This window comes from Nuphar pumila, chromosome 4 (assembly GCF_984573655.1).
Source record: "Nuphar pumila chromosome 4, dmNupPumi1.hap1.1, whole genome shotgun sequence".
Taxonomy (NCBI): Eukaryota; Viridiplantae; Streptophyta; class Magnoliopsida; order Nymphaeales; family Nymphaeaceae; genus Nuphar; species Nuphar pumila.
In genome coordinates this window covers 141,361,578-141,433,666 of record NC_143252.1, presented here as the reverse complement: position 1 = coordinate 141,433,666, position 72,089 = coordinate 141,361,578, and the positions used below count along the sequence as shown (strand labels likewise).

Genomic DNA, 72,089 nt, shown 5'->3' with positions numbered 1-72,089 from the left:
TTGATTCGGTAATTAATTTCTCTATAACTTTCATGTTAACCAAACTTTCTAAATCAATCGTTTGTATGGTCAAAAGCATCTTGGAATGAACAAAACAGTCCCATGGGTGACTGTTCAGGACTGTATCAATTTGTGATCTTGCTCGGGTTGTATCAAAGTCATATGAAGTTTGATTTAAGTAATTTAGTTTTAATTTTTCCAAAACTAAATTTCTTACAACTTTTATGTTTAGGTCATTGACTAAATCCATATAAAACAGTCTTGTTCTGACATGTCCATACTTGACAGTTACAACAAACCCACTTGTGAACAACGATCAATTCTTCTAGTGTTTGGTCTACATCTTGACCATTAGTGGTCGAACTTCCGTGTTTTTGGATTCATTGGAAAGGAGAATTTGTTATCTACAAAATTTGCTTTAAGGTTGTCCTTCAATTTGGAGAGCAACAGAGTCCAAATGCAGCTGCATTGAAAACTATCAGTTTTCAAATTACCCAGTTTAGCTTCCATATATCAGGATTCATTTAGATCTTGGATCGACCTCCTGGCCAGATCTACATCATTTTGGTATTAAAGCATATATATATATATATATATATATATATATATATATATATATATATATATATATATATGTGTGTGTGTGTGTGTGTGTGTGTGTGTGTGTGTGTGTGTGTGTGTATGTGTGTCGGGTCATTGGTTGGTTTCGTATAGTTACTTCTTTCATTTTATTTTTGAAAGAACAAAAAAATATTAAATGTTTATATGTTATATCGGGTTTAGGTTTTGTTGCTTCCACATAGTACACATGGTGTGTACTCATATTCGGGCGAGGTTGACTCAGTTGAATCGTACCTACATCATTTTTGTCATTAAAACCTTGTTTAGGATTTATCCAGATCCTAGAATATCTCTGGGTTCATTTTTGTCATGTCTAGGCAAATGAGTTATTATTGTCGAGATGAGCCTAACCTCGAAAATGAGAACCAAAATCTTAGTCATGAGAATCATGACTTGCAGAATTAAGTCATGGAGTTGAACCTAAAAATTTGTGAAGCCTTAATAGAAAGAGAGCATCGATCTGAGCATGGTGTGCATGGGTTCCGAGGATCATATAGTTGGTATGACTCCAATCGTGAGTCAGATCCACATCTACATTCGTATCTGAGTCAAGTTTTGGATCTACTTAGGAGATCTAAATAGGAGTCTTGTTGTTCATATTCAAATTCAAATTATATGAATCCTTCGCATAAGGGACCGAGACAGGGTACTTGTGTGACCTTCTCATCTTTCAGTCCTCAACCCAAACCCACTTCAATTAGGCCTGCCAATTCTAGGGTTAGGTTTCAGGATACCTCGTATGCGAGTTATGAGGTTGAAGAAAACCCCATTTTTTATGACTTAGAACTTTAGAAAATCAAAGAAGTCATAGAGGAGAACGAGAATTCAGAAATTGGTTCAAATCTTAAGGAGGAGTTCCAGTGTGAAGATGTTGATCCTGTATTCGATATTCTCATGAAGGAACCCCTAGATGAGCTTTATTAAGAAATCATTGAAGATCCAATATTTGACGAGGCCGATAAAAAAGATAAAGAGGAACTCTCACATGAATTTGAGGATGTTTCTATGCATGAGATTGTTGGCGAACCTATCTTCGATGAAAATGAGGTGTGCAAAGAGTTGTCCTAATTTTTTTCATTTTTTGAAATAGAACAACGAGAAGAACTTTCTCGTGTCATTTGTAACAACCTAATATTCATTGAGGATCACAGAGAGTGTTTATCCTTATGCGAGAACAAACTCATCTATGACAATTCACTCTTCGAAGAATCCAATGAGGACATCGAAGAAGAAGTCTCATATGGATGTAGGGATGTCAACAATAACATCCTACATGTCTTTATTGAACCCATCTTAAAGGAAGATGTGAAAATTAGAAAGCCTAATCTTATTACTGAAAATTCAATCGAGATATGTGTGATTGCGCAATTAGGAGTTGAAAATTCTCATATCAAGTAATTAGAAATTCATCATAGTTCTAAATGTGAGTTGAACACATTAGGCATTTTGATTGCGAAAGCCTAAAAAGATTTTTGGGCTCATCAAGGTTTTATTAAGGTTAAAAATGATTTGCATACTGCATTCGCATCTAGAGAAAACTCATGTAATAAGTTCACATTATTGATTTATGCGATGTATTTCATTTTTAACACTGAGAAAGAAAACACATTCTGCAACGAATTTAGAAAGACATTTTATTTTTTGTGTGAAATGCTAAAAAGAAAAATTTTGTATTTTGATGATCCAAATTTTTCTGAAATTATTAGAGCATCAACTCTAAGGATAACTATCAAGTATCATGTATAGATGAAATTTCGCTTCCACAACCTTTATGCATTCAATTTTGAAAAGAATTTTAATGCGTATATAAAATTTAGGCCCGATGAGACAAGCCAACCCATCCCGTCATGGGCCTAATTTGGGCCATGATTTTAGGCCTAGACTCATTAGGTACCAGGCCAAAACTCGGCCCATTATATACATAGATTGGGCTTGAGCGGGCTCAATGAGCTTGAGTTATTTATTAATTTTTTTAATAATATGAAATTTTTAAAAATTAACTATCACGTAACTTGGATAACTATTACTATTTACCTAATTAGTTGCACAAGAACTTGCTATTTGTTAATTATTACTATTTACTTAATTAGTTACAAGAGAACTTGTTATTTGTTAATTATTACTATTTACTTAATTAGTTACAAGAGAACTTGTTATTTGTTAATTATTACTACTTACCTTTCTTACATGGTAAAGCATTGTATCATTATTCCGGACATCATAATAACATGGTGGATGTAGATTTTTCATCCATAGCATAAAACACATGGTTGAATCCATTTATATCTCTTATTTTGGAAATATCATAGCATGATGAAAAAAGGCTTTTAAATGTTTTGTGTTATTTTGAATTTTATATTTTTTTATTTTTTCTGTATTCTAAAAATTAATATATTAATTTTATTAAAAATGACCTTTAAATGGGTTTGAACAGAGACGGAACGAACCTGGCCCGCTTCACATTGTCCCCGGCCATGGGCTACTCTTCAAATCCGAGCCCGTTAAAAACCGGACCAAAACCTGAGCCGTTAGTAAACTGGACCTGACGGGACCGGTCCGAGCGAGTACGAGTTCGAAACGGACGGTTTAAGGCGTCAAATAGTAAACGGGGGTATGGTATTTATGACGGTCTTGATTATTGATCAAATACTAAACGGAAAATTTCATTTAAGGGGCCTAATTTTTATCCTTAAATCCAAATATACGCTACACGTTTATTAAATTTTAAATATGAACCACATTTTTTTTAGAAACTGAGGTCAACACCCATCCCGTTGGAAAACGTGAGTCTGTTTTGGTTTCTTATGTTATTCTTAAAAACTGAAAATTACCTCTTTATTTTTATGAAAAAAGTAAATAATGTGAAATTTTAATGATGAAGTTCACTGTTGTAATTTGAATTATAATTTAGCTTGAGTTAAAAGATAAAATAAATGCAAGGCTTTGCTTGACAGTTTTCAAAAAAAGTTTTACATTTAGAATTTCAGAAGCGTGTGGCGTATATTTGAAATTAGAGGCAAAAGTTTGGACCGTAAATGAAAATTTTCCATCCCCGCAAACACACCGTCACACTGGCCGTCGCCTGGGTGACTGACAGGCTGTCCGGCATGTGCGAAGCCACGACGGCCCTTTTACCGCGTTCGTGTGTGCGTGATTTCATGATTCTCTCACGTGGCGATATGTCGACGTGGCGTTTCGCTTTTTCCAGCCGTAGGATGGTGGTGGGCCCGAGATCGGGCCCCCACTCACCACTCGTGTATGTCATGACCAGCCACGTGCCAGTTGCCACCTCTTTCATTTTCTCTTTCTCTCTTTTCAATTTTGACTGGGACGTGGGTCACAAAGAGAGGGGTTACAGTTTGACTCTAATGGGGAAAGAAAGGGTTTGACTTGCCTCGGAGTTGGTAAATAACTCTTTACTTTCTTTTACCTTTTCCTTCATTTTTGTGTTATTTTTGTTTTAATTAGTAAGAGAGATAGATCTGGGCTGCCATCATTAGTACGTACACAATCTAAAGCAATTATTTAATGATGAAAATAAGATTAAGAGAAACAGAGTGGGTGATATTTTTGGTGCATAAGATATTATGTTATTCTTGTGGGGTAGGTTGAGGTTCGTTAGATGGCGATAGGTTTGTTTAGCTTAACGAGACCCTTGTTCACCCATGGTAAGTAGAAGCTATCCTCTGAGCTACACTGGGCCCATAACAACTATGAAATGGGTTTAGCCTTTAAGAAAAACTTGCTTATGCATCGTAATGGGATGATTAAGTGTTGTTTCTTGTAAAAAACAATCATATAGATCATATCTGATTGAAGAGAAAAGAACAAAAACATGTTAGCATAAAAAATAGGATCACATTGTAATTCAGATTTTCATATAACATGATATAGAAATAAAACATTTGATTCATGTACTAACAAGGTTCAAACATGTCATATAGGGTTTTAAACTAAAATCCAGACAAGATCAAAAGATCAAACATATGCATTGAACAAAATAAGAGCAATAAATAAAACAGTTATTATTCTGCGAAAGGCTAAGGCGTATAAGAACACTCTCCTTAGGGAAGATTCACCTTCACATACGGTGCAAAAAAGGTCTGGCGTCCTTCTCCCAGGATACAATAGCCTCGATGATCTGAACTGGTGCACTCCGATGGTAGATCGTCCTTCAAAGACAACCTCAACGAACGAATGTTGTAGAACTTTCCTTTCAGAAGAACACCCACAGGAAAAATCGAGAGAGAGATATAGCAGGGAGAGAGAAAACCTAAAAATGCATGAGTCACAGGCATCTTCGTATATTAAACCCCAACCCTCTAACCACGTTTTATAACCCTCGAATGGTTACAAAATGTGGAAGAGACCCATTATAAAATACGAAGTGACGTGACCCGATAACGAAACAATCCGTTATCCATTTCTCTTAATCCATTGTTTAATCCAAATAAAAACAGTAATGCGGGACAAAAGAAACATTGGACTTAGAATGGATATGGTCCTAAAGGGCCAATTACCCGAACCCGAACCAGTCTGGCCCAGCTCGACATGACACGGCGGGTGGGCGCGTGCGCACGCGTGTGTGTGGTAGCCATGTCATTCTTTTGTTTTATGGACTAAGTGTTAGAATCTCCATGTAGGTTATAAAACCCACAACCTTTTTGAGATTCTTCAATATGGGACTATTTCACATCATCAAAGTCCAAAAAATACTCCATAAAAGAGTGACCCTCATTTGTTTTCTTTATTTGAATTACCTCCTCATCTCTTACTACATCGAACATTCTCTTACAAATTCAAAGAATGAAAATAGGAGGAAACAAAGATGCAAGATGGAGTAATCACAACAGGACATATCATGCTTTCAGTAATGGTACCTTCTGGTTTGAACCACTACCTTAGTTGACAAACTTTACCCTCACAAGAACGAAGTGAACTAAAGTCTTGAACTTGAACCTTTGATGTAAGAGTGTCCATTAGCAACAATGCGATAAAAGTTCTAGTTGTAATCTTTAGAGGCGGTGCGTTAATGGCCATGTGCCTGAATCCTGTTTCATGAGTGACTTCAGGAATAACCCAATTCCTTAAACTGAGACCACACAGTCACACTTACATAGATGGGCTTCTCCGGAGATGCACTGCTAACATCTCGCCTAAAAAGTTTTGAACCCATTCAGAGTTTTAACTCTTTCTTAACTTGCAGCTACAACACCTTTTCAGAGTAATCAGGGAAAAAGACACATATACATAATATCACATTAAGAAGATGCTATCCAGTTCACCCTACAACTTGTTATTACCACATTAAACCTACTTTGTGGGATCTCCATTCAGATAGGTTGGGTTGCCACTGTAGATGAACTACTGATGGGTTTCAGTCTCATCCCCTCTATAGATTTCAGGACTAATGATTTATCTAGTCCTTTTGTTAATGGATCAATTGTGTTCTCTTTGGATCCAACATAGTCCACAACAACCACTAACTGAGACACCAGTTCCCTTACAGATTTTATTCTGACTTGGATGTGTCTCCTCTGCTTTTGATTATATTTTATGCTTTTGATCTTTGCAGTTGTGGCTATATTGTCACAATGCACAGATATTGCAGGAATTGGTTTGCTCATTAAAGGAAGTTTCTCTAAAAGTCCCTTTAACCATTTAACTTTCATTCCTATAAGATCTAAAGCATAAAGCTCACCCCAAAAGTAGACCGTGACAAGATGGATTGCTTTACTGATCTCTAGGCGACTGCGCTGCCACCCAAAGTAAATATATAGCCTGTTACGCTATAACTCCCAGAGTTCATGGCAATCCAGCTCGCATTACTATATCCCTCAAGAACGACAGAGAATCTCTTGTAATGCAAACTCAAGGAAATAGTTCCTTTCAGGTATCTAAGTACCTTGTCCAATGCCTTCCAATGAGTACGATTTGGACAACTTGTGTATCTACTTAATTTTGTCACCGAGAATGAAATATCTGATCTCGTGCAATTTGCAAGATACATCAAACTTCCAATAATCTGGGAATACCTTAATTAAGACACAGGAACACCAATCGTATTCTTATAAAGAGGAGTAGAAGGGTCATATGGAGTTGCTACAAATATTCTTTAGTTATAGCCAAATTTTTAAGTACTTTCTCAACAAAGTGAGATTGAGAAATAGCTATCCTCTCAGTTGAACGAGTCAGCTTTAAGCCTAAGATCACATTTGCAATACCCATATCCTTCATATCAAATTTACTACTAAGAAACGATTTCGTCTCATTCACAATTTCTATATTAGAACCAAACAATAAAATATCATCTACATACATACATAAAATGATACATGCATCACTTTTAACTTTGCAATATATACATTTATCAAATTCATTAACAACAAAGTCAAATGATAAAATAACTTTATCAAACTTCTCATGCCATTGTTTGGGAGTTTGTTTTAGTCCATATAATGACTTAACAAGTCTACAAACTTTATTTTCATTACCAGAAGCCACAAAACCCTCAGGTCGATCCATATAAATCTCTTCTTCAAGATCGCCATGCAAAAAGACAGTCTTCAAGTCCATTTGATGGACCGAGAGATCGTAAATGGAGGTCAGTGCAATAAGCACCCTAATTTTGGTCATCCGAGTAACCGGAGAATAGGTGTCAAAATAATCTATTCCTTCATTTTGTTTGAACCCCTTGGTAACCAGTCTCGCTTTGTACTTATTAATGGATCTATCTGGTTTTAACTTCTTCTCAAAGATTCATTTGTACCCAATAGTGGAGCTACCACGAGAGAGGTCAACCAGTTCCCAAGTGCCATTAGAGACAATGGAGTCCATTTCACTCTTTATGACTTCTTTCCAATGCCTTGCTTCAGGTGAAGCCATTGCATCTCAGAAAGTGGGAGGATCATCCTCAATAAGGTATGTGATATAGTGACTTCCCAAATCCTTGGTAATCTGTGGTCTCTTGCTTCTTCTTGGTTCAACCACTTTCTCAGACTCAATTGATCTAAAGTGTGAATAAGATGACTCAACCCCCACATCTGTCATCCTTTGTACATATTCGGGAATGAAATCAGAAATTGAAGGTCTATCTAAAGAAGAAAGATTCAGGGGTATACAAATTTTCATGGGAAATACATCCTCAAAGAATGTAGCTTCTCGAAGCTCAACAATAGAGTTTACATCTATGCCAGATATCTCAGACTTAATTACTAAAAACTTTTAGGCATAGTTGTTTTCTACATAACCCAAAAAGACAACATCTATAGTTTTAGGACCCAACTTATTCCTGTTGTGCTTTGGGAGAAGTACCTTTGCAAGGTACCCCCACACTTTGAGACATTTTAAGCTAGATTTCTTATTTCTCCATAGTTCAAATGGGCTACTATCCTTATGATTCTTGGGAACTCTATTTAGAATATGACAAGCCATATTTAGAATATCCCCCTACATATAGGTAGGTAATCTAGAACTCTCAAGTAGAGCATTTATCATGTCAGTTAGGGTTCTATTCTTTCTTTCTACAATCACATTAGATTAAGAAGAATATAAAGCGATAAACTCATAAACTATGCCAACAGATTTGCAATATTCATCAAGTTTGTTAGAGGTATATTCTCCCCCTCTATCAGACCTCAATCTTTTAAGTTTTCTACTAGTTTGTGTTTTTGCTTCATTTTTAAAAATAAGAAACTTATCAAAAGCTTCATCTTTTGATTTTAGCAGATACACATAACATTATTTAGAGTCATCATCTATAAAAGTAATAAAATATTTTTTATGATTTCTAATTAACACTTCATTAAACTCACAGACATCTATATGCACTAGATCCAATATTTTAGAATCTCTAACAATCGTATGAAATGGTTTTCTACTTTGTTTTGCTTGCACACAAATATCATATTTTTTAGTTTTATCTATGGAATGTTCAGGAATTATCTTCAAGTTCATCATGTGTTTTACAAAATTAAAATTTACATGACCTAATCTATTATGTCACAAATCAGATGATTCTATATTATACGCAACATTAGACAATGAATCAAAAGAAACATCATTCTCTAATTTATCACTGCAAACATGTTCAACACGAAGTTTAAACAAACCATTATCTAAATACCCTTTGCCAATAAAGGTTTCAAAATGTAAAATAACACCTTTATTATATTTAAAATTAAATTCACAACCCTCTCTAACTAGACATGAACCACTTAAAATATACCTTTTAACTACAGGCACATGGTGCACTCTGTGTAAAGATAGAACTCGTCCTGAACAAAACTTCAGATCCACGCATCCAATCTCCAACACCTTTGCAGTCGTGGAGTTACCCATAGTCACGGATCTGCCTGCAACAACCTGGTATGAGACAAAGACAGACTTATCAGCACAAACATGCACATTAGCCCCAGTGTCAACCCGCCACTCAGTTGACTCATAAACATGATAGATTTGCGGGTTAACAGAAACATACTCAGTACTGGTCCCAATGACCTCAGTCACCATATTGACTTGAAGCGTACCATCTGTGGTCCCATGAGCATTCCTTAGCTCAGTGCCCAACATGTCTATAGTTCCAACACGATTTTGTTCTTTGCCTTTTTCTGAATTTGGCCTTAGGTTTAAATTGGTTTTTCATTGCAGGTTTCACTTTTTGTCCCTTGCCTTTAAAAGATCCAGTCATCATATTCACTTTAGTCTATTCAATTGGTATCACCACCTGTTTCTGACTTCTATGCTCTTCCTTAATGGCTATGGCTATCATAAGATCATCCAGGGAGATCTTTCCTCTACAGTGCTTGAGATACATACCAAAGTCTACCCAAGACTTAGGAAAAATTTCCATGATGGTCATTACTTGAAACTTCTTAGGAAGTTTTATATCAGCCTCAGCCAAACTATGAAGCAAAAGCAGAAACTTGTGTGCCTGTTCAGTGATCGACTTGCCCTCAACCATCTGATATTTCAGAAACTTGGCAACCGAGTACTTCTCAAGACTTTGGTCTTCGGTATTGTACTTTTTGTCAAGTTGATCCCATAAGGCTTTAGCAGTGGTAGATGAGAAACAATATATATCGAACAAGGTATTGGACATAGCCAACAGAATGCAACCACGACATATACCATCATTCTCTTTCCACTCTACAACTGCATTAACAACAGCAGGATCAGTCTCAGAAATTGAAGGGCATTCGAGTTCTAGAACAAATAACAAGCCTATAGTCGTGAACCGGATTTTCATGCGTTGTTGCCAGCGCTTGAAATTTTGACCGGCAAATTTTTCAGGCATGCCGAACATGTCTACTTTCGGTATAAAAGTTGATGCAATCGACATGCTTAGAATCTTCTCTAAGACTGTTAGAATAAAAAATAGGATCATGTTGTAATTCGGATTTTCATATAACATGATATAGAAATAAAACATTTGATTCATGTAATAACATGGTTCAAGCATGTCATATACGGTTTTAAACCAAAATCCAGACAAGATCAAAAGATCAAACATATGCATTGAACAAAATAAGAACAAATAAAATATGTTATTATTCTGCGGAAGGCTAAGGCATATAAGAATACTTTCCTTAGAGAAGATTCGCCCCTACATATGGTGCAAAAAGGGTCTGGCATCCTTCCCTCAAGATATAATAGCCTCGACGATCTGAACCAGTGCACTCCGATGGTAGATCGTCCTTCGAAGACAATCTCAACGAACGAATGTCGCAGAACTTCCCTTTCAGAGAAACACCCATAGGGAAAATCGAGAGAGAGAGAGAGAGTAGGGAGAGAGAAAACCTATGGATATGGCCCTAAAGGGCCAATTACCCAAACCCAAACCCAAACCCGACCCGACTCAACTCGGCGCGGTGGGCGCGCGCACACGCACGTGTGGTAGCCATTACATTCTCTTGTTCTATGAAACAAGTGTTAGAATCTTCAGGTAGGTTATAAAGCCCGTACAACCTTTTTGAGATTCTTCAATATGGGACTATTCCACATCATCAAAGTCCAAAAAATACTCCATAAAAGAGTGGTCCCCATTTATTTTCTTTATTTGAATTACCTCCTCATCTCTTCCTATATCTAACAAAAAACTCATGAAAATCTTAGTTGACACAGTTCTCATATTTTAGTGGCTCGGTTTTTTTCTTTTTTTATTTTACAAAGAAAAAAGACCACCAGTTTGGCTTGGACATTCTATCATCGACTAAGAATGTTTTTTTTCTAAAAAGTGTGATTTTTATAAGAAAAAATCGGTCACCTTGGGGGTAAAAGAAATTTTCTATCAAAAATTCTTTTTGATTAGGGCAACTAGTAACCCACAACTAGGGGTATCAACATGTTGCATTTACCCAGACCCGATCAGTACCAAACCCTATAGCGTTTGGGCATGGTGACAAATAAGAAGATCCAATTAAGACTCGGGTACGATTAATACATGGATCTGGGTATAGTTTGTGAAAGTTTATACCAGACCCGGGCCCAACGCAAATTCTGACTCAGACATGAAATTTTTCAATGCAATAATGATAAAAAATAGTATTTTATAGGGTATGGCTCGAGTCTAGTTCATGTGGTTTTTATCGGGCTCGAGTATGGTTTCTCTTATAATGGGTCCGATTAGACCTTCGAACCTGATACCATACTCGAAAATCAGGGTCAGGTTTGGTTTCACTTGGGTCCGAACCATTCCCAACCCGTTGACACCCCTACCTACAACACATATCATCTCATGAGATGCCATAAAAAGAGCTTCTCCATCTTTATCATCCTTCCATCGATCGCCATTTTCAGGTCTCTCTCTCTCTCTCTCTCTCTCTCTCTCTCTCTCTCTCTCTATATATATATATATATATATATATATATATATATATATGACAGCGGGCTGATCGGCATTCCTCTCTCTCTCTCTCTGACAGATGGGGCTGATCGACACCTCTCTCTCTCATCTTCTCACATTTTTATTGTGTTTTTCTCGTGCTACACAATCAAACAGGTGAAAAAAATTATTTAAAAAAGTTATCATATCGATCAAAAACTTTTCGAAAATTTTTCTAGCTTACCCACCTAGTCCTGTGTGCAAACAAAGGCCTTCTATGTCTGTTCAATGTATTTCGTAGACACCGATTTTTTCTACATGTCAATTTTATTATGGTAAGAGTTATCTTTCGTTTCCTCAAAAAATGGGATAATACGGGATACTGAACACTCCACATGTTTGGTAATGATGATATTGAGTAAACCACCCAGCCAATTTGTCAGGGATTACTAGACGAAACAACCAACTTATGTGAATTTCCTAATTAAGACGAAATTTGAGAACATAAAAAGATTTAGTACAAGCTTACCATGGCTAGATGTAAGCCTGTTCATTAAGCACAGACATAAACCTAGTTGGCCCGATCCAAAAAAACAATTGTGCAACACACATACATCAATCCAACGTAAGTTATCGGATCAACTGATCAAGAAACTTGGATCTTGGCGAATCATTTCGATCTTAGCAGACTACGGTTTATATTGGATTCCACGTTACCTCTGAATTTGGCATTCGGTTCTACTTATTTAGAGGGAAAAGTACTTGCTGTCTTATCGGGAAATTCATCTCTCTCTCTCTCTCTCTCCTGTTTTTTTGTTGGGGGTAAACTTTGGCTTTTCAGCCATTCCGACAGCACCTATCACAAAATTGTCTTTTTCCTTTTCTCCCTTTCTTTTTTTCCCTCCGTCATAAAGAAAAATCTAAACCCACCTCACGAGAGAGAGAGAGAGAGAGAGAGAGAGAGAGAGTCTGTAATGTGTATTTAGGGTTTAGTGGGTGTGCTTGGAATACAAACAAATATAAACCAGACAGGAAGGGCAGCTGACAGAGTTGCTGGCCCATTACCATCTATCAATTATTGACACAGTGGCAAAAAAATCACATTACCAAAACCCAACAATAACAGTTTTCTTTCTATCATGCTATCATTGTGGCGTGGTGGTGCGTGTGTACCCAACATCCCATTCTCATGAAACCTCTCTATACAACTCCCAGTTCCATTAATAAAAATGGGAATGGAATTGAAGTGGGTAATATTTCAATCCCATTGTTCAGAGTTGGTTGATGAGACTCCTATGATCGAAGGCACTTGGGGAGGATGATTGTTGGTTGTTGGGCTGGAAAAACAAAAGCACAATAAGCCTGTGTGTTTTCAATTATAAAATTGCTCTCTTGGGATGCATGTGTTTAAAGGGTCCAATCTCCATCATCCCCTATACTTGGCAGCAAATAAACAAACAAATGAGTGCCCTCCTTTCCAGATAAACTCACCCTCCAGTGTGTTTCTTTAAGTAGATGTGAAGGATTAAGAAGGGTGGAACCATAATGGTGGCCATCAATTGGGCTCCACTGCTTTTGAGATTGCCAACACTAGCAAACCATATTTTATCTAAGTTTTATGTTAAACAAACCCCAGCTTGTTTTTAAGCTTTACAAAGCTTCACAGTTCAGAACGGTCGTTGGGTTTTACACAACAGAATAAAATCCCTAACTATAAATTGACCATTATCTTATTTAATAATTTTAAAAAGTTAAGGGGGAGAGGGGGAGTCTCTAACTATAAATTGACTCTTTTATCTTATTTATTAATTTGCAAAAGTAGGGAGGAAGAGGGTGGGGGTCAAACTTTATAAACCGGAAAAAGACTAAAGAACTTCTAATTACCATAAACCTTGTATTAAGAAAGAAAACTTTTATCCGCTTTTAAAAAAATCAAGGGGCAGTCCTTTCTTTCCTCTAAAGTAATCCTTCAATGTTAAAATTTTTCTCTTTACAAGATACACTCCTCGGGTCATTTATATGGAATCTGAGACTTTTTATCACTTTGTGTGTGCAAAGCCCAAAAACCGTAGTTTCCAGAGAAAATCATTTCTGATACTAATTTTAGCCTCTAGAGAAAACACTTTATAAAACACCAGGGCCAGAGAGAGAGAGAGAGCTCACGTGTATTGGGGTCGCTATAGATTTGTGCATGCAAATTACTCTATGATCAATTATTAGTGTTTGTTTCTTTGTGAGGATGTTTTTTTTCCTGGTGTCCAGAGAGAGAGAGAGAGGCTCAATTTTCGAGCAATTTGATCGGGCCTGGAAAGGGTTTTAAGAGAGAGAGAGAGAGAGAGAGAGAGAGAGAGAGAGAGAGAGAGAGAGCCTCTGCATAGTTTGTGGAAGGAGGTGAAAGCTGAAAGTCTGTTTTATGTTAGACTGAAACATTTTCTCTTTTTTCTGCCTGCACACACCATCACACGCCCCCAACCCTCCCTCCAAAACAAACATCTTCTCTCTTTTTGTGCTGATGACCCTAAACACAACTAGCCTAGATTCGTTTTAATTATTGTTCTTCTTATCCTAAAGAGGTCAGATTGTGTGTTGAGAAGAAAGCAAAGATGCTATTCAAGACCTCTTGAACCGAGAGGTACATGGTCTTGTCCACATCCTTTCTTCAAACTGTCAATGGTGTTCTCCTGATTGTTGCAGCTCGTGATTTGATAGGGATCAAGAGAAAATTCCCCACAAAGATCCATGTTTGGTACTCAATCAGCAGGCTCCACGCCGCCTCTAGGCAACTCCTATCATTCCGTATCCGTCTTTCCTTGTGTAGATAATGGAAGCAGCAAGAGGAAAAGGAGGCCCGCTGGCACCCCAGGTTCTCTCTCTCTCTCTCTAGCTTCAACATGGGGAATAACAAAGATGGTATCTCTATTTTCAATTGTTGTGGGTCATTCTTGCTAAGTAAAAGAAAAAAATAAGACTTTGGTCTTCTTCGTTTCTTCATATCAAGCCTCAACAAGGTCAAAATTCTAAATCTAAATGGTTGTTTCTTCTTTTCTTGATGTGGGCACCCTTGGTTTTAAAATGATGATAAAAGAATTGCTTTCTTACACTGTTTTTTCCAATGTTGATGTTTTTTTGTTTTTTTAATCTCATGGTGTGGATAAAGATCCTGATGCTGAGGTCGTCTCCCTCTCGCCCAAAACGTTGCTGGAATCGGACCGCTATGTGTGTGAGATCTGCAACCAAGGGTTTCAGAGGGACCAAAACCTTCAGATGCACCGCCGGCGGCACAAGGTGCCGTGGAAGCTGCTGAAGAGAGAGACGCCGGAGATCAGAAAGCGGGTGTTCGTCTGCCCGGAGCCGACGTGCCTCCACCACGATCCTTGCCACGCTCTCGGAGATCTCGTCGGAATAAAGAAGCATTTCCGAAGAAAGCATAGCAACCAGAAGCAGTGGACGTGCGAGAAGTGCTCAAAAGGCTATGCAGTTCAATCGGACTACAAGGCCCATCTCAAGACCTGCGGCACCAGAGGCCACTCTTGTGACTGTGGCCGTGTCTTCTCCAGGTCTCAACCATGCTTAAAAATCTCCTTTTTCGACTCCTTCAAATCACATCATACCAATCTAGAATAAGCAAAGAACTCTTGATGTTAATCTTGTTCTTTGAAAATCAATTACCTGTTTACTTCTTGTTGCACAGTTCAGGTTCTTAAAAAAAAGAGAGAGAGAGAGAGAAAAGTCTATTTGATTTGCTGTCACTTGATCTTCTATCTATATATGTCTTTCCTAACTCAAACTTTTAGGTTTTCTGATTGGTTGGTATTATCTTCATCTATTTCAAAAAACAGTCTTCATGACAAAAAATAGGAAGTTTAAAGCTTCTTGTTGGTTATTGTATTTGGGGCCCTTTTCTTTCATTTTAACAGACAAGACTTCCCCCATAATAAACCTTGATTCTGGATGATCACTCCTGAATTTCTTGACCAGATACTAGAAAGAGAAAAAATATATGATAAGAGTATGATAACGATTATCCTTTTTTTTATTAATTTTACCAATTCAAGATTGTCAGGTCATTGATTGGATTCTGATCCCTTTTTATTTTTTGTGTTTGTTTTTAGGGTGGAGAGCTTCATAGAGCACCAAGATGCCTGCAATGCTGGAAGAGAGCGGCAGGAAATGCAAGGTCCGCAGTCTGCCTGCTTGTCCCGAACAACTTCGAGTCCTAGACCGTCTAGTGACACCAATTTTAGTGCAGCTGCAGGTTGGCCCATCATGAAATTTCCGAGCCACCCAGCTCGGGTTGGCTCGACCACAGACCACCCTCCCCACAATCTAGAGCTCCAGCTCTTGCCTGCAACACATCCTCACTCACCCACCAAAACCACTTCCCAACAGAAAGCAGATGAAAACCATTCAACCAGATTGCAGCTCTCAATAGGCCTTGGCAGTCAAGAAGACACACCAAACCAACCCAACAAAAAGCCTGAATTTTCATGGCTGAACAGCATCAACAAGCCCTTGGACAGCCTCAACAGCAACCAGAGCTCCGCTGATCCGGCTTCGATCAACCCGTTCCGTATCGACGCAGTCTCGGCTTCGAAGCTGAAGGACCAAGCTAGGGAGCAGCTCAATTTGGCCACCGCAGAGAAGGCTTACGCAGAAGAGGCCAGGCAGCAAGCCAAACTTCAGATTGAATTAGCAGAGAAGGAATTCGCCAATGCCAAGAGGATCAGGAAGCAAGCTCAAGCTGAACTGGACAAGGCCCAGATTATGAGGGAACAAGCAATCAAGCAAGTGAACAACACCATCCTGCAGATCACATGCCAATCCTGCAAGCAGCATTTTCAAGCTGCAGCTCAACCTTCGGATGAGAATTCACTGGCTGTGAGCTATATGTCATCAGTTGTCACAGAAGGCCAAGGTGAAAACTATAACAAACACCCCACAAAAATCATAGCCCTCTAGCACATGTAAGCACTAGTGCCTTTATTCAGTTTCATTATTTAGTTTTCTTTTTTATCTCCTTTTCTGTTTGAATTCATATGGTGGTGATTATGGTGTAGATTTTGAATTAAAAGCAGCTGAAATTCCGCACTGGATTCATGTAATACCCCTCCTTTTGTAGAGAAAAAGAATTGCATCATTTTATTTATATATATATATATATATATATATATATATATATCTTTGAAAACCATAAGCGCTTAGGTTTTGTGACAATATATTTGCACCGTTTTGTTTGTATTGGGTTTTTTTTATTTATATTCTTTTTGCTTTTTTTTTTTTTAGATTTCTGGGTGGGGGGTTTGTGCAACGACTCTAGTGGTTGAGTTTATGATGTTGATTTCAAGTTAAAGGTGACCTAAATTTCAGCATTCCCTTTATGTAATACTACTTTTTGTTTTATTATGAAAAGAACTGCATCGAAAGTGTGATCTCAAGAATGCTAATTAAGATACCACAAACATGTTTAGCCTCCAGATTATTTTATTATTAAGTACTGACAGCCAGTTTGCTTTGCTTTTTCAGTGCAGATGTGGTTTACGTTAGAGGGTAAGGAATACGGATCCCGTCATTTGAAATAGGATGGATTGCATAATACATTCAATCCTAGAGATCCAATCAATGGCTAAATGGTTCTGCTGGATGGCTAGGATTGAATGTATGATGCAACCCATCCTATTTCAAATGGGATCAGTTTCGATATATTTGTGACTACAGTGCAATTCTAAATCATGAGTTCCTTAGCTTTACGATGAAAATGCGCAGTCGTCGTGTGTGTGTTCGTGTGAGTGCGCATGCATGTGCTTGAATATTTATATTATCAGGTAAGCTCATCAGTGTAAAAACCCTAGGTCCACTTTGCCCACCAAGGAGTACACTCAGCTTTGGCCTGGGTCCGGGGACTTGCATTCTTCGGTTTCGAACTTGTGACATCCTTTCGGATTGGTGTCGTTCATGAGTTGCCCTTACCAGATGAGCCGAGCCCTTATGAGTCTCAGGTCCGCTATAACATATTGTTATTTTTTTTTGTTGTGCTTGGAATGAATTTTTGGCTATTATGATAATTGATTAGAATTAAAGAGAGATGAAATTCGATATTCCTTATTACTTGGACTAATAAATTGTTGAATATTAGAGAAATCCCACAAAAATCTACAACCCCAACCTGTCATTTAGAAACACTAGTTCATCTGATTTGTTTTCTCCTTTCATCTTTGTTTATTTTTCTTTTTTCGTTTACCTGATTTGTGTGGTGGTCATCATGATATCATGATTCAGAATTAGATACCTCTATTTCTTAATGAAACCAAATTGCACTCTCTCTCTCTCTCTCTCTCTCTCTCTCTCTCTCTCTCTATATATATATATATATATATATATATACGCAAAAGGAGTAAAATGAAAAAAATAATAAAAGAGAAAAAAAGGGGTCATCTTCAGAAACATATACCAAGTAGGGTCAATGGGTCTGGTTTACGGGATGCTACCCGGACCAAACCCTATAAGGACCGGGTATGGTGATAAATAACAAGACATGATTAATACCTAGGTCCAAACTCGAAGGTCCGATTAATACATGAATCCGTGTATAGTTTGTGAAAGTTTATACCAGACCTGGGCCCGACCCGATTAAGACCCTTAATTTTTCAATGTAAAAATGATAAAAAAATATTATTTTATCGAGTATGGTCCGAGTCTGGTTCATGTAGTTCTTATGGGATCCGGGTATGGTTTCTCTTATAGTGGACCCGATTATATCTGAGTTTGGATCCAATACCATACCCAAAAATCGGTCCCAAGTCTGGTTCTAGATGGGTTCGAACCAAACCCGACCATTTGACACCCCTAATACCAAGTATCCCTTCTGGGTATGTGATATGATTGGTTTAAGGGAACGAGTTGGAAGCAGTGAATAGAAATGTCATTGAGGATTCTGACGAAATTAAGTCTTGTTTCATCAGAAAAAAAAAATAAATAAATAAATACTAGAGAAAAAGAAACCACTTCCCAACACCCCCCCAAAAAAACAAGAGTACAAGCACAAACTACAAAGGTGGAGTGGAGGGAGAGTAGGAAGGTCAGAGTTTTCTGATATAAGTTGTCCCTTTCTCAAACTGTTGTGTGCTTTCATTATTATTTTTTCTGAGAAGAAAAAATGAAAGATAAGGGATGAGCATTTCTACCTTGTATTTATAGCAGCATGCTTTTTCCCAGAAGGCCATGTTTTTCAGTGCCAGGGTTTTTGTGTGAAGTAAAGCCAACAATGGCTTCTTCAGTCCCTGAAACTGACCGTGCTCAGTGTCAAACCATGAGGCATCTTTTCCATTTATTGCAAACAATCCAGGGTGCAGTGTTGCTGTGTCTGTGTGTGTGGGTGTTTTCCTTTTAACCAGGGGTAAACAAGGGTAAAAAACAAACAAACTGGTCTGGGGAGGGGGGAAAACAAGTTGACATGCAACCATTTGAAGGATTCTTTCAGCTTTTTAACCCTTTTAAAATTTAAATGCAATAACCACATTTTCTTTCTCCCCTGTATTTCTTTCTATCAACTTGTCTTCTGGATTACCAAATGGGGCTCTGCTTGTCTAGTGCACGTCACCTTGTCTTGGGACGTTGCAGGTTCAAAACCCAATGGTATAGTTGTATAACTGATAAGGGTCTGTCTAACCCAGCTTACCTTTAAAAAAAAATGCCTTTTGGGTTGCAGTTGTATGGGTGATTTCGGTCTTGGGAGCCATAATGCAGGTCAAATTGTGGGCATGCAGTCGTATGTGTGAGTCCGTCTGTGTCATTCTGTCTGCGAGTTAGAGAGAGAGAGAGAGAGAGAGAGAGAGAGAGAGAGAGCTCTATATTTTCTTTTTAAAAAAAGTATTTCTATGTTTCATTTCTGTAGGGCATGGCCTATGTGAATCCAATAGAGGCTCTTATCTCAAAAAAAAAGGGGTTCCAGTAGGGGCCATAATAGACTACAGAGCAAAAAAAGGGTGCACATGACATGCCTTTATGGAAAATTTTTCAAAAAGGCAAAATGCCTGCTCGTGGTCGAATCCGAGGCTCATGGGTTAGGACCCCAACATATTGGCTTTCTACCAATGTTGTCAGTATGGGTATCGGCCCTGAATCGTTGGGCCACCGATTCAGCTGTATCGGCCGGATACCTATACTCAATCGAATCATTTTGTATCGGCCCAAATATAATAAAAAATTATTATGTGTCAATCATAATGTGACACTTGTTAAAACCATTAAAATATTATTTAAAATTTATTTTTGGTATTTTTTTATATTTATTAAAAAATAATCGATTCAGGCCTGCAGCGTACGATGTGTATTGGCCGATACGCACCCATACTGATAACATTGCTTTCTACTAGTAAATACCAATTTCCATTTCCTCCTCATGAAGCAGATGGCTGGAACCTTTACTTACAATATAGCAACAATAATCCCATGGAAAACCAAGAAATCCAGGCCTAGGGATGCATGTAAGGCATCTTTAATTACTCTCTCTTATTTTGATAGTACCTTATATTTGATGATAAGGTCATTTACATCATTGAACCATAGTCACAAATCTCACTATCGAGGTTTTTTCGGCAAAGGAAAACATCTCAATAAATAAAAGAAACTGTTTTTCTTGGGAAAATCTTGGAAGAACATCAGTACATTAAAATTTGAGAATATATAAATAAATTATGAAAAATATTAAACACATAAAACATACAAAATATAAATATCATGTTAATAACACAATAATATTATAATAAAGACACAATATGCTTAAAATAGTCGATATTTTGAAAAATATCTTGTCTTTTTAGGATTGTATTGGCTTTTTAAAGTTTCACAAGAAGCGCGAGATATTCAAAGAGTGGCTGATATTTGTGACTATGCGTGAAGCCATGTGCACTATTTCTTGGCTTAGCGAGTCATCAGTTTCTTTTAAAAGAAAAAATGAGAGTGGAAATTCATCACTTATTAGCTCTATTTCCAAAACATCGTTATGGATCAAGATTCCCAATCAGCTGTCCAATAGCTTGTCATGCCTTGCACTTTAAGTTTGTTTGATTCTAAATGCTGGTGGGAAAAACCCTAGGAACACCCAAAGGAATATCGAGGAGATCAATCATACCCGTACTGCCGTTACCCAAGCACCACACGTTGATGTCAAATATGCCTTCCGAGTAGGGGTGTCAACGGGTCAGGTTTAACTGGACCCAACCCGTACCAAACACTATAGGGTCTGGGTATGGTGATAAATAAGAAGACCCAATTAATACATGGATCCAGGTATAGTTTGTGAACTTTTATACCAGAGCTGAGCCCGACCCAAGTTTTGATCAAGACCTGCAATTTTTCAATGTAAAAATGATAAAAAATATTATTTTACCGGGTTTGGCCCGAGTCTGGTTCATGTAGTTCTTATCAGGCCCGGGTATGGTTTATCTTATGGTGGGTCTGATTAGACTTGAGTCCGGACCCGATACCATACCCGGGACCAGGTCTGGTTCCACCTGGGTCTGAACCAAACCTGACCCGTTGACACCCCCCCTACTTAGGAGGATGAACATAGAATTCAAAATTTTGTTTAGTGTCATTATCTGCATATAGAAAACATGTTAGATTTGGGCATCATACATGAATTTTATGTGTCCCTAGGAGAGAGATTTTTTGGATGTACCCACCTCACCCAAAAAGTTGAACGAGCTAATATGAGTCGTAGATCAATCTCCATGCAAATTTCTTAGTAGCCTAATCATCTAAATGAAAAAGACAAATAAAAAATTGTTTTAGCATATGAAATGAAACTAAAATTTCATAAAACTTAAGTGATTTGACATCTTCACCGTCCATTGATTCATCTCACAAGAACCTCATGGTCTTTGTGCATATTGTAGGCGATGAGGATGCCAAATCACTTTCCTAAAAGTGATTTGGCAGATCACCTGATCTGCTCTCTGTTTGGATGCACCCCACTGATGCAAAGAAATGAGATTAATTAGGAGATTTGCTCTGTGGAACACAACACAATAATCTTTCTTATCCTACCTTATAGTTCGACGTTAAACTTTAAGGGTGCGTTTGATTACCTTGGATTTAAGATCTAAAGATTTTTAATTATCTTAACTAGAGATCTGAGGATCTCTAGTCCGATGGGTGTTGGCCTAAAATGAGGAGTTTTGAGATCCTCAGGTTGGATCAAGGTGTGGCCCCCATGCCTCGATCCATGAAACTTCAGTTCAGCTCAAAGATCCGAGGTAATCAAATGCACCCTAAAAGAGTTGGTAGAAATAGTCCCTTATAAGGTTAAAGCGATACATGATTCTCTTCTCTTCTGAACATCTTACAATTGATTCTCCATGTCTGCAACCGTATTAAAGGACTAAATTAGCGCCAGTAAAGGCTAAAATCATAATGAAACAAATTTTCACTGACGAATGTAATTTGTGACAGTAAAACCTTTACCGGCAAGCTTTTATTGGCGCATCTATTGGTGCAGTGATTGTGCTAGTAAAGACTTACTGGTGCAAAAGCTGTGCCAGCAAAACTCAAATTCTCAAATTTCTTGTAGTAATCATAGGGTTTTACTATCCAAGCACGTAGGTTTCGAACCCACATGAAACAGTCTCACACCTTAAAACAGAAAAAGAGTAGAGTGATGATATTTCAAGGGTTTTGTAGAACATGCTTGAATTGAAACTTCATTGAGCAAATATATGCAGAAGGGACATCATCAGCATGCTTGTTCATGTGGGCCCACTAGCTTCATCATGACTATTATTGAAGAATAGGAGAATTCATTTTTGTCAGTTGTCACTAGATTCCACCTATATTGACCATCTCTTTTGCTAGCTACTATTAGTGGAAACTTCGAGCATTCATCTTGGTCATTTGTCATCAACCATATAGCTCTGTCAAGGGAACGAGTTGTAAATATGTTTTTCCTGAGCATGGTTCCCAATAAGCAAATTAGATACGAAAAGTGATGTGTGAAGTGGAAGAGGGGAAGCGATTGTTAAAAAGTAGTATGAAGTGTGAAGCAAATTATTCATTTTGGAAGTGATTCTAGAAGCGTATGACAAGTGCAAAAAGGAAACGTGAAGGAAACAAGGAGGAAACTAGTGTAAAACAAAGGGGAAGCGAGGAGAAAGTAGAAAGGAAACAAAAAAATTAATATAAATGTTAACATGAAAAACACAAAAAACAAGAAGAAAGCAAGGTGAGAAAGCAACAGGAATTGAGTGAGAAACCAAAGGGATGCGAGAGTAAAGCGAGTGGGAAGTGCGCTTCTCACAAATGAAAAGTGAGTTTCCCTACGCTTCCCCTTGTGGGGGAAGCATGATGCTTCCTGCTTGGAAAGTGCAGTTTCGGTAACTATAGCCTTGAGTTCATTGCAGTAGTACTTTTCAGTATCCTAAGAATATTAAGGCCCTGTTTGGAATCTGGTAGTTGGGATGGAATCATGTGTGTTTATGCATTTGAAGAAGTGGCAGCTGCCAAATCCATACTTTAGTGTAAATACAAAGGAAAAAGGGCCTCACTTCCCATCCAAAATGCATAAACGCCCATCCCAGCTACCAGATTCCAAACGGGACAACCAAGGTAGTTTAACCAAGATTTTACCTCGATGCATAAACTCCCATCCCAGCTACCAGATTCCAAACAGGCCCTAAAAAGAACCCACATGCTTAGTTTGTTCTTTTACTTTTTTGATCCAAATAGTTATGTGCTTGTAACGGTTAAAGCATCATCTCAATGACCCTTTGAGTATTTTTGTTTAGTTGATCTCCAAAAAGAGAAAAAAAAGAAAAGGAAGCAAGCATTTAACAAATGACTTAGCTTCTGGGGTTTAGTTTATTGGACTCCTTAAACATTGATCAATTAGTTTCCCATGTATTGGACATACGCACTGAACCAGTAGATTGTAAAAAAGGCAACAATTGAAGGAAGGGTGTTTCATCATTTCAGGACTTATTTATCCTTTTCTCGTAATTGTAAAGCACTAGATGTATTTAAGTAATTTACTTAGAGCTGCCTAGCTTATCGACCACTTGAAAGAACTGAACTTTGGATAATTATATTTGGTTGCCTGTTTTTATACATTTATGTTTCAAACTCATGCTTGGTCTTAAAATAAATCAAATACCCTATTGATTTGTTTAACAAAGACCACAAGGTGACACAAGAAGATTTCTACAAAAGCTGGACAAAAGTGTTGTTTCATAACTCAAGGGGGCATTTGAAATTCATATTCAAACAATAGGTTGTTGAATGTAATAACCTAAACATTTGACGGCTTTTTCTAAATAGATGATAAGTTAGGTTGCTTTTGTAAACTACTCAATGTATTTGTTCTAAACGTCCCTTTATAATTAGAAAAAACTTACTTAAAAAAAAGAAAGAAAAATAATATGGCCATAGTCATAGATATAATTGAAAAGGATATCTTATATTAGAATGACATATTTTTATCATTTTGAAAGGGGACAGATAGAGTGCCATGAGAGGGACCCTATCACGAGCAATGTTGTGAAACGTGACCCGCTTTGATGCTTCATTACAGCAATATTTTCAACACAATTCTCCTGAGCTGTGATTTCAGTGTGTGCTGAAACTAGTGTCTAATTTCTTTGTTTTGGTGGTTTACCCCAACTATGAACTGATTTCATCTCCACAATTTCTGGTTGATTATTCTCAATGTTAAATTAGTTTGCATAACTATAACACAAACATTAATTCTTTAAAGACTAGGGGTAGCAATCGGGTCGGGTTGGCGGGTCAGCATACCTCAACACGAACCCGATCCGTTTATTAAACGGGTCAGCAGTGGAAAACACGAACCCGACCCATTTATTAAACGGGTAACCCGACATGACACGGTTAACTCGTTTAATAAACGGGTCGGGTAAACATGTTGGCGGGTTAGCGGGCTGGTTGGCGGGTCGGGTCATCTTTCTGGCGACGTTGGTGCCGTTCCTCACGCAGATCGGGAAGAAGGACTGGCTGTCTCAGATCCTCCCACAACTCCTCCGAGTAAGGAGACTGTAGTCGAAGGTGAACGGTGGATACGTCACCGGAATCCACCGCTTCATCACTAGACACTCACCGGAGCCGACGGGCCCCATAAGGTTCCTCCGGTTAAAGGAGAATGTCTGGTCGGCAGGAGAGGTTCATCGAGCCAGTTCACTGAGACGTCAAGCATCTTGAGGTTCACCAGCCCGAAGACGTGGAGCTCTTCCTCGAGGATGTTGTAGGAGAGGTTCAGGTAGCGGAGGGCGGTGCACTGGTCGAGATTGGTCGGAATCCGTCCGCTGAGGACGTTGCCAGAGAGATCGAGGGAGTAGAGTGCAGTGAGCGAGGAGAAGAGCGGGTAGAGCTCGCCCCGAGATGTGGAGTAGGAGAGTTTGATCTCAGTCACACGTCCCCGTAAGCATGTGACTCCCTGCCTATGGCAAGGCAACACATTGTCCTCCTTCCACGCCTCGTACTTCCCGCGGTTCACCATGTTATTCAGGCTGAGGAACCTCTTGAGGCCTAACCCCTTTATTAAATGGGTCAGCCAGGTTGGCGGGTTGGCATACCCCTAACATGAACCCGACCCATTTAATAAACGGGTTAGGCAGATCGACCCGTTTACGACACAAACCCGTTTAAGTCAAGCCCGAACCCAGCTAAGAAGCGGGTTGCGGGGCGTGTCAGATTTTGCCACCCCTACTAAAGACTATATCTTAGGCTTTTCTGTTTGTCTTTTTCTTTTCCCTCAGGTGCTACCATATATCTTTTATTTAGTGACTGCAAGCTTTTTGGTGACAATCATAATTGCAACTTATATTTATCTAGTGATATTACCTTATAAGATAAAAAATATTTCCATTTCTGTTAGTCTCATATATTTAGTGTTTATTAGACTATATATTCAGTCTATAAATCAAACCACTTCATAATTCAGCTATGGAAGCCTCAGTTAGATGCTGCCAGTTCCAGTTAAGATTTTAAAAGGCACAAGGAGGGCATTCTTCTTCCTGCTCAAAGTGCTTTGCATCTCCATCCCCAATATATAATGGTTGTCCACGTCTAACGGCGTGATCCTGAACTAAAACTAGGAATTACAACTGCCTAATTTCATGAAAGAGAGAAACAAAGGTGTTCCATACTCATTAGTTGAAGCAAAATCATTCTATGGTTGTCACTACAAGAAAATTGTTAATTAGCGACGGATTTTTTCCGTCGCAAATTAGCGACGAATTAGCTAGAGAAAACTTTCTTCATGAATCCGTTGCTATGTAGCGACGGATTAGCGATGAAAGTTTTCTCTAGCTAATCCGTCGTTAATTAGCGACGGATTAACGACAACAATTGTTTCATCGCTAATTCTCAATACAAGAAAAACATTTTAGCGAGGGATTTAGTGAGGGAATTTTTCCGTCACTAATCCATCGCTAATTAGCGACAGATTAGCGACGGAAAAATTCCCTCGCTAATTTTTTATTTAAACCGAGCATGAAATTTTCCCTCTCTCCCCGTTCGAAATTTAAATTGATTGCGCTCGATTTAAACTGACTTCTTTGGAGGACGGCGACGTCGGAGAGCGCGTTGGAGAGTGGAGGATGGCGAAGCCGGAGGACGGTTGGTGATCGCTGGAGGACATCGGCGCCGGTTCACGGAGGACGACGACGCCAGTTCATGGAGGACAGCGACGCTGGTTCACGGAGGATGACGGCGACACCGGTTCACGGAAGATGACGGTGCCGGTTCATGGAGGATGGCGACGCCGGAGAGCACCGGTTCACGGAGGACGGCGACGCCGGAGAGCACCGGTTCACGGAGGACGGCGACGCCGGAGGACGGTCGGCGATCGCTGGAGGACGTCAGCGCCGGTTCACGGAAGACGACGACATCGGTTCACGGAGAACGGCGATGCCGGTTCACGGAAGATGACGGTGACGCTAGTTCACGAAAGATGACAGTGTCGGTTCATGGAAGACGGCGCCGGAGAGCATCGGTTCACGGAGGACGGCGACGCCGGTTCACGGAGGACGACGACTTCGGTTCACGGAGGACGACGACGCCAGAGAGCACTGGTTCACGGAGGACGATACAAGTCCGGCGACGAGGCAGAGCGATCATTCTGTGCAATGCCTGTCGGGTGCGGTATAAGTCCGGCTTATTGCTGCCAGAATACCGCTTGACAGGGATCATTTTTTTAATTTTTTTTTTAAAATTAGCGACGGATAATATCCGTCTCTAATCTGTCGCAAATTAGCGACGGACTTAACGACATATAAGTTTTCCCGTTAATTAGCGAGCAAAAATTCGCGATGGTCTCTATCCATCGCTAATTTGTCGCTAAACAGTTTAGCGACGGCTTAGCGACAGATTAACGATGGATATAAGCCGTCGCTAATCCACGATTTTCTTGTAGTGTGTGGCCTGTTGTGAGATTACATGGCTGCAATTACCTTTTCATTTCAACAAATGAACAATGTGCAGATATCTTCACAAAAGCACTTACTAGACTCCATTTATTTTTCTGACAACAAAGTTAGAGACGTATTCTCCTCATACATTCGAGGGATCATTCTGATCGCTTTAGTCACTTGCCTTGTTTCCAAGATCTTGAGCATTATTTATCCCCTGACCGTTTAGGTTTCCCTCTCAAATGGGAAAGCCTATAGAGGCTGGGTTATATATATCTCCCCACTGTATTGACGTATGGAAATTAATGAGAAAAGACTCCCTCAGTTGCTGACTGTGGCGTAGGCCATGCATGGCCGCGCAACCACTGTTTGCCCCCTCTCTCTCTCTCTCTCACCTAAGGGTGGACATCGGGCACTAACGAGCTGGGTTTTGGCCCGGTTCTTTACGGATTTGGGTTTAAAGAGAGGCCCATGGCCCAGCCCATTGGCCCAATCCGTTCTGGCCTGGCCCCAACCTTAAAATGCATAAATGCTTGACTGAAATTATGGGTTAATGAGAGACAAGTTTCCATGCAACTAATTCTTAATTAGTGTAACTAATTAGGTAAATAGTAATAATTAATAAATATCAATTTTTTATGCAACTAATTAGGTAAATAATAATAGTTATCCAAGTTACTATGTAATAGTAAAATTTTAAAAAAATTATATTATTAAAAAATTTAATAAATAACTAAGGCCCATCGGGCCGGCCCGAGCTCAGTCCACGTATATAACGGGCCATGTTTCGACCCAGTAGCTAATGAGCCCAAGCCTAAAATCATGGCCCAAACCCGGCCCATGAAGGGCCAAGTCGGCTTGGCTCATCGGGCTACTGGGCTGGTTGCCCACCCCTATGCTCACCCATTGCACCACCTTCATTAACATGGTATCAGAGTAGGGAGTCTGACCTTGGGCAGTCACTTGCGTTATCATCGGTGTGTCCCCACTGTAATTTGTTTGCTCGGCAGGACCTACCTTGTCGCCTTCAGTGTCGATCCTGCCTACCTTTCCCTCTACTGTGATTCATCCAAGTATCAGTCTTTACCTCTTTCCTCCCATTGATATTTGTCTCGACCCTCTAGCCTCACCATGACCAGCGAACCCAACAACACTCTTGGGGTCGATATAAACCCACATAGGGTTGTGATCCAAGAACAATCCAACCCGAGCCTCAATATCACCACCATTCCTCTGAACATGCTTAACTATCTCTCATAGTCCATGTTTGCCACTCTATATTTGAGCGTCAAATCCAAACTAGGCTATGTCACCAGAAAAAGGCCTAAACTTGATACCATTGATTCCACCTTCGATGAATGGGAATCAAATAACCACCTCATCATGTCATGGCTCCTCAATTCCATGGAACTTAAGATTGTTGAGGGATTTTTTTTTCTTGACTCTATCGAGGCCATCTAGAATATAATATTGCTCACATGTACCAACCCTCCCAGGGAACCAGTGAACTGAAGAAAGAGTCGAATCACCTCTTTTGTGAGTACTTTAAAAAATTATGGAGCATGTGGGATGAACTGGACTCATACTCCCTGATTGATTCGAGAGACATTCAAAACAAAAAGAACAGGAAAGGATCTTCCAAATGCTTGATGAACTTGGCTCAGACTATGAAAACCTTCATAGTAAAATCATCATGACTACCTAGATGCCCTCCTTAAACATTGTCTACTCCACCATCATAAGGGAAGAAACTCGCATAATAGTCATGAACCCAGGAAAATTCGAAGATTCTGAGCAACTTGAGAAAACTGCATTCACTATCAAGGCCTCCAAAAATGAAAAGGACCCGAGATATTCTAGCGACCATGAAAGGAATCACAAAAGAGGTAAAAGAGACTCATGCACACACTACAAGAAGGATGATCACACTCATGATAAGTGCTAGATCCTCCACGATAAACCTGAGACTAGCAAGGACAACTCAGGCAAAGAGAAAAAAAAGGCCTATCAATGTTGCCAATAACTGACCCCTCTCACTATGAAGAGGCTCAAGTAGATTTCACAGAACTCCAGTAGAGCCGACATTGCCGCCACTGCATCCCTCTGAACAACAACAAACACAGATAACTTCTCTCTAATGTCTTCCCTTGGCTCTTTCATCTGGGTCATGGACTCAAGGGCCACACACCATATGTCTGAGTCCACCTCCCGTCTTCTTAACACGAATGCTTCTCCCACTAAAGGACCCGTTACCATAGCTAATGGTTCCCACATCCTCGTAAAGAGAATCAGGGAGATAAAAAAATTGATAATACCACAACAAGCAAAGTTCTACATATGCCTTCCCTCACCTCGAATCTTCTCTCTGTGGGCAAGATCATCCAAACTCATAATTGCAATGTTATCTTCTCACCTCGTAACGTGGTATTTCAGGACCGTCTAACAGGGAGGAAGATTAGTGAAGGCACAATCAGTCGTGGTCTCTATGTCCTAAGACAGAACAACAACTACTACAAGAAATATGTGGATTAGCGACGATCGTAATCTGTTGCTAATCCATCGTAAATTCATCGCTAAACAGTTTAGTGATGGATAACTTTCATCGTAATTTCCCAGTCACTAATTAGCGATGAAAAATATTTGTCACTAATTTGTGATGAATTAGCGAATGCCATGATTCATCGTAAGGCCATCGTTAATCTGCAGAGATTTGGTTTTAAGACAGATACACTTTTGTCATTAATTTTGTCGCTAATGTAGCAACAAAATTATGACGGATTACAATCCATTGCAAAACATCAACCAATTTAGTTTTCTGATGAATAAATATTTGTCCCTAATCTGTCGCTAAATTGGAGGCCGGTATTAATTAGCGACGGATAATATTCGTCGCTAATATGTCCCAAAAAATAAAAATTTCTAAAAAAAAATGTTAAAAATATAAATATCGAGAAAATTTTTAGCGTTATACAATTTATATATCCTGTGTATAAAAAATAAAGTACACATAAAAAATACATATACAAAGCAGCTGAAACAATTTATCGATCCACTATAATCCTTGCCAGGTTTCAATTATTTACAAGTGAACATTTATAAAGAGTTTCTTTTGAAACAACAAGAAGGTACAACAAACTCAATACATGAATCTAATCATCACCAAGATTCTGAGCATCATCTTTTTCATTGTCTCGATTTGCCCCTTCATCCATGCCTCCATCAATTCCTCTACGCTGATTATCTCCAGCATCCTACAAGAGAAAAGAAGGGTTAGTATTGATAAACAAAATATAATGAAATAAATTATATGCAATGCACCTAATCTAAGGCAATCAAAGTAACATGAATGAATTACACATAAACTAGCTAGCAGTAAAGTGAAGGACATTAACAGAATTCAGATATGTGTTCTAAGGCTGACAGATAAAATTTCATAGTGATTCAATCACGCAGATATGTGTTCTAAGGTTGTCAAAAAAATATCATAGTGATTCAAGCGTGCATATATGTGTTATAAGATTGTCAAATAAATGTCTTCTGTATCATAATCATGCTTATATGTGTTCTAATGTTGTAAAAAAACTCTCATAGTGATTCAATTATGCATATATGTGTTCTAAGGTTGTCAAAAAACTTTTATAGTGATTCAAGCATGCATATATGTGTTCTAAGGCAGTCAAACAATTTCATAGTGGTGAAATCATGCTTACATATGTGTTTTAAGGTTGTCAAAAAACTTTTATAGTGATTCAATCATGCATATATATGTGTTTTATGGTTGTTAAAAAACTTTCATAGTGATTCAATCATGCATATATGTATTATAAGGCAGTCAAAAAACTTTCATAGTGATGGAATCATGCCTATATGTGTTTTAATGTTGTCAAAAAAACTTTCATAGTGATTCAATCATGCATATATGTGTTATAAGGCAGTCAAAAACTTTCATAGTGATGAAATCAATGCTTATATGTGTTCTAAGGTTGTCAAAAAACTTTCATAGTGATTCAAGCATGCATATATGTGTTCTAAGGCAGTCAAACAATTTCATAGTGATGAAATCATACTTATATATGTGTTCTAAGGTTGTCAAAAAACTTTCATAGTGATTCAATCATGCATATATATATATGTGTGTTCTAAGGTTGTCAAAAACTTTCAAAGTGATTCAATCATGCATATATGTGTTATAAGGCAGTCAAAAACTTTTATAGTGATGGAATCATGCTTATATGTGTTCTAATGTTATAAAAAGACTTTCATAGTGATTTAATCATGCATATATGTGTTATAAGGTAGTCAAAAACTTTCATAGTGATGAAATCATGCTTATATGTGTTCTAATGTTGTCAAAAAACTCTCATAGTGCTTCAAGCATGCATATTTGTGTTCTAAGGTTGTCAAAAACTTTCATAGTGATGAAATCATGCTTATATGTGTTCTAATGTTGTCAAAAAACTCTCATATTGATTCAATCATGGATATATATATTGAAAGGTTGTCAAAAAACTTTTATAGTGATTTAATCATGCATATATGTGTTATAAGGCAGTCAAAAAACTTTCATAGTGATGAAAGCATGCTTATATATGTTCTAATGTTGTCAAAAAACTTTCATAGTGATTCAATCATGCATATATATGTTATAAGGCAGTCAAAAACTTTTATAGTGATAAAATCATGCTTATATGTGTTCTATTGTTGTCAAAAAACTCTCATAGTGCTTCAATCAAGCATATATGTGTTCTAATATTATAAAAAAACTTTCATAGTGATTCAATCATGCATATATGTGTTATATGGGAGTCAAAAACTTTCATAGTGATGAAATCATGCTCATATGTGATGAAATCATGCACATACTAGCTTGAAATCTAACAACATAAAACAAATGACATGAAACTTTCATACCTGACATGCACCTGCAGACGAAGTTTCCCTGTCCCGAAAAAAGTTGCACAACTCATTACAGACAATGTTGGAAATTGCTTAATGTAAATAGTCACGCGTTGTATCATTAACAGGCTGGCAGACACTATCCCAAGAATTAGCCGGGTCAATCAGACGCTTAGAGTTGATGCTGTCGAGAGAACTCTGAGAGCCCTGGCTAGAGGAGGCAACAACTGGTGTGGTGTTCATATTACTCTCAAATCTAAACACACGACCATTTTTGGGTTCACCAATTGCAGTCACCCATGCTATAGGATCAAAAGGTGGATGCTGAGTGGAGTCATTGTCATATCGCTCTACTATATGTTGCTCATATGACTCTTACAAAGTAATGATTACAGTATGGATTAATAATTAAGAATTATAATGTTTATGGTAACTTCTATATTACAATGTTTATTAATACAATAAATACATACCGTTGTCGCTCTCGCTTTCTATGATACGAATTCTCTCGTGCTCTTACGTTTATGTATTTCAACAAACACATTCATATAAAGCACAATGCCTCATTTTTCTGCTTTCTGCATGGTTAAATGATAAAAAATTTATTTAAAAAGTATGCAACAATACTTGTAAATTTGACAATATATTTTAATGAGTTACCATTTTCTTCAGGTGGCTCCCAAAAGTCCTAGATCCACCTGTGTGTAGATGGGCATCAAGCATTTTCACTCGGTTTTGTGTAGCCTTTGTTGAGCGGTTTTGAAATTATGCCCCACCCACTTGTCGCACATTGCATCCCAAAAAACTGACCTAATAGTAGATGGGTCATGACCCTTCCACTGCAGTGGATCATCTATCCCACCAGATGCTTTTATTGTTGTAGTCTTCATTTTATGCAGCATGTCTGCAAATTGATTAGCAGTTACCTTCTGCCACACCCACCTCGCGTCTTGCTCCTCCATCACAGTCGCAAAATGATTTAAAGCCTACAAATAATTTCAGAAAGTTAGTAGACATGACTATAACAAAAAATTAAATATGAAACACATTATATATAATAAACGATTGTATAGTATGAATGAGGACCACAATTTGTCCAACACCTCTTTCAGGTACTTTTTTTATTAAGGGATCGGTCCTGAAAGATGTTGAACTAGTGACTGTTTAATTTCTCGTATTACTTCTTATGACTCAAACATCGCGTTGCACATAAATTGGCACACATTAACTATCGATATATATTATTTATAAGATAAGTATTGGATAAGTAAAAATAAAATACTTACGATCGATTATTGATATACACTGTTTGAATGAGTCATTATGTGTCAGACTGAGAAGACCCTATATCTGACATTGTCTCGTGACGTGTATGAATAACTGGTGTAGGTAGGTCATGTGCAGACGAAACATCATCTATAGAAAAATGAGTTAGAAATTCATACAATGCACATTTAAACTAATCAAGTATACAATTAGTTAAATGATATACCTATCGAAGCAGCCCGTAAAGATGAAGGTTGAGACTGGCTACCACTAGGTGCTTGACCACTGTGACCTCCATGAACCATATTCTAACAAATAAATATTTTATTTGTATCAGTTACACAACTATATATCTTCATGGATACATAATCAAATCGAAAATAATTGCATGCAATACATTCAAACATTGCAATACATTCAAATCATTCACATCAAACATTGCAATACATTCAAACATAAGGTATGTATTACAAGATGTATTTCACTAGCTCGAGTATGCTTCCTCATCACTTGTTTGACTTTCATATTCTTCTTCTTCGTCCTCCTCATCTTTGTTCTCTTCTTCTTCTTCATTGGGCGCACATCCACTTGGTATATCATTTGGTCACATTCTTCCATACTTGTGTCATTGGACAATAGAGATATGACATGCATACGATGTGCGACATCATGACCATAAGAGAAGTCATACATATCATCTGATTGATAGTAATCACCCTCTTTAGCAATCTTGTCTTCTTGTAACTGATCATACTCGGGGTATAGTTTAGACTTCACCTTGCAAACTGTTCATCATTTATTTCTATCTGACTTTCTTGTATTCGGATATGAAGTATAGTAAACTTGTTGAGCTTGCGAGGCTAATATGAATGGTTCATATGTTTCAAACTTTGATTTATGATTCACCTCTACAATGCCTGAGGCTTTGTCAACTCTTGTTGATGTGGGATCAAACCAATGACACTTGAATAAAATTACCCTATTATTTATGCCTAACTAAGTCAACTCCATTATTTCTTCTATAACATCGTAGTAGTCATGTTCATTTTCACCGTAGTTGCTACCCTTGACACACATGACACTATTCATCATTGAATTATTTACACTATAGTCTTTTGTATGGAATCAATAACCATTTATAATGTACTTATTGTAACATTTCACAACTGTGGTCGGACCATTTTATAAATCACATATTCTTTAGTCATTAACATCACCATAGCGGACCTACAAGCATAAACAATGACTGTGATCACGACCAGTGAAGTAACTTATTGTTGTTTTACACGAAAAGAATGTATGTCATCATCCTTACCAACTCTTTCAATCATGCCACAAACTTATTTTCACGTTCTTTCTATACTTCTGAATCAGTGAGATGTAGAAGTTTTCTTCGCAACTCTAGATCAAATCATTTGCACTTAACAAAGATTTATATTACTGAACCATGTACGCACATATAGAACTTAGTGTTACATATTAAGTATACTTACTCAATGTAGGTGTCAATCGTTGAACAATTAAAAAAGATATAAATTTATGTTGTGTCTTGCTCTCGATTTTTCAAGAGTCTTGACTGGCAACTACCAAAGACATGCTCAAGTGGTTGAAATATTGACAGTTTGTCAGCGACAGTAAATTATTCTCCATCATCATTATGATGTGGGCAAGTGTGACATGTTGGAATGTGAGGTTTAAAGTATATAGATGAGAAATTTGAAATCTCTTGTAAAGTGTACGCCTCACAAATAGAACCCTCCACTCTTGCTTTATTCTGAACCTTTTTTTTTAGGTCAAACATGCATCTGTCAATAATATGCATCTCATAATACAATAAATTTCCAATAGCATTGAAGAGAAAAATATAAAATATATATATATATATATATATATATATATATATATATATATATATATATATATATATATATATCTTTCAAATGGGTACATCCACCGATATTGCACAGGGCCATCAACCCTAAGTTCATATGGCAAATGTATGATCACATGTTCCATAACATCAAAAAATGCTGGCAGAAATATCTTCTCTAGCTGACAAATAGTAGTGACGACAGAATCCTTGAGATTCTTTACCTCAGTTACTACAACTTTCGATGTGCATAATATTCTAAAAAATCTACTCAATTCGAATAATACCCCCCATATAAGTTTGTCTAACATATCATGGAATGCTAGGAGAATCAACCATTGTATAATAACATGACAATCATATCTCTTCAACCTATATAATTGTCCCTCGTCTATCTTTACAGTCTGAGCAATATTAAAGACGTATCCATCAGGAAATCTCAACTATCTCAACCATTGACATACATGTTTTACTTGATCTAGTCCAAGCACGTATTTTACCTTTGGTTTCAGTACTTTGCCATTATACTGTTTGAGTTCAAATTCTGGTCTTTTACATATTACTTTTAAATCTAGACGGGCCTTCAGATTATCCTTCATTTTTCCTTTGACATTCATTATCATATTGAATATATTATCAAACACATTTTTCTCCACATGCATCACATCCAAATTATGTCGTATTAATAAGGTCAGTCAATATGGTAGTTCCCAAAATATAGATTTTTTGTCCAATTGTGATCCTTTCCAAATCCAAGGAAGGTCATCGGATTACGAGCATCTGTCAGTCCATATGAAAAGTATCGCAATCGTCTTAAAATCTCTATGCCAGAAAATCGTGTAGGTGGACCTTTCATTTTAGTTGTGCCTGCTCAGAACACATTCCTTTATCGTCAGAATGAGTGGTCACTGGGTAGAAATTGACAGTAACAATCAAACCAGCATGGTTTCATTCCATGTGTCAATATAAAAGATTTTGTATCTTCCATGTAGTACGAACATGCCAACCTCCCATGTGTGCTTCAATCAGATAACATATCATATGCAAAAAAGTCACTGATTGTCTATAGAAAAACAACCTTCATATTGAAGTTTTGTTTTTTGTGGGCATCGTACGTGAAAACACCATCATCCCACAGTATTTTCAGTTCATCAATCAATCACCTTAAATATACATCAAGATTTTGGCCCGAAGAGGTCAGACCAGGGATCAATAAAGACAAGAAAAGATTTTGACGCTTCATACACAAGCTTGGAGAAAGGTTGTATGGAGTGACAAATAGTGGCCAGCACGAGTGTAGAGTTGATCTACCCTCAAATAAATTGAATTCATTTGTACATAAACCTAGCCTAACATTTCTCACTTCCATTGAGAAGGTCTGATGAGTACGATCAAAGTACTTCCAAGCTTTCGCGTCAACAGGATGCGTGATCTTATCTTCATCATGTCGAACTTTATTTGCATGTTATCTCATATGTTTAGCTGTCCTCGAAGACATATACAATCGTTGCAATCTAGGGGTGAGAGGGAATTAGCAGAGCGGCTTGTATGACACTTCTTTTGACCCCGTGCTACCATTACCTCTTGTCTTTGGCTTGAACCGAGGATGCCCACATGACGAACATGATCTGCTATTTTCTTGATTTTTGAAATACAATATATAGTGATTTGGACAAACATCTATCTTTTGATACCCCATACCTAACGCGTTGACCATAACCTTCGCACAATAGAAATTTTGTGACAAGTTCTCATCTTTGGGCAACATACTCTTCACAGTAGAGCACAGACGGTCAAAACATGATTGACTCAAATTATACTCAAACTTCAAATTCATTAGTTGAATAACTACAGACAAGATAGTGTGACTCTCGCAACCATTACAAAGTGGCTCATCAGCATCTCTAAGTAAATCATAAAATCTACTAGCTGCATCGTTTGCTACGTCTTCCTCTACCCAAGTTGGTACATCACTTGGAGTCATAGCAGAACCCAGTTCTGGTCTTGCGGCATCAAATATCAAATTCACATGGATTATCGTGCACCATATCTACCCGTGCATCAAAATTGTTCCAAAATTCTTCACCATGAAGCATCCAATTCTGATAATCACTCACAAAAAGCTTCCTGTATAGGTGATGTTTAACGCCATGAGGTTCTACAAATCGATTGTTCTTACACATCATGCAGGGGCACCTGATCCGACCTATGGGATCCACTGTACTAACACTTGTTGATGTCTTTTTTTTTATAAAATGATTTTTGAAAAGATATTTTTATATGAAAAATAATATGAAAATCATACACCAAATATAAAAACGGGTTCTCACAAGTGCTAGAGATCGGGTCGAACTTAGGGAACAGGGAATACTTTGTATTTAAATATGCAACTAAACTATGCTTTATTGCCAAAATAGAAAAATATAAGAAATATAAAACTACTTAACTATTACAACAAATGAATACCCTACGTAGAGGGTTTAAAATGGTTTTATTACAACCCAAAATTTGAATCAAATTCTTAAATTCTAAAAGAAAAGCAAAATGTGTCTACTACGTTAGTGTTTCATATTGCGTGTCACCACGTATCTCGCTCGCTTGCCTTCGCTCTGCACTTTCCTGCGAAACACGAACACACAAAGCAGAAAGACTAAACAAGTAATGCTATACTAAAATAATATAAAATATTATAAAAAATGCGAAATGAAATAATGCAGCACGTAAAAGTAAAAAATGGCTAAAATACCTAAAAAATCCTAAAATGTATAAAATGTTATGCCTAAAATAAAACTAACCGCAATGCTTGAACTATGAAATGAACATTACCGAAAGAAAGAAGAGAGGGAAAAAATAGAAAAATAAAAACTAACACTTGTTGTAAAAAAAAAAAGATTTTAAAAACACACCATGAAAAACTTCTTTAAAAGCACATCGTGAAAATCTGTTTTAAAAACCAACAACCTGTGAAAAATCATTTTAACACTTGCCATGAAAATTTGTTTTAAAAACCAACAGACTGTGAAAAATCCTTTTAACACTTGCTGTGAAAATCAGTTTTAAAAACCAACAGAATGTGAAAAACTGGTTTTCAAAACACATTACCGTGAAAATTAATTTTTATGGCTGAACCACAACACCCAACCTCATGACAGGTGAGGTTGTCTTTCACAATGGCGCTTGAAGAGAAGCTGTCGAAGATCAGGGGAAACGCCTATGAACTGGGTATAATATGACGGTTCTACCGAAAATGTTGTTCATGGCAGCAGAGGAGACCGACAAACAGAGGGATTTGGCAGCGCAGAGGGAGCTCAGACAGGATGACACCAGCAGATCTACAGGGATCCCGACCAAATGGAACCACTCCAGCCTCTGCTACATTGCAGAGCCCCAGCAGATGAATTCAAATCCAACAAATGCAAACCGGTTCAGGCAAAAAATGAAGATTATGGTGGATTTCCACGGTGATCCACCGTGACTCTAGCAGAACACACTCACTACAAGAAAAATGTGGATTAGCGATGGACGCTATCCGTCGCTAAACAATTTAGTGATGGATAGCGCCTGTCGCATAATCCTAGTCGCTAATTAGCGACCGAATTTATCCGTCGCTATTGTGCGATGGATTAGCGATGGACATGATCTGTCATGAGTTTGTCACTAAATAAGCACTTATTTGGGTTTGCGGCGGATTATATTCTGTCGCTAATCCAAATAGCGATGGAATATAATTTGTCGCAAACCATCCAAAATTCATCACTGAATATTACTGACGGATACTATCCGTCGCTAATCTGTCACAAAATTTTAAAAATAAAAATAAAAAAAGAGCCTCAAGGCGTGCGCCTCATAAGCCTTGAGGCGAGGCACACCTCAAGCCGAGGTGTACACGCCTTGAATTTTTTAATCAAATGTGGACCCCCGCCCGCTGACCGCGCATCAGGACCCGCATCGGGAGGAACCCCCGGACCCCCTCATGTAAGAAAAAAAACTCTTAATCAGGCTCCGCAAGTCATCACGAGTCCCCTACGGTGGTCCTCTAGAGCCATCCATCAGACTCTTACAAGGCCTTTCTTCTCCAAACACCAGCAGTCCCATTGAACCCAAAGAAATTCAAGAATATGACATTCACCTGTTGCAACACTTCAAAATGGAAATTGTCATGAAAAAAAGGCAAACAAAATGTCCAAGAAGCTCATTCTCAATTCCATGAAATTTCTTAAGGTAAACTCAGCATAATACCTCTCTGTTGGCAACAAAAATATACAAAATTTTGAAGCAAAAATGAAAAGAAAAAGAATGTAGCCTTGATTACCCTCTAGACAATAACAATCAATCTAAATCTAAAATAGGACGCAAAGTCTGACTCTGATTAGAAACATCAACTTACAGTTTCTCTGTGTAAGTCAAATTTTCCAATAGTGGGGGTATAGGACCAGTCAAAAGGTTGTGACTCAAGTCTCTGAAACAAAAAAAAAAAAGCAAGTTACTTCAAGGTTGTCATCCATCATATAGTCAAGGCACGAAAAAAAAAAAAAAAAACTTTCAACACAACAAATTTTCACTAAAAAAATGACATTTGATATCTGAGGTTATACTTTCTTGTACTCAAAATAGTAAACATTTAACGACTAAAAACTTAATCTTTCATGCCTTTAATTGAAAACTATGAAGGCTATCCTCTATATGAGTTTCATGCTATCTTATCAAGCAAGTAAAAATTTTACAAGTTTCTGACAGAGGTGCTCACAGAATAGCAAGAGCTTGCATCAAGTCAATCACAGATGGGATTCATCCACTCAATCTCTTCCCTTGAAGTGATCTGGCACCAATGCAAAAAATCAGCAAATTGGCCAAGTGTACAACTTGGATAACTGTTTCAAATTATTAAAGACACATACAGAAGAGAAGAGGTGTTGGCAGAAGATTCAAATTCATGGGAATGATACAAATTTTTAGCTTTTTTGTTTTTGTTTTAGAAGAGATCATCACATTCGCCATCTTCTTGAAGGCTTATAATTTTGGGCATAGACTCAAACTAATAAATGTAGCTATTGGAGAATCTCAACACTTAAACACAAGATTACCAAAAGGATGAGTTGTGTATAAGATGGAAACTAAGTCACTACAAGATTAAGCGAAGAAGTGACCCCCCATGCTCCTTTTGGAGCAAAACTACATCTTGAAAGAAAGGGAAAACAATTATGTCTGTATGCATGTTAACATTTCTTAATTCTGAAACCAACCCATACAGACTCAAGAAAAATAAAGAAAAAAGAAAAAGAAATGAAAAATAATACCTTGGCCAACCATGTATGTTAGAAAAAAAATTGCACAACCATGCATGCTTGGTGAGATGGTGGGCCTGTGTGCCACAAGAGGTTACCAACACTAGTTAAGACTGTAAGAACTTGAGATCAATAGACCTACATAAATAATTAAATAAAGCACAATTTTCTAAGAAAAACTTTGTTATTTTCTTGGATTCATCATCATGTCATCCATTAGCAGTGTCTTAATTGGCTTGTAATGCATCAAGTAGTAACAGAGGATGCACATTTTTGGTGAGATGGTGGGCCTGTGGGCCACAAGAGGTTACCAAAGCAGTGGCCCTACCATGAACAACACATGGTGACAATCTTCCCCTTAGCTTGACATGTACAACTTGCGCAAATATCTATCGGGAATTCCTAGCCTCTTCAAGCATGCTAAACCTAACTTTCTAAGATACCTAACACAAGGTGGCAGGAGTTGAAATCAGAGCAAACATAAGTTTTCAACCAAAGGCACCTCTCTAACCAAAGCATATTTATTGACGCATTAACTAACACCAGAAAGTGTGTGCATGTGTGTGTGCTTCAAAAGACCTCACTTTTTCCTGCTTTTTCAATGTCACAACCAACACGGATGGAGGCACCACAATTTGCAACACCCTATAATTAAAGGAAAAAGAAACAAAAAGGGAGGAAAATGTTCAATTAGTGGATGAATCAGCAGGCACAAAACAAACATAAGAATGAAAGCTTCTAGTCGATAATGAATCAACAACCAACTTTTTTTAATTTCACACACACACACACAAGCTCAGTTGCTTACCCATAAGAAAGTGTTGATATATGTTGTCTCATGGCACCCTGTCAGTCGCCTTTCATTACCCTCACCATAGGCAGAAATTAATGTGCTCCTTGTGTCTCAAGCCTAGTTTCCTAATAGATTTCTTGATGATATCGATTCCACCATCGCTCCTCATTGACTTTATACTAAGGAAACAGATAATCATATCATTTTGAATGATATTGAGAAAAAAGAGAGCACTTTATTTTCTTGTGAAAGCAAGTAAAAATATAAAGAGAGTATTGCACAATATGGAGAAAGGCTGCCAAATACAATAATTGGATAGTTGGCAATTATGAATATTTGGACACCAAACACAACATTGATAAGATGGAATTCATGACTAGGCATAAAATGGAGTCGTAGCTTTTGTATGATGAGTGAGAAAAAACTCACCTGTAGTTGGTATGAGCACCAACATCGTTTCAGTCACCCTGTTTTTCATCAAAGAGAGAATTTAACATAACTACTGATGAATGAAAACTAAAATAGCAAATGTTTATACAACAATGCTATCTCTTTCACATCAACAAAATCCCAGAAATCAAAAAACAAAAAAACTTTACATTTCAGTTAATGTAAAGAAAATACAAAAATGAAAGATCTAAAATCAAAAGTTGTGATTAATTGACACAATCAGTAGAATGCTTAAAAGAAACAAGTAATGCAAATATCTATGCACCATTATGAGACTGTTTTACAATTTCATTTTGTGACTACCTTATGTATGTTTGATAGCAAACCAAAAAGAAACAAAGCAATCAATGCAAACAGACAAGGGATATTTGAATTACCGAAATAGGTTTCGGGTCAAAGGAGAGAACAACTCCAGCAATTTCTGTGATCCTCTATTTTATCAAAGAAAAAGAGCATGCATAAGCACATTGCAGAAGAAAATATGAACATCAGAAATAAAAAAAAATGGAAAACCCATAACTTAATCACAAAAGCAATTCTGGATACCTCAAGAATGTAGCGAGCAACCCATAGCTCATCTCCAACAGAAATACCAACAGCAGAACCAACTTGGAACTCCCACTGTTAATACAAAAGCACAAATCTGAAAATGAAAAACAGGACTAGGGAAGCAGGAACAGAGTAAGCAACTATTTGAGATTTAAGAGTCGTGATGGAACAAACTTTAGAGCAAACTAGATAAATCTTGTAGAGATAGAGATTGACCTGTCTGAGCATAACTTCACCATTGATGCCACTAATGTTGACTCCAGCATAAAGACATGCTTTGTAATGTGAGTCAACAATGTCACGACCAAAAGCTTTGTCAGCTCCAGTGGCACAGTAATAGGGTCCGACTACCCATCAGAGAGGGAGGGTGTGGCAAGGCCACTGGCAACTTGGAACTCCCACTGTCAAAATAAAATCTGTTTAGGATTTGTTTCCATCCTCCTCCAGTAGGTGCATGCTACTGTAGATGAAATACAACGAGCACTATAAACAACCACCATGACTGAACCATATTTACATAATTTCATGAAACCAAATTTAGATTTTTTTTTTCAGGTCATAGTACATACATAAAAAAATGAAAGCATAAACAAAGAAAGGGAAACTGACACCTTTTTGGAAGAAGAAAATGGACCACTTAAAATCATGTTCATTTTCTTTTCACATTGTGAGGAAAGGAAGAAACAAAACTTTGTTTTTGTAAATACATCATGGTTGCTAGGGCACAGGCAACTGGAGTTGTTGCATGTGCTTAGAAAAGATGAAAAAGCCTACTTTAGTTTCAAGCTTAGTTTAGTATGTCACCAAACTTGCACATTTCATACTCACTAACATATGCACCTCAGTTTGATTTGGGCCAAAAAATCCTTTTATCTACCATTTCAAACATTCAGGTTCCACCGATCCTATTGATAGCCAAGAGGACATCCCACTACACTAATTGTGTGTGACATGCGCAAGAATGAGAGCATGATTTCAAAGATGAAAGGGGGTGATTTAGGTACAGCAGACGGAGGGGCGATAATGGGTCTTATGCAGGATCCATTCCGGCGAGATCTATGGTGACGGTGCTAAGGCAAATCAAAGGGACAGAGAGAGAGCAGAGGGTTGAAACCCTCTGCAAATCTCTACTTTGGAAACCCCAATGGAAGGGGGTTTCACCTCTGCCTTTTTCACCTGAGCGCCACCTGTTCCGACTACTCCCCCAATCGAAGGGGGTTTCTTTGATTGATCTCGAAACCCCAAAGGAGAAGGCTTCATCTACTTCGTTGTCTCCTCTTGAGATCGTTGATGAGGCAAATGAAGATGGCAACTCCATCGCAAATGTGGTCGTCGACTTTGCCTTCACTGCTAGTGGCTTTGATTCTGCACTACTGCTCGGTCATGTCCTTGGTGTCGGTGACATGGCCGCCTTTCGCTTTCTGCTTCGCCAACTCACCGATCTTGATGGAGCACTTGTCAATGAGCAAGTCGACAGATGGAGAGGGAACCAACGCAGGCCGTTAATCACTTCCCCAAATCCTCCTTCTCCTTGTTTCTTCTCTCGTACGCCCAATCCTGTTAAATCTACAGGCGAGGTGGGCGAGGACGTCGCCTGGCTTGGTGCCGCCGCCGACGGAGGGGTCGTCGCCATCGCTAGAGATGACGCAGACAACGACAGAGTCGACCTGAGGGAGGAGGGATGCGAAAAGCCCCAAGCAACTCTGTAACGAGAGAGAGGGAGGGAGAATTTAGCACCCTAATTTAATCGAAAATTAGCGATAGAATTAGCAGGAGACTTTCCGTCACAAAATCCATCACTAATTAGCGACATATTTTGTGATGAAATATTTTTGTCTCTTATTAGTCGCTAAATTGCGATGATTCTTGCGATAATATTTTTTGTCACAAATCTGTCGCTAATTAGTGACGGATTTTGCGACAGAAAGCTTTTCATCACTAATGTCACAAATATTTTGAAGGTTAGCGATGAATAGTTTTCTCTTGCTAGTCCGTCGCAAATTTGCGACGGATTTTTTTCGTCGCAAATTTTTATCGCTAATCAAGGTTTTTTTTGTAGTGACTGGAAAAATATTTTCACGGTGAAATCAAAGGCATTCACCATGAATTCAATTGCAGATTCCTACGACAGATCAGATCTGCTAATTTCTATGGTAAAATTTCAAGAGATGCACGGCAGATCCGATTAATCTTGATTTTTCATGATGAAATCAAAGGCATTCACAGTGAATTCCAGCAGAACACACCAGAAGAGGATTTTCACGGTGCTCAGATCAGATCTATGCAATGCAAATGAGATGATCTAGTGTTTATGCAAAGATGCGGATTATGAACATGTTGTTGTGAATGTAGGTGAGCAGACTAACGTGCAATGTTGTGAATGCAGAAGAATGAAATCAGATGATCTACAGAAAAATGATATGCGTATAGATGCTAATGAGCTAATCTACAAAAGAAAATCAAATGATCTAATGTGCTAATGATATGAGTGAGCTACAGAAAAGAAACAAATGTATTGAATAAGAAGGGAAGAGAATAGAGAAGAGGGAAAGAGGAGAGACTTACAGATTTGGTTGGGAGAAAGAAGGTGGCCTCATCCTTCTTGTGTTGTCGCCGGATTATGCCATTCCACTGGAAAAGAAAGGATTCAGAAAGGAAAGAAGAAGAAGAGAGGGAAAAGAGAGAAGGAGAAGAGAGGGGAAGATGATCAGGAGGAAAGAAGAAGGGTAAGAGGAGAGGTGTTCATGCGTAGAGGAGGAGACACTCTTTCTCTCCTCTACGTAGGCTTTTAAAAGGGATTATGGTAAAATTATCATAACTTCAATAATTTCCAAAAAAATCTAAAAAACTCACTTCTAAACAAAACTTTATTTGCTAAAAAACTCAATTTCACTATCTTTTATTAAAACTAAGACTAAACCTATTTTAAACACATTTTTTCTCATTATTTTACTAACCTAACCTCCTAATTTAATTGCAAATGATAAACTTTGAACTAAATTGTAAAATAAACTCATTTTTCAAGCATTTCTTAAATTTTATTCTTTTTGCACATTTTCTCAAAACTAACAACAAACTTGAGATTTTAAAATGTTTTTCTATGAAATCATGCATAGTTTAATATGATTTAAACCCTAAAATGTATGCATGATCACTTGCCATTGCAAATTGAATAAAATTGTCAACACCATCCATATATTCAAGTGATACATCATTGTTAACTATCCTACGGTACATCCATTCATGGTTTGCAGTCATTTTATCCTATGATGTTATGGATACTATCCTAACCAGTTAAAAGAGAATCATAAGAATGCTATGATAAAGAAAATATATAATTTATCATGCATTCATGGTGGATGTAATGATTTGATATATATCACACACACACACATACACACACACACACACACACACACACACACACACATATATATATATATATATATATATATATATATATATATATATATATATATATATATATATATATATATATATATATATATATATAATGTCATTCAATCACAAAAACTATGATGCATGCATTAATAACTTAATATTTTTATGTGCAAAACTATTCATTTGAAGCATGTTTGAAGCATTGATAACTTATCATTCATTTTTATGTGCAAACTCATTCATAACACGATACATTCATTTGAAGCATGTTTTCATGATACAATTTCACATGGAAGACATAATCAAATTGAAATAACTTTATGCAAGCATGGATATAGTCACATCAAACATTGTAATACATTCAAATCATTCATATCAAAACAATGTCAAACATGTATCTGCAGTAAACACACTTTAATATCTCGATAACTACTACCATAACTAACATGAAATCTGAACTCCAAAAATAAGAGCACTTATATTTTCATACATTCAAATCATGCTCAGCATGATCTCCGAACTCCATCAAAGCAGTCCTAGATATTCACAACTAAGTGAGTGTGTAACCAAAAAAATGTTGCATCCAAGAAAAAAAATAACCTGTGATGTTCTTGCATTACTTACTCACCACGGGTATTTACCCGATTTGCATGTTATTGCCTTTGCATTTTTTTCTTATTTCTTTTTGCATTGCATTTTTAGCCACATATGATGCTTAACACTAAGCATCGCGTAATTAGCGTCGGCCACCTACCGACCCTCCAACGAGCACGGAGGGAGCGACAGGGGTTGTCAACCTCCTGCTGTCCTCCCAATGACATAACAGAAGGATCGGGAGGGCACGACAGGGGCCCGTCGGCCTCCTGCCGACCTCTCAGCGACATAATAGAGGGAGAGACAGGGCACGACAGAGGAACGTTGGCCTCCTGCCGACCTCCCGACGAGCCCACAGAGATAGGGGAGTGAGGGAGGGTGCGGCAGGGGTCATGGGCCTCCTGTCGGCCTCTCGTCGAGCCAACAAAAAAAAGGGGGGGAAGAGGAAGGGCATGAAAAGGGCCATCGGCCTCCCGTCGAGACAACTGAGAGAGGGAAAAGGGGGAGAAGAACCAAAAGACGCGGGAGAGAAGGAGAAGGGAGAGGTGCGACAAGGGGCCGACGACATCCTGTCGGCCTTTCGGCAACACAAGAAGAAGAAGAGAAGAAAAGAAAACACTTACATGGGAGGGGTTCGACATTGTCACGTGCAGGGTACGAAAGAGGTGCAGGCATACCGATGAGGTGGCCAGCCACTACGCTTCGTGGGTTGCGAGAAGGGGGCGCCAATGCGAGAAGAGCGAGCAAGATGAGGAGAGGTGCATTGCTGAGAGAGAGATGAGGGGAAAGAAGAAAGGAAGGGAGGAGATCGTCGGAGAGGGAGGCGATCGCCGGATGAGGGAGAAGGGAGGGTGAGCAACGGGGTGAGAGAAAGGGATGAATGAAACAGAAAGGGAAAAGAAAGGGGGCTCACATTAGTGTTTTATGGGAAATTTAGTGCTGGATTAGCAATGGCAAAATTCCATCGCAAACGCCATCACAAATTTGCGATAAAGTAGCGACGGAAAAAATGGTGTCGCTCACCCATGGCGAAGTAGCGACGGAGTGTGAGACAAAATTCTTTCGTCGCCAATCCATCGCAAATTTGTGACGACGTTTACGACGAAAATTTTTTGTCGTAAATTCCACAACTAATTTCAATTTTAGGGATAGATAGTTTTCTCTTGCTAATCCATCACAACTTTGCGATGGATTATTTTCGTCACAAATTTTTGTCGTTAAATAATATTTTTCTTGTAGTGAATGCTCTTATTTTCAGTTACTCAAAAAATGTTGAAAAAATCATGGCACCTTAGATTCAGACATCCGTCCAAAATTATGATAAAAACTCTCTTTATAAATTTGGATTATGATTCTCATGATTGTGATGTTTGTTAATATGTGAAGCTCACTGAATTGTTTTTCCCCATTCAGAGTGGGTAACTAAAAAACCCTTTGACCTCATCCATTCTGACGCACAGGGGGTTGCTCCTGTGGATGCCTACTTAGATTACAAATATTGTGTAACATTTATCGATGATCACTCGAAGGCCACATGGGTGTACTTTATGACATCCAAAGATGAGTTTTTTTTTAAATTTAAAGAGTTTTTCAATATCGAAGAAAACCAATATGGGTCAAAAATCAAAACTCTAAGAACCGACAACGGCTCTGAATGCATCAACAAGCCATTTATCGAGTTCAAAAAAAGATGAAGGCATCGAACATCAAACCACATGCGTAGTAGGGACCCCTCAACAAAACAGAGTGGCAGAGAGAAAAAATTGTCACCTCCTAGAGGTCACACGAGCCCTTCTATTCCAAATGAATGTCCCAAAATAATATTGGAGCGTTGTTGTGGCCACAGTCTGCTACTTCATTAATAGACTCTCCAATAAAAGGTTGAATGGGAAGTCTCATCTTGAGATATTAAAGGAAAGAAAAATATTTATGGACCACCTACGCATATTTGGGTGTACAGTATATGGCTGGAGTTCCCTTAAAGGAATGGATAAACTCAGCTCTTGTGCCATAAAATATGTGTTTTTGGGGTACTCTTTAACAAAAAAGGATACAAATGTTATGATGTTGATAACCACAAAGTCTATATCTCAAGAGATGTCAGCTTCGATAAAGATACTACCTACTTCATGAACAAAAAATACAAGACAACCGACAGGGGGAGAGCAACAACGTTGTTCTACCAAATTTGAGTCTCCTCAATGATTTCCTCATGTATCAACCCTCAAAAAGAATAGCTTGCTACCATCCAGAACCAAACATGACGGACTCTCTCAATGAGGAAGCTGCTAGGATCATGAGGTTGTTGAAGTTGTTCCCTTAAGGAGGTCAAAACAGGTGCCTCACCCTCCAAGTCACCTTCGTGATTTTGTCACTTATTGTGCCACACCATACCCCATCAAAAATCACATCTTTTATGACCATCTTTCCAAGGGGTTCACTGCCTTCTTGAGCAGCACTACTTCCAATCAAGACCTGTCTAACTATGAGGAAGCATACAATGTGTCCAATTGGGTCAAAGCCATTTAAGAGGAGCTACGTGCTCTTTACAAAAATAACACATGGGACATCGTTCAATGCCCACAAAAAAAAATCATCATATGCAAATGGATGTATAACATAAAGTATAGAAGCGATGGAGTCATTAAAAGATACAATGATAGGCTCATCGCGAAAGGCTTCATCCAAATCCAAGCCATTGATTATAAGGAGACCTTTGCTCGTATAGCAAAAATGAACATGGTTTGATATCTATTGCTTGCAACCTAAAATGAGAACTCTACCAATTGGACGTCAAAATGCCTTACTCCAAGGCGATTTGAAAAAAGAAGTCTACATGCAGCTTCCCCCCAAGACATCTTGAGTAAAGCAATAAAGAGACAATATGTCGTTTAAAAAATGCAATATACAACCTAAAGCAATCACCTCATGCATGGTGTGCTAAATTCAGCTCTCTGCTCTCACAAAAAAGAGATTTTGAAGATGGTCATGTTGACAACTCCCTATTCATAATGTGAAACAACAAACAAATAATTGCGGTACTAGTGTACATAGACAACATCATAGTTGCTGGGAACTGCTAAAGGGAGATCTCTAACACCAAGGAATACCTTCACAAGGTCTTTGCCATCAAGAACCTTGGCCAATTCAGATACTTCCTTGGCATTGAAGTGGCCCACTCCATAAAAGGCCTCTTTCTATCACAAAGAAAGTATGCCTTAGATCTTCTCGAAGACTGAAAAAATTGGAGCCAAGCCAGCCGACACCCCCATCGAAATGAATCTAAAGCTTGGTGTCACCAACAATTATCCAATAAAGGACATTGACAGATATCAACGTCTGGTAGAAAAATTAATATACCTGACCGACCGTGACCAGACCAGACGTCTCCTATGCCGTCAGCTCAATGAGTAAGTTCATGCACTTCCCTCGTCATGATCACATGAACACTATAGACCGCATCTTAAGGTACCTCAAAAAAAAACTCGAGGCAGGGAATCTGGATGAAAAGGAACGGATATGTGAACATCAAGGGATACCCTAATGCGGACTGGGCAGGCAATGCCGAGGACAAAATCTCCCATGGGGTTCTATCTGTTCGTTGGAGATATTTTGGTTGCTTGGAGAAGCAGAAAACATAACAGTCTCCAAGTCCAGCGTTGAGATCGAATATTGTACCATGACCACTACCACATGCAAGCTAATCTGGGTGAAATCACTTCTTAGCGAGATGGGCTTCCAAATTTCCTCTCCAATAGAGATGTTACGTGACAATCAATCCGCCATCCACATAGCTGCCAACTCAAACTTTCACAAAAGAATGAAGCACGTTGTTCGTGAGAAGGTCCAAAGCAAATAAATTTGCACTCCTTTCACCAACAGTTCAAATCAGTTAGCCGATATATTTACCAAGGCAGTACCCAAAGCTCGCCTTCAACCTTCAGGAATCAGGAGATACTCGGCCACGATATCTACACCCCCATTTGAGGGGGAGTGTTGGAGGAGTCGGCAACGTCAGTTACGGATTCTCCTCCTACATTCGAGGGATCGTTCTGATCTCCTTAGTCACTTGCCTTGTTTTCAAGATCTTGACCGTTTAGGAAAGCCTATACAGGCTCGGTTACATATATCTCCCCTGTATTGACTTGGTATGAAAATTAATGAGAAAAGACTCCCTCCGCCGAACCACGTAAACCACTGTGTGCCTCCTCTCACTCTCTCTCATGCTCACCCATTGCACCACCTTCGTTAACAATAACCAAGCTCCAACTTGATAGGGACTGTTAGCACATTACTGAGCTGGCCAGGTTCGTAAAAATAATTAAGCAGTTTCAGTTTGAAATTTGTACATGTAAACTAACTTTTGTTATTTAATCCTAGAGAAAGGGAACCGTAGTTCGTTTTTATAAACTTGTCATATATATCATATCCGTGAGAATGAAGAGTAACCTTGCCATTTTGCCATTTTATTCACTTTCAACTCTTTACAGCTATTTTACTTAAAAACTTCGGTTTGATTCAGTGACGGATATATCCAAAACATGTCTTACCGACACTAATGCTAGCCTAGATACACACCCTAAAATTACAAAAATTCAATCCCCAAAATGAAAGCTATGGGTCTACTCTCAAAAAAAAGAAATCCTCTAAAAAGAAATTTCCTCTCAAAAAAAGAAAGCTATGGGTCTAGATGATAATTCACTCTTTCTTTGTATAAGCGATAATTCATTCTTTTTAAGCAGTCAGTGGACCAGTTTTGCTGCGAGTCTAATAGTAGTAGTCTACAGAATGGGTCTTGTGATTGGATCTGGATCCTTTCCCCAGAACTATGGCTTCCAAATTGACACTGTTTTGTTTGTGTTACATTTTATTTCATGTACTCTTCTATAAAGCAGAAAAGAATTTTGCTAATCTCTGATGCTTGAACGCTTTCTTGCCATAAATCTCTTTTCTGTCTTTTGAGCTCTACAGACCCCAATTTTCATCAACTTTCAACATAGAGGGATCCAAGAAATCAAACATTTTTAAGTTTTGCATGAACTATGAAGTGTTGATTACAAAGTACAACAGGGACTATTACCTTGGCTATATAAATGAAGGCCTGTTAAAGCAGGGAATATGTCCGTAGCCCAAGCACTGGGGAGACAAAAAAGAAGTCAAAGATTGTACAATTCCCACTATCACCACACACTACAGAAGATGCACAGATCAGAAAGTGAAGGCACTATTTCTCTGTACACAAAATAGTATAGAGACCCCATCGAGGCCCATAAACCAAGTCAAGACATGGTCCTGGTTATAAGAAACCTTCAAGACCTTGATCTTTTGAGGCACTATTTTGGATACATGATGCAAATAGCCCAAGGCAGACTAGGCTCTAACTGCAACCCAATACACTAGTGGTTGTCAGTAGATCGGTTGTGGGGTTGTTAAGCAGCCTTATCGATGCCACAGGTGCTAAATAATTTATAAGACCCATGCAGAAACATGGAGTACACTAAGGCCATGACATTAGCACCCATAATTCGGGGTAAGGGGAGTCAGTATAACACTTTTAGTTGAAATTCATGCTGTTGCTTGTAATCTTTGAGGCCATTTTGGCGTGCTCTCTCTCTCTCTCTCTCTCTCTCTCTCTCTCTCTCTCTCTCTCTCTCTCTCTCTCTCTCTCTCTCTCTCTCTCTCTCTCTCTCTCTCTCTCTCCATGCAAGCTCAGGCCCATGCCATTAAAATTGAGCCTCTATAACATATTTGCTCACTAGAGCAAATCAATGATATAAGAACGTTTCAAGGGCCAAATAAAATATCCGAACCTTGTAGAGTTGCACTATTTTATTGCAGGTATCCCCTTGTTTAGCTATCGAAGGAAGGTACAGCACATGAAGAACTTAAAACCGAAGCCTATTTACGATTCCAGAGTTCCATGTATTGGGCAGAAACCATGTTGTAAAGACCTACGAAAAACTATATAAATCAGGGCATAAATTTAGACTGCCCTTAACTTCACTAAAGTTCATGTCTCGCATATTGAGAAAGAGTTGATATCTGTGTACTCTCATCTGTGCAGTAAATGTTGGGAGTTTTGAACCAAGGAATACACCTCTCATGATGCTAAAATAAATCAAGATATACTTGGTATGAGAGTGCCATACTTTTTGCAGGGGGGACCTACCAACAACTTTAGATAACTTATTGATGCCACACTCCTTTAAAATTTATTTGAATCAAACATGACCAACGCTACATTGCGTGGTACGGACATGCCAACTCAAGCAAAATTTTCCTCAACTTTCAACCAATGAAAATCTGAAATTTTTACACGAATAAGGAAATCATTGATAGATGGACAGGCTACCACCATTTACTACTTTTCTGCGAATATGTTTGTGCAGATATGAACTGCAAATACTGTTATATGGTCCACAGGTTAATACTCTCATGTGATGATGAACTGATCTTTTGCTGATCTACATTCTTCTGATCATTAGAGTCCATTCATGCTTATGCATGTCATGTATCCGTCAATGTAACTGTACCGTCGGATATATTCAATCCCCACCGCACATCTCATTTGGGATATGTGAGTGGGTCCCACCGACACCAGCCATGATGTGATATGTGCAGTGGTGATGGGATATAATGAGTAATTTGTTTATATACAATATCACCGCATCTGATCTCATTGCAACCATGATGAAGCTCAAGCCAGTGCCCATGATAAGCGGTAGGGGATGTTTAATGTGGGACACACCAAGGCTGAAATTCCCATTTCTATCCGTCATCAGGAATTTGGTTCTTTGGATCTTTAAACTCTATCGATTTCACCAACAGATGACTGGTGGGCCTTGCTATAATGAATGAGATCCTGGGCATAATTAAGTGCCTGCCTGTATGACACAGGTGACAGCATTCCAGGGCCTCACAGCACATAATGCAGGCCCCACTCAGAATGTTGTTATGTAGAGAGAGAGAGAGAGAGAGAGAGAGAGAGAGAGAGACGCACTATAACCATCAACATTGCGAAAAACAGGTTCAACCTGCCGGAAATACAAAAAAGGCCCAAGGCAAGCCTAGCAGCCCAAAAAAGAAAGCAATATACAAATACAGATGATCGACGAGCATCACCCTGATTCAGGAGGTGTCGATGGGTGTTGATTGCGCTGAAGCTCAGGAAGGCTGATGCGCAGAATGGCATACACATTTGCCGATATCAGGTTCACTAGTTTATTGAAAACCGTTGGAATATGCCAAAAAATGACATTGTTGCGGTCCTCCAAATGGCCCACCAGGACGAGAAAAGCCAAGTTCGCCAAATAATCTGTCATTTGTTGCACTGACGTACTGGTTGAGGACCCCACAACAAGTCGTTGGCGAACAATTCATGGCGTACGCTAACCACAGGCTTATTCCAGGTGACCTTAAATATGTTTTGAAATATAGTGCACTCCCCAAAAAGGTGAAACGTAGTTTCTTCGGCCGCCTCGCACAACACACATTTACTCGGAAGCTGGAATCCAATGGTTTTAAGGAAGCTATCAGTTTGCACCCAATCATGAAGGATGAGTCATGCCAAGAAACGAAATCTAGGAGTCTGTCTCTTGCCCCAGATAAGGCTTGCCGGGAACTAGTCCACCCCCGAAGGAAGGAGAGAGAGGTAATATTCTTTTGTGCGAAAAGAGCGGTTAGGAGCAAATGCACGTCCTAAGAACTGGGACTGCGAGTCAACAATGTCATTATTTGAAAGAACCGTAGATCAAGCTTGGATCCATGAGCGACGAAGTTTTGACATTGCTTGCTGATTCATGCGAGTGGCCCTGACCAACGATTCCACACCCTCGTATTTAGCAAGAAGAACGCTTGCGCACGGGAACCCATGTTGGTGCGCAAGTTAGCTCTGCTTCATGACGAGAATCATATTCTTCAATCTGAGGTCTTTGATTCTCAAATCCCCCCTATAAAGAGGAATCCTTAAGGTTTCCCACCCTATTAGGTGGCACTTATTGTTGGGACCACTTCCAGACCACAGGAAGTTCGCCAAGATCCGAGATAGCTTCTTACTAACCCCCATAGGCATCAGAAACATTGACATAACAAATTCTGACATGGCGTTTAGAACGTGCTTGATGAGAGTCAGTCTACCTGTGATAGAAAGGTAGGAAGCTTGTCAGGCCAAAATTTTATTCTAAACCCTTTAAAGAGTCATACTCCAGGCTGCCTCTGTGACCCTGCTTAGCTGAAGTGGCAGACCCAGATAAGAAAATGAGTTGTTTGTTACCGTGCATCCAAAAATTCGCTGGCCCATGGCTAGCATCGACTGAGGGGCATTTACCAGGGACAAACAACACTTATCGTAGTTCATAGATAAACCTGACATCGATAGGAAAAAAAGAAAGACAAGCTTGAATCTTAACATTGGTTGGATTGAAGCCCTTCCAAAGATAATCATATCGTCGACATAGGTCAGAATATGACACGGAAACTCCAGTATACCGAGTGGCTCAATTAGACCACACTCCACTGCCCTCTTAACCAAAACCACAAGGCCCTCAGAGACTACGTTGAAGAGTAAAGGAGATAGAGGACAACCTTGACGAAGACCACGACCAAGTTTGAACGGTTTGCCCCTTACACCATTGATCTGAATTTGTGATTGGGCATTGGTAACCAGCTCTTGCACCCAGCTAGAGAAACGTCTGTCGAAGCCCAAATTTGCCAATGTGTTAATAAAGAACGGCCAATGAACTGAGTCACAGGCTTTATGGAAGTCAAGCTTAATAGTGAAGAAAGTCCCCCCGCTGATCTTGAGTGAATACAACACTTCTGTGGCCAAAATGAAACAATGTTGAAGTCATCTATTAGGAATGAAGGTGAACTGATTGTCCAAAAAATCCTAGAAGCGAATGACCGCATCCTATTTACCAAAACTTTTGTGATAATATGGTATAAACCTCCTAACACATAAATGGGGTAAAACTGCGAGATGTCTAATGCGGCAACCTCCTTAGGAATAAGAGACACAATGGCGAGGTGAGAATGAATCGGCAATCGACCGTTTTGATGAAACTCTGTGAAGACACTAAGGATGTCGCTCTTAACGTATTGCCAGAAAATGCGAAAGAAATCCACGAGATACCCGTCAAATCCTGGAGCTTTCCACTCAGACGAATCCCGCACAGCCGAGAAGATTTTGTCTTCGGAGAATGACACCTGAATCGACTTTGAGAGAGCCCGATCAGTGGACAAGAATAATGCAGTACCCATAGCACCATCTGCCGCACGACTGCAAGAATATAGGTTAGTGAAATAGTTGGTGACAGCATGAAGTACCTGATCGCCCGAGTAGGAGACATCGTCGATAGACATAGAAAGAATCACATGACTTCTATGCCTATGAGAGGCAAAAGAATGAAAGAACCTTGTGTTTTTGTCACCTGCTTTAAGCCAAATCACCCTTGACCGCTGCTTCCAGCATATCTCGTCTTTTAGATACCAAGATTACAACAGTAGAGACAACTCGACCGATCTGGCATTGAGGCTTTCAATATCAGATGTAGACATTGAGGTCATAACCAAGAGTGACTGATTGATGTTAGACAGCTCGCACTCCCACTCTCCCATATTTTGGAATTTGATTATGTTATTGGAGACAAGCCAAGATTTGATATTGTAAGATAACCAAAATAGTTTAACCAAGTACCGTGAAGCCACCTGGTCCGCATAGCAAGGTCTATTCCAAGATTGTTGGACTAATGACTCGAAACCTGCCCTCCTTGAGCCACCATTGCTCAAATCTGAAGGTTCTATTGTCGAAGAAGCCTTGACCCTATCGGATAACAATCTGACTATGGTCTGAGGTAGAAGGAGGAAAGAAGGCAACAAGAAATGGCATTAATAGAGTTCAGAAGATTCGGCGATACAAGCACCCGATCTAATAGACGAAAGCACAGTCGAGAACGCCGATTGGTCCAAGAGAACGCTTCACCTACATGTGGGACAGGGTACAGCTGGTTCATCTGAATAAAATTTTGGAAGTCCTTCATTGAGACTGAGAAGAGAACCGAAAGGCTTGAGTCCGTTGGCAACATAAGGCAGTTGTAATCACCCATGACAATATGCTGGTCCCCGAAAGTAGCAATGACCCTATTCAGGTCCGACCAAAACTCCTCCCGTCGAGAGTTGCGGTTGGCACCGTGAACCATTGTGACCACAGCTGGCGTCGGCTTAGGCGAGAGTGGAAGAGTGATGGATATGGAAAATGTTCCTACATCAACCTGATGTAAGTCTAAAGAATGCTTTCCAAGGATGAGTAGACCTTCCACATAGTTAATCATAGGCTTGAAGAAAAAATCTACACCACGCCAGATTTCAGAGACGATAGAGCGTGAGATAACCGTCATCTTTGTTTCGCAAAGGGCAATGAGATATGGCTTTTCTTGACGGATCCAACTTGCCAGGAAAAGACATTTAGAGGGGCAATTCGGGCCCCGAATATTTCAACACAAGAACTTCATAACTGGAAATCCGAAAATTCTCTTGGAGTGCGGATCCTCACAAACCGCCTAGGAGAAACCCCCAACTCGTCGAATGGAGAAAGCAGAGGTCGACGATGTCTCCTGATTGGGGGACCACCCTGTCTAGAAGGAGAGAACCCCCTGACCAAAATAGGAGGTTGGATGACGTTAGGGCTACGCCACTCAGTCTCGACCAAGGTCGAAAAGACATCAGCAATAGCGGTGAATGTTTCACGCATAACTGAATCGAGGCTTTGTAACTATGGTTGAGGAAGCGATAAGTATAGACGTTGAGCGGCTTCGGCCATGGACAAACCCATGTAGGATGAGATAGGACTGCTCGGTGCTGGTGTAGCCATAATAGAATGAGAGATCGAGGAGTGGTAGCTCCTGTGACTATTAAAGGGGCACTCCCCGAAGGAAAAATAATTATCCACAGTAGACGTAGCCTTGCAAATCACGGATAACGGAGGAGAACTGACAATACTAAAGGAGACCAGGTGAAGCAGACAGATGATGCCTTCGATAGAGATGGACGAAACCAAGGCTGAAAGGGCATCCACGAGTCTGCAGAAAGAACAATACTGAATCAGGGCTCCAGAACAAGGCAACGTATTGGTCCATGCAACAAGCAAAGCCTCTGCTAAAAATAACCTCTAAGGTGCCATAGAGACCTCGATAAACGTGTTGTCAAAGCTACCACGTGCACCGATCTCGATAACCAAAAAGGAAAAAGGTGTTCTCTCAGAAAGAAGAGAACCTTCGAACAGCGAGCTCAGAAAGGAGGAGACAACAACGGATGAAGATATCGGCGAGCTCTCACACTGAGGCAGAAAATAACCGCACCCAGACTCAACGGCACAGTGACCGCCCAGTTGTAGAGCGAGCTCATATGCCAATGCCACCAAAGGAGAGGAAAAGGTCAACAAAGAACGTTGAAAAACCCTGCACGCCCATGTGGACCCCGCAACATCAGACAAGTGCCCCACCCTAGCCACTGGTAGTCGGCGTGCATGGACACCGACAGTTCAGCGTGGCCACCAAAGCGAAGAAAGACGAGGACTCAGCCTAGGCAACGTTGTGGGACCGTCTGCCTTACCTATATCCTTAACACCATCTCAGAAAAAGAAAAAAGGGAAAGAACCAAAAAAGTACCTCCGTCGAATAGAAAAAGGTGACTCTATCGCAGCCACCTCAAAGCACTCATCCTGCAACCCTGACCTGCCATAATCAGAGAAAGATGTGCCCTCAAAAGCGACAACAACACAAAGATGAGGTGAAACCAGCAAAGCGGAGCAGGACCCGACCCAACCCAATAGGTCAAGCGAACCACCATGACGGTCGCGACAGAGGAGGTTACAGACAAAACGTTTCCCTGAGAACAACATCGGCACGACCGATGATGGGAACGTCTTCACCCAAAAGGAGTCAATCTTGATACCCAAAAACGATGATGAAGGATCTTGCAATTTGTCAATCTGAACCCAAGGCGAGAATGAGGTGTTGCGAGGGAGTTACAAAATTCATGAGGAGGCCTGACCGTTGAAGGAAGAAGAGGAAGTCGCCATAGAGTGCCTGGATACCGGGTGCCGCCTAGACCTGAACGACGTGGAGCAATGGAAGCAAGCACGACGCCTACAAAAGTTGAGAGAGAGACAATCCGCACACCACCAGTCACCCTGCATAGCCCGTGGAAGATGTGACCTAGAGAGCTTTTTGGAGAAAGAGCACTGACAGCCCCTGTTGACGACCGAACTGGGAGAGGTGTGATAGAAAAGAGGAGCCCGAAGCATGGCACCGACAGAGCAAGCCTGAAGGGATTCAACCCTGACGGCCCGCAAGAATCGCCTGACGTCACGTGGGAGCAGTGATCCGAATGAGATAGAGGACGCAAAGGCCTTCCAGAGGAAGAAAAACACTCAGAAGGATAGGCGAAAAGGGAGGGCAACAAAAGTGTCATGTCGACGAAAAGCAAAAGTGAGCCCCCAGACGTTCAACGTCTTCTGGATTGAAGAAAGTGCAAGTTGATTGACACGCAGGGGGTGGGATGGGCATAAGCCTCAAAAGAAGGGGGAAGAGGGAGGCATGGGTCAAAGATAGGAAGAGAGAGAGGGTTAAGGGTTTCAGCAAGCAGGTTGCCTCCAACAACAAGGGTGACCTCCGGTTTAAGCAATATGGCCTCCAGCAATAGAGGGAATGGGGTTTGGGGAGAGGAAAGAGAGAAGAGTTGGGTTTAAGGTTTCTGTGGGGTCACACATCTTCGGTCAACATCTCCAACGAAGAAGTCCATTGACCGCAGGTGGGTGAGGGTCAGGGGTGAAGCCTTGGGAGGGCAGAATAGGGTGGGTGGATGGGATCATGAGTGGATCCTCACAGAATGAGGAACAGGGTGGGTGGGGTCAGAAGAGGAGGCAAAACAAGGTGGGGTCCCGCCAACAATGGCAGAGCAACACAGGGAGCGAAATAGGAGTGCTTGTGCTTGGGTGGGTGGGGTCAGGGGTGGAGCCTCAACGATAGAGGAACATGGTGGGTGGGGTCAAGGGAGGAGGGTGGGATCATGCGACTCAGGCCACTAAGGGCAAAATCAGGCAACGCTCGCATCTACTGATGCTCGATCGAGAGAGAGAGAGAGAGAGAGAGAGAGAGAGAGAGAGAGAGAGAGAGAGAGAGAGAGAGGGCAAAGATCAAAGAAACCCCAGCCCCAATCTGAAACTGGAAGAAACCCTAAGCCTAATTTACGAGATGGTTTTCTTTCAGACCTATCGACGGGCGCACACAGCAGAGGGCATTAGAGAGCGCCCGACGAAGGGCATTCGGCAGTGACTGCACTGACTGGGAATGAAAAGAGGAAGGGATTTGGGGTTTGAGAGAGGGCGAGAGGATTTTGAGAGAGAGAGAGAGAGAGAGCAAAGAGCCAGAGAGCATTACCATAAGCAGTAGGCATCACTACAGGCTACTAGATGGGAGGCAATTCGATGGAGGGAGGCACCAGACGATAGGCAAAGGTAGTGCCACAAGGGGAGATGCAGATGGGTGGGTAGGTGGGTGGGGGGAGGGGGGGAGATGAAAATGAAGGCATGGGAGTTAGAAAGAGAGAGAGAGAGAGAAAGTTGAGAGAAGCGAGAGAGAGAGAGAGAGAGAGAATGAGGGGACGTGAAGAATCTCTATGTAAAGGTGGTGTGAGCCATTACCCATTAGTAATCCATTTCCATGACGTGATTCATTGTTTTAGAAAAAAGTAGAGAACCCACCCTGACATGTACAGTTAGGACAAGTTGGGGAAAAGCAAAGAGAGAGAGAGAGAGAGAGAAAGCATTCACAAGAATCACAACCATGAAAGATGAATAAGATATCTGATATTTTGAATTCAATGAAGGAATATTGTGAATGGAGAACATTACTCCATATATACCTTGTCTGCTCAAGTCAGTCTTCATGCTTCTATACATCTGGTTCTAAACAATCAACATAAAAAAAATTATAATATCAAAATTCTTATTAATAACCAAACTATAGAAAAAACAAAAATCTTGAGCGATATATAACCTTCATAAACACTACAAGAAAAAGAGCTTTTATATTGGTGTGTCTCCTCTGGCATGTCACTAAAAGAGCATTTTCACTGATGCTATTTTATATAGCGCTAGTGAAAAAGTGAATCATACCAGCGACAGATGTACTACACCAGTAAAAAAAATTGGCGCTAATAAAAAGTGCGTCAAAAATTTATTTTTTCTATCACACAAAAAAAGTGTGTCAATAAAAAGATACGAGATTTAAAAAAGACTAAATAAGGCTCACTTTCTCTTTGTGTTTACCCACCACTATCATCAGCCTCTCTATCTCTCTCTCTCTCTCTCTCTCTCTCTCTCTTGTCTGGTCGCCTATCCTCCACCACCACTAGCATTGTTTTTATGTTTACCTACCACCACCACCATTAATGCCTTATTCGATTGCCTACCACTGCCACCTCACCCAAGGTATATTTCTTAATTTTTTAAAATTTATAATTTTTTAGGTTTTATATTTTAATTACTAATTTTATAATTTATTTAGTAAATGCATGCTAAATCTGATTTTTTTTACTCATGTATGATTTAAATTCAAAGGATTTTGTATTTTAATTGCTAAATTTGTAATTTATTTAGTGGATGCATGCTAAATCTGATTTTTTTCTCATGTATTATTTATATTTTTGGGGTATTATATTTTAATTCCTAATTTTATTATTTATTGAGTGAATACATGCTAAATCTGATTTTTTATATATATATAATTTAGATTTTAGGGATTTTATATTTTAATTCTTAATTATATAATTTATTTAATGAATGCATGCTAAATTTATGGGGTTTTTTCTTATATATGATTTGAATTTTAGGAGTTTTACATTTTAATTTTTAATTTGGAATGCATGTTAAATCCATTTTTTTTATATGATTTAGATTTTAGAGGTTTTGCATTTTAATTCTTAATTTTATATTTTATTGAGTGAATGCATGCTAAATCTGATTTTTTTCTCATGTATTATTTAGATTTTAAGGGTTTTGTATTTTAATTATTAATTTAAAAACTTATTTAATGAATGTATGCTTAATATAATTTTATTTTCAAGTATGATTTAGATTTTAGGGTTTTGTATTTTAATTGCTAATTTAAAATTTTATTTAGTGAATGTATGCTTAATTCCATTTTTTAAGTATAATTTAGATTTTAGGAGTTTTGTATTTTAGTTACTAATTTTATAATTTATTTAGTAAATACATGTTTAATGCAAATTTTTTTACTTAGCATAATTTAAATTTTAGGGTTTTGCATCTCATATATGAATTAAAATTCAGGGGCTTTGCATTTCAATTTATATGTTGGTAATTAATTTAATATATATATATATAACTACATTATCGGGGTTTTCTAATTAATTCAATATATATAACTATATATGTATATAGTACTTTAATATTTTTTATATGATACGTAGTTAGACAATACTCTTTAAAATTGCACATAATATGAAGAAGTATGTGCATGCATTATGGATGACACAAGTTGGATCAAAATTAGAAGGTAATTTTAAATATTTTTTTAGTTGCCTTATTTGCAAGTTAAGATTGAATATGAATGCAATAGTTGATGATGACATTTCTTCGATAACCTTCATTTCATAGGAAGGACCTCAATCTTTATTTGAAAGGAGTTAAGAATTTTTTAGAAGTTGCATAGAACAATAATATAATATGAAAGGAAAATCTCAAGTGCCCATGCCGAAAGTGTGTCAACCTCTTGTGGCAGCTAGTGCAAAATATGTTTGATCATACAATGTGCAATGAATTTCTAAAAGACTATATCAACTGGGGGTTTTATGGTGAACCTATGAGACCATGTGTGAACGATTTGTCATCTGAAATATTTGAAGTACATCCAAATCTGCCAATTGAAATGCCAGATAATATGGATGAGTTGATAGCGAATGGATGTAAACTACATACAAATCTGACATATGATAATCATGTAGATGAGGTACCTACTGGTGAAAGTCTACAAGGTGATGCATATTTCAAGTTGCTAAATGATAATGTACAAGAATTATACCTTGGATGATCAAAGTTTACTAAACTATCTTTTCTCGTGCATTTGTTCCATATAAAATGCATTAACATATGGAGTAATAAGTCCTTTGATATAGTGTTGGAGTTATTGCTTGAAGCTTTTTCTACTTGTGTATAATTATCTAAGAATTATTATGAGATTAAGAAAAACATTAGTAAACTATGATTGAGTTAAAAAAAATGGATGCATGTCCTAAAAATTGCATGTTATATTAAAAAGAAGACAAAGAAAATGAAAAATGTGTGCACTGTAGAATTTTAAGATGGAGAGAGAGTGAAGGTGATGTGACAAGTCGCAAGAAAGTTACCAATATTTTTGTGAAGACTTGGTAGAATTTTCCTTTAATTTCTAGGTTGTAGAGGTTCCTTATCTCAACAAATATTGCTTCAAAAATGAGATGGCATGATGAAGTGTGCATCAAAGATGCCAGTTTAAGGCATTCTGCATACTCATATATATGAAAATCTTTTGATCTTTCACATTCATTGTTTGCAGTTGATAGTCGTAATGTTAGACTGAGATTGACAAGTGAAGGTTTCACTAGAGAGCTTTGAGTAACACTTAGAGCATATTGCTAGTTATTATTGCATACAACTTTCCTTCATGGATGTATATGAAGAAATCTTACATAATGATGTCAACGCTTATTTACATGTATGAAGCACTTATGATTCATCAAATAGTGAGTACATTCAGCCGCATGCAGCTTTTTATGTGAACTATTAATGATTTCCCTATATACATAAGTTGTATGCAATAACAACAACTGGTCAGAACCATATTGGATTAGTCAACCACATGCTATTGATGTTATCCAAAGTGTCGATGGCGATATTGATAGAAATTGGATTAAGACAAATATCCTTAGAACAAACATTGAAATCCCAATTAACACACCCATAAAATAATGTTTATATGATAGTAGTAGGTTTTCATTTATTTGGTGACATGTTTGTGCTTTTTTGTGATATTTATATTTTTACTAATATTGATTGAATGCATCTTAAATCAAACTTTTTTAAAGTATGATTTAAATTTTAGGGATTTGCATATTAATTCATATTTTTGTAGTTTTCTTAGTAAATACATGTTAAATATAATTTTTTTTCTCGTGTATGATTTGGATTTTAAGGGTATTACATTATAATCCATATTATTGAATGCATTCTTATTTTGTCATAAATATTGTTAACTTATTGTTAGTTTTTCAATAGATGATTTCTGGATGTGTATCATCAAAAACATTGATGTAGGGATATATGCATAAGGTTGACATTAATATGTATGGTCAGCCCATAAAGCTAGAGGCACAATACTTAAGTTGCTTCATAGGAACAATCACACGAGATCTTGACCACACACCTTTATATATTTTTTCCTAGCATGCATTACCATATTCTTATAATAAAGATGTTTGGACTTTAGTGTTGGTATCCTTATATATGTATATAGTATAATTTTTTTTTAATTTTAGCATTTATTCATTCAATTATAAGTAAGATATATATATATATATATTCTTATTGCATAAAAAGTTTGACATTCCTGAGATGATGAAAGCATGAGTCTTGAAAGAATACACAAAATCTTGAAGAAACTTCATGTGCAAGCTTAGGAAGATCTTTAAGCAGTATAATACTCTCGATGAACGCCTGAAGCACGTTCACCTTACATTCCTTCTCATTAGTGGTTATAATTGATGAGTTATTTTGAACTATAAAACTTCAACTAATGAAATATCATTTTTTTCTTATTTCATAAACTATAAAATTGTTTATACATATTTGAAACAAAACTTGTTTCATTTTTTTGTTAATTGGTGTTGTCTAATATATTAATTCATGAATTTTCTCTAATATTTTAAGTTTTTTATTTCAAATATATGTGTTGGAGTTACGGAGGGTTGAAGAAAGAAATATATAGTTGTGTGTGCATATATGCTTTAAAAGTTGTATTTCTTGTAGAGCTTTAAATGTTAAATATTAGAGTTATAAAGGTTCATATGTGAATGTTAGAGTTATGGAGGTTGGAGTTATAGAGGGTTGAAAAAATAAATATATATAGTTGTATGTATATTTGTTTGTTTTAAATGTTATACTTTTTGCAGGGCTTCAAATGTAAATATTGGAGTTATGAAGGTTGAAGATATTGATGTTCATTATTGAGTGAATGAAATAATTGAAAAGTATGATTTAGAATGAATGTTTGAACTGCTTCAAGTTAATTGAATAAATAAATGTATATATAACCAAGTTGATTTTTTAATGAATGTATATATAAGAATGTTCATTTGATCATGAATGATTATACGAGTTGGTTAATATTAAATGCAAAACATGAATGTATATATGAGTTGGTTGATTTTAGAATGAATGAAATAAATGAGCATATTTATTTTGAATGAATGAATATATGAACTTATTCATGTTTAAATAAATATACATGAGTATATTTATTTTTTAATAAAAAATTAAATGTATGTATTTGTAGGTTTCTTTTTTAATATATGTATGAGTAGGTTTATTTTTTAATGAATGTATATATAAGGATGTTACTTGGTGATGAATGAATGAATAAATGAGTTGATTTATACTTGATGAAAAAAAATGAATGTATGTATGAGCAAATTCATTTTAGAATAAATAAAATGAATGAGCAAGTTCATTTCAAATAAATGAAATGAATGTATCAACTTGTTCATTTTTAAATGAATGAATGCATGAATTAATGTATGTATAAGCATAATCAATTTAGAATAAATGAATATATGTATGTATGAACAATTTTAACTTTGAATTAATGTATAAGTTAGCATTTTTAGCATCATAAAGGTGTTAGCTATAAGTTACTGATGCTATAAGTTACATGAAAAAAAATTAGCATTTTTTGACTTTATTTTAGCATCATAAAGGTGTTATTTTTTATACTATTTTAGCACCAGAAAAGACATTTTATCTAACGTTATTTTATTATCGAAAATGAGTTTTTCTTGCACTTTTGAGTGCTAAAAGGTTTTTTTTGCTATTTTAGCATCAGTAAAAATGCCTTTTCTGACGTGATGCATTAATGCCAGTAAATGAATTACCGATAGCACTTTTACTGGCAAAACTAATGATGCTACGTTAGTGCCAGTAAAAGTCTTTGCTGGAGTTGGACATACTTTTATTGGCACTAATTTAGTGCCAATGAAGGTAAGATTTCTTGTAGTGAAACCATTCATAGTCGTAGTTAGGGAAAACTGATTAAGTGATTTGTCAAATCACTTTGGAAAAGTGATATGACATCCTCACCATCTAATGTTTCAATCTCACATTCTCTTATGCATGTTATAGAACCCACCAAAAAGTTTTTGTTGACATAGATCACTTTCCCAAAGTGATTTGTAATGTGACCCAAGACCAAGCTAAGACCACATACACTAGTGGGCTAGCCTAGTTTGGGAGAATCAGCTAGAGGGTTTAACTTAAGAAGGTTCAAGGGGACTTGAGTTGGAAAATAATGCTTTGTAATAGGTAAAATGGTTATTTGGAATGAGCTGATGTGGCAAGCTGGCTAGCTAGCTTAGGGTGTATAAATACTCATGCTATCTCATTTTGAATTTATAATTGTGATGTTATCTCCTTTGATCTCTTAATGAAAATTGATCTCTAAGTCACATTGGTTAGAGAATTGACTTTAACAACTTTGGTTAGATATTCACCTCATCCTAATTCTCTCACAACCATAGTTGGCATTCTCTAAACGTGGTATCGGATTGGCCACATCCAATTTGGTGTCTCGGGCGAGTCATGATTTTTACATAATTTATCAAAAATAAATTATAAATATGCAATTTATAATATAAAAATACATGCATTATTACTAAAATTAATATATGTGTTAAACTATACTATAAAAAAAGTTATATAATAATAATAATAATAATATAACTTTATCAAATTATAGAAGTGCTTATGTATATATATATATATATATATATTTGATTTATATAAACACATATTTTGTAAATATAAAAACTAAATATATTAATTTTAAATACAGATTTCTTATATATATATGACAAAAATATGTAGTTTCAAAGTTTTAATGTTTTTCACTTATAGAAAAAGAGTAACATATATTTAAAGGTAAAAAATAAGATATAAAAAAAACAATCATGATTGGGAAAACCGAGTTGGCTCACTTATAGAACCGAGTTCGAGTCAACAGGACCGAGCTGGGCTCAGCTTGGCTGAGTCGAGCTGAGCTCGATTTTGGTTAAACCGAGTTGGCTCGGTTAGGAACGAACCAAGTTGGCTCGATTGATATCGAATCGAGTCAGGATCGGTTAAATTTAAACCAAGCTTTGACTTGGTTGAACTCAAGGAAAAAAGGCTCAGTTGGGGGGCTTAACCGAGCTGTGCTTGGTTCGACTGAACTTAGCTGAGCTCGGTTGGGTTGACCCGGTTAGGCTCAACTCAAGTGAATCGAGCTGGGCTCGGTTGGGTATAACCGAGCCGGTCTCGGCTCAAATAAATCGAGCAAGGACTCAATTGGGTTTTAACTGAGTCGAGCTCGGTGGGGCTAACCAAGCTAGACTCAGTTAGAACTGAATCGAGTCTGACCTGATTGAGCCAAAAAGCTCAAAGGAAAAAGGCAAGGGCTCGGCTGGAGCTAAACTGAGCTGGGCTTGGTTGAGCTTGAACTGCGCCACAAGGCTAAACAGGGGGGGGGGGGGGGCAGCCCCCGAATCAAAGGAAGCCTAGGAGAGGCTAGAGGGCTCGACTGAGTCGAGCCCAGTCCCAACCGAAACTCGGGGCACCCTGGGCGCAGGGTGTCCTCCGACCACTATACACAAGGTGCAAGGAGGCCACCTGAGCTGTAAGGTGGGCGTAGTAGGGAGCAACAGCAGCCGCTGCTGCTGCCATGGGTTCGCCGGAGAGCAGAAGGAAGGAAGAAGAAGAAGGTGACATTGGTTGCACTGCCGTGAGCCAAAGAGGAGGAGGTGGGCCTCACCTGGGGTTGAGTTCGGTGCTTAACAAAGAGACACTGGAGATGGGGAAGGGGTGGGGTGGCCTTTGTCAGGGAGCACCACAGGCGGTGGTGGCTCGTCGAAAAAATGAGGAGGGGAGGCAGTGGCACACACAGAGAGGGGAACCGAGTGGGCGAGAGAGGGAGAAGAAGAAAAGCAGAGAGGCGGTGTCGGGTTTTATAACCATCGAGGATGGTGGTGGCCCCTTTTGGGTTTGTGTTGGATCCTAATGAATCCAACCCAAACTAGGTATTAGCAGAGGGGTTCGAGAGGTTTGGGCTTGGATCCTTACGGTCCAACCCAAACCGGGTAGGTGAGAGGATAGTTTGGTGTTGAATGGGGTATGTTAGAGAGAATGTGGGTTGCATCCTTTGGATCCAACCCATTTAGTTAGTAACAGGTCTTATTAGTTGGGTTGGGTCCAAATGGACCTAACTCCTATGTTATTTTAAATGAGACCCACCTTGTATCTTATTTGGATCTTTGATCCAAATATATACATATGAATATCCATATTCTTATATATATTTAGTATGTTTAAAATTGGTCGGTCTATGTCAATTCAATTCTAGACCAAATGTGTTTTAATAATTTGGATCTGGATCTAAATTGTTTTGGGATTGGATTCACCTAATGGATCCAAATCTCAGTCTTAAGGTTTGAGTAATCTGGATCTCTTCTGAGATCCAACTCGAATCTATTCATCGAATGGATCTGCGTCCTTATTATATTGGTTTACAAAATTCGGATCTCTCTTAATCCAAACTCGTTTAAAGTTAGAGATCCAGTGGATCCTAAGTGTTCAAAATGCACATTTTGAATTGGGTTTCATGGAGGTTGATCCTCATGGAACCTCCATCGAGATCCAAATCGAAAGATGTTTAAAAAGCTCGTAAATCTTAAAAAAATTGTTAAAATTCAAAAATCTCATCTATAATTAACTGTTAATTGATTATTTAGAAATTTACCGGGATAATTCCTTATTATTTCTGCAAAAATCCAAAAAAATTGCAAACTTTACAAAAAGTGCTTTCTTAAATGGAAGATATGTCCATTTTGATAGGAAAGCTACTTTTATGCATTTATTATATGGGTCTCATCATATATTTTACATATGTTTGATATCATCTACGTATGAATGGAGAATGGTGATTTTTTACTATTCTTACAAGTGAACAGTGAGGGATCGGTTGTAAAACCCCAAGGATAAGAGAAATATTCCAACCTGTCATACAAGGTGTGAGGGGCTTACTTAAGATCATATAAAGCACACTTCAGACCAATATGGTTTGGTTTAGAATTATCTAAAAAATCAGGGGTTGCTCAATGAAAAATAAGATGCTCATGAATAAAGGCATTTTTGACGTCTAATGAATTACATCTCATTTGTGCATAAGAGCTATAGTTGGGATGATTCAAATGGTAGTGAGCTTGTGAGCTTGATGACCGGAGAGAAGGTCTAGATGTGGCTCAGCGGGATCTATCTCATTCTCATCTTGACTAGGAGAATTCACTACCTGGTCTGACCCAATCTATTTAGGTAACTAAGGTTGATTTGAATCACTCTGATCAGTTAACTACTCATCTTGATGATTGTGTAGATTTGTCTCATGATCTATATCAGCGGTTCTAAACAATCAAACATCATATTAATCATGATGCTGACAATTTGGCATCTCAGCAGCGTTAGGAAACTTCCAATCACTAAATGTGGTACTTCACTCATTGTCATAAGCTTGGGAAAAAAGAACAGCAGGCTTGTTATACAAAAAAAATATATTCATCAACCACAACATGCTTAGACAAGTAAACTTGTCCAGTGTAGAGATACCCTTTATGTTTTTCCCCATATCTCAAGAAAACACATTGGAATGATTTTGGTTCGAACTTATTTTTTGTGGTCTTTAAGATAAGGGAAGCAGGGTCTGTAAAATAGAATAATCAGGAGCATTATTATATAGGACCTAGAGAAGGCCTCTACCCAAAATCTTGTGGGAACATGACTATGGAACATCATAGTGAGCCCAAGCTCAACAATGGACTGATGCTTATGCTCAGCTAAGTCATTTTGTTCGGGTGTCTTCGGATATGCTTTAAAATGTAAAATTAATTCCATTATTTGTCAAATATTCCCAAAGCTCTATATTGTTGAATTCACCACCAATATTGGTTTGAAATATCTTAATCTTTTTTTTCATATTGGTTTTCAATCATTTTGTGAAAAATCACAAATTTCTGGAAGTTACGACTTGGCTCTTAATGGATAAAACCTAGTATATCGAGAGCATTCATCTATGAAAATAGAATAAAATCAAAACTTTTGAGAAGATTTAATTGGCACTGGACCCCATAAATCATAATGAATTTTGATAAATGGTTCGTTACAATGATCTTGATGTTAACTGGCTGATGGAAATTAAAATTTTCTTGATGTCTGGGACAATGAAAACGATGTTTAGTTTCAATGTTTTATTGCCAAGATCAATCTGTCATGTCAGTATGGGTAATGTTTAAGAACTCCCTATTTCCAACCATTATCTTCTCTGATCCATTATACTTAACAAGATTAAATAGTTTACCTAAATTGGCGGTAATGTGTGAGGTTGCTCCTGTATCTGAGAACCAAGAATGTCCTTGAGCATCTGATATCTTTATTGTTGCCAGGGCATGAGGGACATCCTCTTCTTGGTAAGCTTGATTAAACATGCACCAACAATTAAGCGCAGAGTGGTTTGGTATGCTACAGATTTGGCACACCACTTTCTTATCTTTTGATTGATTTTCGGATCCATTAGCCTAATTTTTGTTAGACTTAGAGTTGTCATTACCTAACTTGCTTTGTGACCGTCTGTTCATGTTATTGGACTGACCCGCTTGTGTGAACCCATCCTTCTTAGAGTTTCATTGTTGTTTCCTATTATAGTTCATATTCCTTTGATTACCAAACCTTTGACTCAGAAGATAGTGTTATAATCATTTCCATCACTTGCATTCATATTGCACATGGTATCGTGGTCTTGAAGAAGACACATGAATTGACAATGGGTAGGTGTAGGGGGTTTTAGCATTGTGGTGACAAACACTTCATAGCTAGGTTCCAATTCACTTAGCAACAAAACAACCTTAGTTTGATCTTTCACAGGTTTTCCCAGAGTTACGGAAGTGCCATAGGGAGTGGGAAAGCGTCCTTCCCTGAAACATCATGCTTCTAAAACGTCCTGAGAAGTGCACAAAAAATGGAAAGCTTGCTTTCTCCTTTTTTTTGTATTTTTATTTTTTTTCTCTTTTTTTTTGTTTCTGGTTCTCTTTTAGGTCGCTTCTGAGACAATTCGTGGTTCACTTATAAGTCGTCTCACGCTTCCCACTTCCTAAATTTTCAAAGTGTCTCGCTTCTCGCTCCCTCTTCCTCGACTGGTAATTCTGGGTTTTCCTATAACAGTTAAATCACCACACCCCCTTAAAATTTAGAATATACTTGGCCACATACATGGACTTTTTTGGGGTTGTTTGCAGTCTTTGATTAAGCATGAGCTCTCACTCTCAAGAGACATGAGCAAACACTATCATTAACATATCCCACACTTTCATGGATTTGTCGAGACCAACAACATGACCAAACACCTCTTCAGAGAGGGTTCCAATTATCCGTCCTCGTAACAACTGATTGGATTTTTTCAGGTGATGAACTCAGGATTCTAAGTGACTGTTGAGTCTCAATGACTCGAGATGGTATGGGATACTCACCAGTAACAAACCCTAGCATATCCTGACTCTTAATAAGTCAGAGGGACTATCTTCCATAGCAGGAAATTTAGTTGTGTGAGTTTGTTCGTGATGAAGTTTGCCATGGTCAAAAAGAAGGGATATGGGTACTTAGCTGAGTTTTGTTGTTGAGATAATTATGATTCATTTATGCTTGCTGAAGGCGTAGTAGTTGTTGTTGTATGCTTGCTGACGTCATGACAGAAGGGCAGAACACTCATGCCCAGGCAGCAGATCACACACGGATCAACAACATGAGCAACAAAAGGCATCACACAATCAATGATCAACAGGATATTGTCCACTCTGATACCATGCAAACAAGCACAATAAAGAGGAAGAAGGAAAACTCAATCAACGTTGTTCAGTGCAAGAACACCTATATCCACTGTAGAAGGTCTCAACCATACAACTTAAGGCGGATGAGTTTTTCACTAAAATAAACATAGCAAATTACATAAATATAGGGAATCAAATCATCTTTCTTCAACCTCTGAGATGTGACCTCATGATCTGATTGGTGAGGCATGATATTCACGTATTCGGACTCTAAATCACTTAAGACAAATTCTTGTGTCCTTTATTGGGCAAAATTGGAGATTTTTTTTGGGAATCAATTTACCCAATTTGAGGAGTTTTGTTGGACTCATGATCTTTGTTTGGAATTAAGCCTCTCATGCTGCAACTTAGGGTGAGAGTTGAAGGGCTCTTTACTAGCTTTATGGTGACCATGAGTAATTGTAGATACCCCCTTTCAATCCCTAAGGGTGGCTCATTCTTTTGTGTTACTTTTGTTTGGTTCAATATCATGATCATCCTATTTTGTTTTTCTTTGATGATTCTAGCTTGCTTATCACTACAAGAAAAATGCTAATTAGCGACGAAAATTTATGATGATTTTTTTTCATCACAAATTTGCGATGGATTAGCGAGAGAAAACTCTTTGTCACTAACATTCGAAATATTTATGAAATTAGCGACGGAAAAAATTCTTTCGCGAATCCATCGCTAATTAGCAATGGATTAACAAGAAAATTATTATGTCATTAATCTGTATCTAATTAGCGACGAAATTAACGAGAGAATTATTTTGTAGCTAATTAGCAACAGAATTAGCGAGATCTTTCCATCGCTAATCTGTCTCTAATTAGCGACAGAATTTTTTCGTTGCTAATTTTCGATTTAAACCAACCCAACGAGGGCGCAAAATTTTCCCTCTCACCGTGCGAAATTT

General features: G+C 38.3%; 1 protein-coding gene and 1 pseudogene across 1 annotated transcript; one reads left to right on the top strand and one right to left on the bottom strand.

The window, feature by feature from the left end:
• Positions 1–14,158: 14,158 nt before the first annotated feature.
• On the top strand, positions 14,159–16,585 carry LOC149841369 (zinc finger protein SHOOT GRAVITROPISM 5-like). Its single transcript, XM_090004780.1, has 3 exons — positions 14,159–14,306; positions 14,601–15,000; positions 15,556–16,585. Exons 1-3 carry the CDS (start codon positions 14,183–14,185, stop codon positions 16,400–16,402), a joined length of 1,371 nt encoding a protein of 456 aa, XP_089860906.1. The 5' UTR covers positions 14,159–14,182; the 3' UTR covers positions 16,403–16,585.
• Positions 16,586–38,948: 22,363 nt separating this feature from the next.
• Positions 38,949–42,468, bottom strand: LOC149841368 (glutamine synthetase cytosolic isozyme 2-like; annotated as a pseudogene).
• Between the last annotated feature and the right edge of the window lie 29,621 nt (positions 42,469–72,089).

Coding starts and splice junctions, on each gene's coding strand:
- LOC149841369 (XM_090004780.1), top strand. CDS start 14,183: ATGTTTGGTACTCAATCAGCAGGCTCCACGCCGCCTCTAGGCAACTCC. Junction 14,307..14,600: donor GAGGCCCGCTGGCACCCCAG/GTTCTCTCTCTC, acceptor GTGTGGATAAAG/ATCCTGATGCTGAGGTCGTC. Junction 15,001..15,555: donor TGTGGCCGTGTCTTCTCCAG/GTCTCAACCATG, acceptor GTTTGTTTTTAG/GGTGGAGAGCTTCATAGAGC.